Genomic DNA, 72,089 nt, shown 5'->3' on the forward strand with positions numbered 1-72,089 from the left:
CCATTTACTTTTTACAACATCAATGAACACTTTACTTTGTCTTTAAAGTGAGGTATTTTCTCTTTATAACCCTGCCTGTGGCCTCCAGCATATCGTTACTTAATTACTTAATCATATTTTTTCATATACAGTGTGGTGATAAACCAAGGAACAAAATTTATAATAACGTTATTTAATGTTTTCAGGCAAAACGCTCGGACAAGTCAATTTTATTTTTTAATTAGCCACCTTATAACATAAAAATTTTACTTATGACGTAATGTATTTTTGCACAACGACGTCATGATTATTTTTTTTTTATTTTTTATTAAATTTTTTAAATTACAACCTCCACTTTTTTTTTCTCTTTTTGATAGACCTTCCTACTACCTAAACGATGAATAAAAAAAATTGTTGCCTTACATAACATTTTTTTCGACAAAATGACAAATTTTACTCCAAAATATTTTTCATGCCGCCGGCCGTTATCGACGGTTTTGCATGATTCAAAATCCGCCGGGAACGTAAAATTCCCGGCCTAGTACTTACAAAAGCGACCGTGGCCAGGCAGCATTGAATACAGCCAACAGACTCTGTTTAGGCTCAGGGACGCGAGGGTCGCGGGTTCGATTCCGCTAGTGAAACAAATTTTTTATTTTTTAAAAATGATTTAAATTTGTCGGCATGAAAAATTTTGTGGATTACACGTCCAGAAAATGTTTTGCGAGTGCTCGTGTTGCTTCGCCTCGGCTACGCAATATCACTCACACTCGCAAAATATCATTTTCTGGACTTGTGATCCAAATAACTAATAATTTAGTTTTTAACGTAAAATTGTTTTTCAGTGGGGTCACTTAAAATCGACATTTACGGCAGAGAATTCGCGCTGAATTGTTTTTTTGTACATTGATTTTTATACATACATAACCTACAATTTTGTTGCTGTTGATTCCACGTCAAATTTCTGTCAAAAGACGTATCCGGTTGCAGTACCTATTGCAAACAGCCGAATAACAAAATTCTCTTAATTGTATTGCCAACTCAAACAGTCCTTTTTGATCACCCGGTATATTGAAAATAAATAAATTTTAACTATAATTTTTTTCTACAAGCGTCAAAAAATGATGACATTTAAGTTTCAATAATCAAAAAATTTATTTGAATCTCGTAATTTCATATTACGTTCGTGTCTGCTGTCGACCAGTTCGGGGCTAGTGCTTCAAGCGTTTTTGAACACGTGACCGATAAACAGAGAACGAATCTCTATTTACTCTGGAGTTCTGCACTCCACAAAATATTTGGTATTTATACATTTCCAGGTAGCCGGAAGGGTCCGGCACCGCTAACTCGAGGTTGAGGAAGGTATCTAAAGATTGAACAGTGCTTTTAAAATAAAAATGTTTTAATTTTGGAAGGATATTTTTCATAAATTGATCACCTACTCGTACCACTATCGTTTCAACAGTTTCAACGTTGATTCCTTTTGAAGTCCAAACTATAAAATCGCAGTATTTGCGCTGGGTCACAAATAATTGTCCCTGAATTTGAAAAAAAAAATGTTTTTTGTTGAGTTTTAGCTTTTGGTCATTTTCTTTCTGCGAACCAATCGTCGCATTAGTCTTTAGTTTTTTTTTTTGAATAATTTTCTGCTCATCAAAAGACACATTTAAAAAAAGTTTTATTTGTTTATCAATTAAAAAATTGACTTCGCTTTCCTGCATATCAGGTTTGGCACAGGATAAATCGTAATGCGAATCGTTGCCTTGATTTTTTTAGAAGTATTTCTCTCAAAAGACAAGTGTGATTTTTTACTTGGTTTTTCAGTCGTTAACCAGGTGTTTTTTGTTTACAGAGTTTTAAAAACCGCTCGGGTCCAAACTGATAGGCGCCTTGGGATTTTATGTTAGCCATTCCTTCTTTCATAGAAATTTGCTTTGGCCCCATTATGTCCTCGTCCTCAATGACAATGTTTAGAATTCAAAGGACCATAAAGCAATAAATAGTACCCAGTGGACGTATTTTGGGAAAAACCCAATCCATTTTACAGTTTCTTCAAATAAATAAACTGTTTGTCTATCTATCAGTTTGCAGATGGCACTGATGACATTGGAGGTAGTAGTTGAGCAGATATCCGTCCAGGCTATGGGGACGCTACTGTGCAGTGTTGCATTAGTAGTGTCGCATTTTGAAATTATAATCTGAAAATGCTTTTTTTGAGGAAAAAAACATAATTGCAGCCAATCATTTGACTTACATTTTCTTTTCATTGTATTTACAAACTGTACAATGGGTTTTTAGTTTTAATTAAGGTATTTTTGCTTGATTTCGAATCGGCGTTTTTTTATTTTTTTATGCAAAAACTGTACATTCAAAATCACTCAAAAAAATGGAACACCTACAGAAAAGCTATTGTAACCTGATGTTGGATTTTCATTAAAATTTATCATCCCATTTTTAATATAAAAAATAAAATGTGGTTAAAAACATGGTTTTTCTATTTTTTTTAAGAAACTGGACGGAAGATTTATTTTAAATTAATCTTATATTAAACTTGAATTATTTGTAAGCGCTGGTAATTTTTTCAGATTTTTTGAATGTAAGGTAATTTTTTTCTTGACCATAGTACAACCTTAATGGTGGAAAACGAAAACTGTAATTTCAAAAGCTCTAGAGATATCGAAAGGGTGTCGCGGCCGGCGTAAAGTAGAACCGAGCTGATTGGTCACTTTGGTTAAGTAGGGGTTGTGAAAGTGGGGTGCGCCAGAAATGATAAAACCGATTGCGGGACGGGAAACAAGGCTTTTTTGATTCACTCGGGGTTTGATCTCCAAAGTAGCCGGAGGTACGTTCAGTACTTCCAGCAGCCATTTTGTGACCACGTGCTTAACATTTACAAGGTAAATTATTTCTCTAATTCTGGTACATTATTTGTAGTCGTGATTTAATTAGTCAACCAGCATTTAGTTCTTTATCGTTCTAAAGTAAAGATTATATTATTTTCGTGAGTATCGGATGATCACGTGACTCTTTAGAATCTTGTATTAACTTCTTTATCGCGAAGTATGTGATCTTCTTGCATTTACCGATTGGGGAAACGTGCTCTCGTCAAAGGGAACTTGTATAAATTCATTATAAAACATTTTTATTTATTATGTAAGTTTTGGAGTCTCGAGATCGGGAAGCTACCGCCAGTGTCCGTCGCACTCAATTAGCTGTGGTCCGGCATAAGTGCACAAACCGCCATGTCACCCGTAAACGGGACAGTGACCAAACTAGGCCAGCTGACACGTGAAGAGAGGTACCCTTTGGCCCTGTTAGAACCTTTTTTCCCTTTTATTTTCGACCACCGGGGTAGACCGGGGTGATCTATGAGATTCCAGGGCATCGCGTCGGGTTCAATTTAATTGGGGTAATTGAAAGCTAAATCGGATCACATAGTTCGCATCTCAAACTTCCATAATGCTGTTCGCGCCAGAAACCTCTGTATTTGCCAAGTGTAGTCATTTATTCATGAGTCAGGTCTCAATTCGAGGGCCGCGAGTCAAATCTCATTAGGTCAAATTTCCACCAACTTCTGTTATCAAATTCATGTATTTATTTCTATAATTTGTTGGGACCAAACGCCACCACACTCGATTGTTTGTTAAATAAACTTTAAGTGAAGTGTGCTCAATCGTTTTAATTCTATTTTTTGGAAAACCTCCGAAGGTACGGCCTCTCGTTAGAACCTAATTAAACGAAAATAAAAATAAAACACAACGTAGGATCCATAAACATTTCTTTTCTCATTATTTTTGTTTCGTATTTTTCCGCAAAATTTCATCCGAGGGAATGCGGCAACCAACAATACACCAAATGAGGGAGAAAAAAAATCATCGAGGAAAAGTCAAGGAAGTCGAAGGGTTACAATACTCTGGTAATTTCGCAGCATTCGAGTGACAGGTGACTTGAGCCCAATGTCTGTGTGGCGCTGACCGATGTAGAAAACACTCTTTACTAGGGATGGCAACGATATATCGATATATTTAATATATCAATATTTTTTTAAATATATCGATATATAAATATCGATATATAAACTTCGATATATCGAATCATATATCGATAGTTTTAAATATATCGAAAAACTAAACCGCTGCTGCAGACCCAAACGAACACTGACCACTGGCCACAAACCACAATTAGGCGGCTTTTTGTTTCTGTTTCTGCTTTAAAACATATTAGTGACATCTATCGTCAAGGAGCTAACTTGGTTGCCGACATTTGTGACATCCGGTAGGTACCAGAATTGTCGGCTGAATCTGAGGGTATTCACTTGAATTGTTTGAACAAAATTAGGTTCTTCCCCGGAAACTTCTTTCGGGGAATAACCGTACTAAGTTTATAAATTCTGGTCACCGAATATTTTTCCCACAGTCTTCGCAGAGCTACAACCGTATTCACTGTGAAAATCGAAAGGTGTAATTAAAGTGAAAAATCTACCAAAATTGTGGTTGCGATAAGTTATTTTGTTAATTGTTAGTTAAAGTGACTATTGATGAAAGCATGGCTCCTCCGAGAAGTAACATTTGGAAACATTTTCAAAAAGTTACTCCGAATATTGCTAAATGCAACATGTGCTCAAAAATTTTAAAACAGCGGGTAACACAACAAATTTGAAAACGCATTTAAAGCAAAAACATTACTCTATTTTGCAACACTTAAGTGATGAGAAAAAAGAGACTGAAAAACCAGATGCGCCAAGGAAAAGGAAACTTCCATTGCAACCCAAAAGCCGAATGGATGTTGAAACTGTTGGAAGTAGTTCACTACATCAACATGAGGTGAGGCTTGATAATTGACCTAAGATTAATTTTAATAAATTTATGAATATGTAATCTCTTCAGGAAAAGTTGAGTGATTCACAAAAGATTGGTCATCATTCATCAACTTCAACTATAGCAGTTACGGAATTTGATTCAGAATCAGAACCAAGTACTAGTACAGGAAAAAGGACCATGAGCTCAGGATTTCAACAGGCTACAATTTCGTCTGCATTTAAAACCATTTCATCTTTCAAAGGTAAAAACTTACGTCTATATTGCCATTACCTGGATCTATTTGTTTCTATTTAGATGGTGGCTCTAAAAATGTCAAACTGACGGATTTACTAGTCAAATTTATTGTGCAGGATAATTTTCCATTTAATACTGTCGAAGGAAAGGGTTTTCTGGCTTTGATGAAACATGTGGCACGTCTTTACAAAGTACCAACTAGAAACACCATAAAAAATTATGTTGATAAGAAGTATGAGGTGATTTCAACTACATTTAAAAATATTTTGAAAAAATCTAAGTATTTCACTATTACTACCGATATATGGACTGCAGATATGCAATCCAAAAGTTTTATGGGCCTCACTGTTCACTTTGTGCATGACATGAAGTTAATGTCAGCAGTAATAGGCATTGTTGAATTATCAGAATCTCACACAGCAGACTATACAGGCTGTTTGATAAAAAACGCCTCAACCCATAACTTTTTTATTTATTATCCGATTTTAATGAACAAAAAAACCGAAGATATGGTTTTGCATGCGCTACGAAGCAGCCATAAAAAAAATTTTTTTGGCGTTATTTTCAGTAGCTTACGATAGTCAACTTTTTTTTTTTTTAAATGGACACATGTAGTTTTTTAGGCTCAGTCTGGTAAAGTTTTTTTTTCTGAATCTAACGATGGATTAAAAATTATCGTTTGGTTCATAGGTGACTGAAAAAAAAATAAAACAATTTTTAATTGTGGTTCACTCTATTATGAAATTTTCAAGTGTGCCGTAAAAAACAATTGGAATACACATAGCAACAAATGTCAAGTGTGAGTTTGAAAATTTTCAGGTGCAATCTTGAAGAGTTTTATTATTACTTTCTTATTATTTTTTCTATTATCTTTTTGTTTTTGACAAATTACGATTTTTATTACACTCGAACATAAAATAATAGTCAAATCACTGCTATCCTGCATGACTGACAATGTTATTTTATACTTAAATAAAAAAAGTTCAAAAAAGCAGATGAAAATTTCTAAGCTGACGTTTAGATGACATTTATCGTACTTTGTATTCCGATTATTTTCCACAGCACTCTTAAAAATTTTATAATAAGCTGAACAAAAAAAAAAAGTTTTATTTTTTTTCACTTAGCTATGAACCAAATGATAACTTTCAATACATCATTAGATTTAGAAAAAAAACTTACCAGACCAAGCCTAAAAAACTACATGTGTCCATTTAAAAAAAAAAGTTGACTATGGTTAGCTATTGAACATAACGCCAAAAAAATACATTTTATGGCTGTCTAGTAGCGCTTGAAAAACCATATCTTTGATTTTTTTGCTCATTGATATCGGGTAATAAATAAAAAAGTTATGGGTTGAGGCGTTTTTCATCAAACAGCCTGTATACATGATCTCCCCGAATTTGAAAAAACGGAACGATACAGCAATTTATGCGCACTCGTTTTATGCTCAGGCGGCACTGCTACAGAACCAACTGCACATCCACATACTCCAAAAAATACTTCCAAAAATGGAAGAAGCTAAAGTTGAATGAGAGCAAAACGGAAACAATAATATTCACCACAAAAAGAACGAACAACAAACTAATCACCAAGCTCAAAGTCAACAGTCAGGTAGAACCAACAACAACAGTCAGGTATCTGGGGGTACATTTGGACATCAGGCTGAACTTTAAGAACCACGTTAAAAAATCCATTGACAAAGCCAACGCAATTATCAAAAAGCTGTATCCGTTAGTCGTTAAAAACAATAAGATGGCAGTAGAAAATAAGATACTCTTGTACAAAACGATCAGGCCGGTGATAACGTACGCGGCACCTGTGTGGTGTCACCTAAGTAAAAGCGTCACGGAACCGCTGGAAGTCTTTCAAAATAAATGCCTTCGGCTTGCTAACAATTCTCCCCGATACACCAGCAGAGAATACCTAAGGAACATCTCCGGGGTGCCCAAAATCCGGGAACACATATCCGAGATAACGGAAAAATTCTTTGCCCAACGAGGCAAAAACGAATATATCGACTGCATAACCGACGTAACAACAAGTAACATCTCATTTCCAAGAAGAAAGCACGGGCTGATACATCAACATCTCTCGATCTTCCGATAGCAAAGAGATAAATTGTAAGGTGAAATATAATTAAAGCTAATCCAAGAAATAAAAGGGCCAAGCCCGCACCCTCCCCCTCCTACAAATTTTATCCCACCCAAATCCCACTCTGTACATAGTGTAAATAAACAACTTAGGTTAGGATGTACAGCAGAAAACATTCCTGATGGCGAGCGGTGAGGATGCGCAGTTGATAACAGTCAGCTGCTCTAACCTGACTGGTCGTAGCTGATCAGTGGTGTAGGTGTAGCATTCGTGTAGATATAAATTTTGTGGAATAAGTCGTTGTAAATAGTAAAAAATGCCATCAAATAACATCAAACCTGTTATTCATAGGCAAGCACGTCAAATTCGGCCGTCTTTATTTTGTATTTATCCCAGCTTTGATATTTTTAGTTTGAATAAAGGTTTAACTACACCACTGTCTGTGGGGTCAATTCATTTTAAGCAATCGTCTGTAAGTTGGGCGGAGCAAGCTCTGCGCAAAGTAACCCACACCGCTCGCCATCAGGAATCTGTTCCCCTGTAGTTTAAGATAAAAAGAAAAGTAAAAGGTTTATTTTTTCCTTTGTTGAAAATAAAACTTGCACGTGCTTGCATCAATGGATCAAACAGGCTACGACCTCCAGTAACAAGTAGGCCCGATAAGGGCACTAGTGAATGATAGTTATAACCTTAGGATGAGCCCACGGGCAGGAGCCTAAAATGTAATACTTAAGTAAACACAGAACTCTGAGAATCATGTATCAAAATTTTAGTAATCTTTGATCCAAATTTACCAATACATATTTACACGGACGCGAGTAAACAGGGCGTAGGAGTTGTTTTGAAACAACCACAACGAAATGGAGAAGAGAACCCGTGCGCATATTTTTCGAGAAAATTGAGCGACACTCAGAAAAGAAAAAACTATACAGGGTGCGTCCTAAAAAACGCCGCAAGCCATATCTCCGTTATTTATGGCTTGATTAGCACTATAATTACAACATAGACTAATTTTTTTTTCAAAAAGTAATTTAAGGTCAGATGATAATCAACTTGTTTTTTTTTAAAAGCTTGGTATATTTTGTATACCCATTTTGAAAGAGATAATTTTTCTGAATTATTGGGAAGTTTTTCTTCGAAAAAAATCTGGTATACCAGATGAATTGAAACGCGAAAAAACTTACATTGATTTCCTTCAAGATAGAAAACTCGCCTTGGAAAATACAAAAAACTCACACACATATAACAAGCTACGATTTGTCAAAAATAGAAGAAAGTGCGAGTTAAAAGTAGGAGATTCGGTGTATGTCGAAAACGGAAACCGATTAAACAGGAAAAAATTAAACAAATTAAAAATTGGGCCATATAAGATTCTAGAAAAGTTTTCAAACTCTATATACAGGATAGGCATGCAGGGATGGGCGGCGACGCGTCGACTTTATTTGTCGACATCGGCATGTCGATAATGGACAATACGTCATCAATGTCGACAATGTCAACAATGTCGATAAAACGTCGACATTGCGTCAACAATATCGGCAATGTCGGAAACTGTAATAATGTGAGGTTATGTATGAAATCATGTCATTTAAAAATTTTCTTAGATTGTCACAAATTAAACAAATTTGTGTTGTATTATTATAAAAAATGACATGTCATACAACATGATGATAGGTTATGATACCGTGCGATCAAATAAAAAAAAAATCAGAGTAGGCGAAAATGGTGGTTTGAACCAATCAAAGCATCAGAATAGCACAATCCAGGTAACTCGATTTTTTTTTAATTGATCGCACGTTATTTACGACCATTTTACAATGTAGTATTTTCCACTGCGTCAAAGGTGATACCGCGCTTCGCGAATTTAGCCCCGATTTTGTAAATATTGTACATAAATGTAAATAAAGAACACGTAGGTTAAGTTAGTTAAGTTAGTTAAGTTAGATAAGTTAGGTTAAGTTTGTAAATATAGTTAGGTTTCTTTTTTTCTGTTGTGAGCCGGCCGGGGCGAGGTGTTGTCGACGAGGAGACCTGTCCTATAGTACGCGCGCGCGGCTGTTCCGCAGGCTTTATAGGCACAGGTGTTCTCTCGGCTGCGCCACCAAAGTTTCCGGCCGGACCAATCAGGAGCCGTCCTTGGCGCCTCGGGCCTCAGCCGGGCGCACATAAATAGGGGCTCACATTTTGTCAACGTTACTCCCGTACCGGTCGTAAAAGACGGACGGAGTCATTAAAGACTTGCTCTTCACCGAGACTTTTTTTTTCACCACATCCTGAGGGGTCCCTGCTCTGGCACGATCGACCAGACACCCCTCACACCATCATCAACGCTCCACCGAGGGGTCCCTGCGCTGGCGACATCGACCAGCCACCCCTCGCATCATCCGCCGTCCACCGAGAGGTCCCTGCGCTGGCAGAATCGACCAGCCACCTCTCGGCCGATCGCACCACCGAAACCGTCACCGTAGTCGCCCACGGCACTCGGTGGCACCCCCCTTCATCAACGAGAACTCCGACGTCTGTGGTGCTTCGCCCCCCCCTTGGTGCTTCGCCCCCTTGGCGTCTTGCCCCCTTGGTGCTTCGCCCCGTGGTGCTTCGCCCCCCTTGGGCCTCCGCCCCGACGTTCGACTTCGTCCCGTAACAAAGGCAAAGCATGATTTTAACGACCAGTTTTTTTTTTGGTCACGACAGTTTGTAGGCAAGCATTCACGTTTGTTTCAAGTTCGGACTATCTATGAAAATCTGACATTTTTGTTGACAGTATGTATTGTGATTGGTCATAATAAATCTATTTTAGGTTATAACTGAATTCAACTAAATTAACAACGGAATTGACACCAAGATGAATAAAAACGCAAAATCATATGACAGGACCTGACGCCAATCTAACAAAAAATGCCTTGGGTTGCTGAGTGAACGTCCTTTATATATTGTCGATTCTCGATTAATGTGGACAAGGGGTGGCTGTGGTTTATTTTAATCATGTTGGATAAAGTGACTCAATTTTATATTTTTTCCTGTACGAAATATGACATGGCTGTTCCGACATTTAAATTTGAACAACGTTGTCTAATTTAATTCCATTAGAAAAATTCAATTTCAGAGGCATTCATACTCAAATTATGATTCAAGCTGGCAACGATGTTACCGTTTCCGTCACATAATTTAACCTTAATTGAAATCAACAACACGAAAACTATCAATTTCTATTAGGAAACTTTATTTGTTCTGTAGTTACTGCCAACAATGTTACCAGATGTCGTAGCCACGCCTTGTCCACATTCATCGTAAATAGACTCTGAATACGTAGACGTTGTGCGGGTGGCAGGAGAGAACAACAAACAACTTGATCGAAAGCCGGCAAAAAGTCTGCTAGTACTTCGATACTAAATCTAGTACTTTTCAGTGTCATTTTATACCCTAGTACTCCCCAAACGAATTTAGTACCCAACTAAAATAATTTTTCGTGCCATCAGCCAAAATTTGGTAGTTTGTAAATCCCGAAATCGTCCAGAAACAATTGTCTTGCCGGCCTAGTCCGCTAAAAAGTTTACGTTTTGAACGACTTCTTGAATATGGGCTATCCATTACGCCAAATGTTTCAGGAAAATGTAAAAAAAAACAAATTAATTAATTTTAATAAAAAATGTCAGGAAACAAGAGTGATGTTGATTTTAAAATTTAAATGTTTAAGTGTTGCCAACACAAAAAAGTCCCTAATACAATTACGGACAATAAAAAATCGTACACTTTTTTTTACATCGTATAATTTGGGCTTTTTTGACATAATCATTTATGTCAAACGTCTATAAATAGGTTAGGTAAAGGATTATCTATTATCACGATGTCCACAATACCACAATGCGTTTTTTCAAGACTGGACGTAGACTTACAGTGTCATTCTTTGAGGCAATGTAAAATGCCCCATTGTAAAAAGGTCATGCATCCCTTTGGGATGTGCGACAAATCCACAATGTGTGCGATTGGAGGAGCAAGACGCGAGTTGTACGTTTCGTTTACTACACTAGCGACGGCAAATTTTTAGGTTAGGTTTTACCCACATTTGTGTTAATTTTGTTTAATTTTGCTTGAAATTTCCACAGTCCGATGCCAACAGATTTATTTGCAGAATTGTAATCCCAAAAATAATATTGGAATTGCGCAGACACTTACAAGACTAAAAGATAGCGTGTAAGGGGATAAACTAATTCGTGGAATGGCCGAAACAAAATCTAGGAAGAAAGAAAGACAATCTAAACCTGTTTTTTTAGGGTTGTTTTCAACAATTTTTAATATATCCTACTTATTACTTGACAAATAGTTATCAAAAATGTTTATGTAATTATGACATAATATTCAATTATAAGGTCTTTGTTATCAAAAGAGTTCTGAAAAAACTGTTTTTTGAAAGATAAAATGAAAACGGAGGAACGAATTTGTAGAACAACCAAAAAAGCACGAAAGAACACAACAAAAATTTTCAAATACCGTGAGATCGAAAATATGCTGAAAATATGTTGTGGCCAAAAATTTCAGTTGGTAATTCGTTAATATTTCAATTATCAGTTGTCAGTCTTAAAAGTTAGGTTAGTTATTTTGAGAACGTTGCATTAATTAATAATGACAATTAGTATTGTAATGACATATGAATTAAATTTTTACGTGGTGCCAGCTGAAGCGTATTAATAATAATAATAATAATTGTTTATTCGTGTTAATATACAAAATAGTATTTACACATGTCCCAAAACGAAAGAAAAATTAATTACATAAAGAATAGTAATGAGAAGAAAAAAAAAATAAATAAAAAAGAACAAATAAAACAAATTTGACTATTTCAAATCATTAGATGAATTGTTTAAAAATTCATTAAAAGAGTAAATTATTTTATTTAATGAATAAGTTTTTATATGCTTTAAAAATTGGTTTGGAGGTAAATTTTTATGAGAGTCCGGAAGTGCGTTGAAAAATTTAATGCAATAATAGTGGATTCCATCTTGTGATTTAGCTAAACGTAGAGATATATGATCAATGTCTTGAGACCTAGTACTGTATTGATGATAAGATGATAGTTTGGGGTATAGTTTCGGATTTTTAATAACATATTCCAAACATCTATACACAGAGTGTCCCCAAAAAAAAGACGAGTCCATAGCTCCCTTATTTATCGGACGATTTTAATTATCTATACACCAAATTAAATGGTTGTTAATAGACTACAAAACGGCTTAATAAATTCACGTATAGCTCCAAGGGCTTCAAGACTAAACTGTCAAAATATTTTTTTTCAAATAGGATTACATACCTTTTATTAGTAATTCTGATAGAGATTTTAATTCTGAAAACAACAATGTATCACAAGTATAACTTCACATAAAAAAAAATAACACTAACTTTTGAAACAAATGACGAGCACCAAGCGAAAAGCTATCAAAATGCATTGCGTTACAATGTAATAACCAAATTAAGGTAGCTGTAAAAACAAATGACAAATAATAACATGTGGGATTGCGCAGATATGCCCCCAATGTTTAGCGCAAAATGGAACATAGACGATAGTAGCGTTTTTTTACTTTCTTTTTTGTGAATTTTTGGTATTTAAGTGTATACTTGTGATACATTGTTGTTTTCAGAAGACAAATCTCTATCAGAATTACTAAAAAAAAAATATGTAATCTCATTTGAAAAAAAATATTTTGACAGTTTACCCTTGAAGCCCATGGGGCTATACTTGAATTTATTAGGCCATTTTGTAGCCTATTAACAACCATTTAATTTGGTATACAGATAATTAAAATCTTCCGATAAATAACGGAGTTATGGACTCGTCTTCTTTTTTGGGGACACCCTGTATAAATATGGCGGGAAGAGTCAAGATTTTCAATTTATCAAAATGTTGCCGACAATCGTCTCTAAAACCAAGGTTGGAAATAACTCTAACAGCCCTTCTTTGCAACCGGAAAATTCTGTACAGAGTACCTGAGTGACCCCAGATTAAAATACCGTATTCAATATGGCAATGCACTAATGCAAAATATGCTAGTCTAAGACTTTGGAGAGGAAGATTGTTAGCTAGATTACGTAATAGATATATATTTCTAGATATTTTAGAAGCCATTTGTTCACCATGTGCATTCCAGGTTAACTGCATATCGACATATATTCCTAAATATTTTGTTTGTTCTGAGTATTCTACTCCTCCAACAAATTGTTTTAGAGTAAACATCATATGTACAGTTTTATCTTTGTTTAAATTTAGTCGATTTGCCAGGAACCATTCTTCGGTTAATGAAATACTATAATTTTTTTTAAGTATAGATTCTCCATGGATATTTCCGCATTGCTCACAGTAGTGTCATCGGCAAACAATGTAATATCAGCACACGAAACATAAGAAGATAGATCGTTAATATAAATTAAAAACAAAATCGGGCCAAGGATAGAACCTTGTGGCACCCCATAAACAATGCGTGAAAAATCAGATAATACTTCGTTTATTCTAACACACTGACTGCGGTCACTCAAATATGATAAAATTAATCGTGTACTCGACGGATGAAAATTATACGTATAGAGTTTCCTCAATAGGATGTCATGTGACACACAATCGAAAGCCTTGCTCAAGTCCAGGAAAGATGTTGAATAATATTCTTTACGTTCAAAACAGTCTATTATTTTCTCTACCAAATTAGTAACTGCTTTTACGGTGGAAGATCCTGTACGAAAACCAAATTGCTGAGGAGACAATAAATTGTTATCATGCAAAAAATTTAAAATTTGTTCAAATAATAATTTTTCAAAAATTTTTGATATAGCGGGCAAGAGAGAAATAGGTCTATAGTTATTCATATCAGCTGGATTTCCTTTTTTATGCAGTGGAATGACAACGGTCTTTTTTAAGCAATTAGGAAAAATATTTTCCTTAATGCAGTAATTACATAATTTAGTAAGAGGTGGAATTAGAATATTTTTAACACATTTTATAATCGGTACAGAAAGACCATAAATATCTTTTGAATGAGTATTACGTAACTTGGTGATTGCATCCCGTACTTGAACTTCCGATACCCCTTTAAAACAAAAAATATTATTTGTACTATTCTCATTAGTCATAATAGAAATCGGATCTCTGCTTCCACTGGGTAATGAATTAATGATATTTTCAGCAACTCTCGAAAAAAAATTATTAAAATCATTGGGATTTATCTCACAATTGTTGTGTTTGTTCTTTGATGTTCGATTATTGTTGATAAGGTTCCATAGGACTCTGGGATTGTTTTTATTATCAGAAATAAACTTGGTATTTGCTTCAATTTTAGCATCTCTAATAGCAAGATGGTAACGCTTCTTATAATCTGTTAGAAGTGATTTCAATTCCGGAGTCCTATGTAAATTGTAAGCGTCACATATAAGACGTAGTGTATTACGCATCTTATCTAGTACAGGTGTAAACCACTTCACAGAAGTGTTAGATCTGGAACCAGTTTTACAGAAAATTTGTTTTTGTGGGAAAGCTAAATTGTAATAGTACATAATAGTGTTCATAAACATTTGAAACCTAACATTGAGATCAAAAGATAAATCTACAAAATTCCAGTTTACATTTTCTAAGAATTTAAAGAACATAAATTTACCCTCATCAGACAAAGGTCTAACAATTTTTACTTTAGACTTTCTCGTGATAAAATGATTGGTACGTAAATTAACTGATATTCCTAAATGGTCTGATATGTGAAAATTTACTGGAGTAACGTCTATGTCTTCAGTAATTATATTAGAAAATACATTGTCAATTGCGGATAACCCTCTAGTAGGGAATTTAACATGCGAATATAGACCATAACTTTGAAGTAAATCAGAAAACGATTGTGCATATTTGTTGTTAGTATTAAAGTGCATGTTAAAATCCCCTCCAATTATTAGATTTTTATTTTTATAATCGATTTTACCCAAAAGCTTGTGCATAGTTTCAATAAACATGTTAAAGTCACCCAGAGGTGACCTATACACCGTAATGATGTACACATCTAATGAAGGAATAAATGTCCCTACTAATTCACAGTCTATTTCTATGGATAAAGTTTTAACAGTAGGAAGAGGTATACATTCAAAACTGGAGTTAACAAACTGTATTACTCCTCCATGGATATGATTTTTTCGAGCAAAGTATTCAGCTACTGAATAACTACCTACTGTAAAACAACTCGCCTCAGACTCGACCAGCCAGTGTTCTTCGAAACATAAAATATCAAATTTATTAGTTTCTAATACAACCTCAAGTTCCTGAATTTTGTTTCTTAAACACTGGATGTTCAAAAAGAGGATACCTGTTTTTACAACACTGCAGCACTTTGATTGCTACATGGAGTAGCGCGTTTTGCTTTTACTAACTGACACTTGTTTTTTATATACTTCACATGAGTAATTGAATCGCGAATGTTCAACTTTCAAATTTAAATTGTTGGATTTGTTTCAACAATTCAAACATTTAGAAACATCTTCTTTGCACTTTTCACTAGTGTGATTAAATCCTCCGCATTTAAAACACCGTAAAACATTTACGTGTTCATAAACTTTACAGATATTCCATCCGATACACACAGATTCCATTTTCATAAAGTCGGCGAAAGTAAGAGGATCAACTTCGATAATTGCTGAATATTTTTTTTTCATTTTCTTGCAGCTAATCAGTTTAAAAGTACAGCTGATGTTTTTAAGAGATAAATTCTGTTGAATTAAACAGTTTCTCAGGTTTTCCTCGTTGAGTTCCTCGCTAAAACCTACAATTTTGATTTTTGGGTTGTACAGGATTGTTTTCTTAACACTGTACGCATCTCCAAGTTTTTTTTTGCCTCAGTCTCCAATTTAATCCTTTCATCAGCATTGTTGCAAGCGACTGAAATTCCTCCATTTTTGAGATGCTTAATCTTTGTTATTCCTACTCCAACTTCAGCTAAATTAATTTGTTCGTTTAAATTTTTCATAGTAGAAAGAGAGTCTTGAAGAACCTTTGGTTGAAGAATTACTACATTATTATTATTATTATTATTATTATTATTATTATTATTGTTGACGGCTAACAGGTTTGACGCCCAATTAGAAGCCCTGCCAAAAAGAAAATGATACACAAAACACAATCACAACACAACAACCATTACACAGAGAGCATCCCAACACCCAGGCTACAACTACCGAGCACTCATCTGAGTAGGATCGCCCTGATCCACGAGGAGATGGAGAAGAATTTTTTGATTTGCGAAATGCTGCAACAAAAAATATCGATGTGGGCCTCGACACTCTGGTAATTTCGCAGCATTCGAGTGACGGGTGACTTGAGCCCGATGTCCGTGTGGCGCTGACCGATGTAGAAAACACTCCTTACCCTAGATCCCGACCGGCTAACCCTCAAGCTGATCCTCTCCAGAACGTGAGGACATTCCTGCAGCCTTCTGAACAATTTGAACAAAAAGATCACCGAATGCTCCATGCGTCTATCAAGCAGAGACTGCAGACCAACCTCACCGAGCAGAAGACCTTGTGGACACCCACGAGGCGGATATGCACCATTCAACATGAAGACTACATTCTTCAGGAATCTGCGTTGCACTCGCTCCAAAAGAGAAGAGTGAACATCATATATCGGTGACCACACAAGGGAAGCATACTCGAGCCGGGATCTCACATAGGTGATGTACAGAAGCTTCAGGGTCGCGACATCAGAGAATTCCCTGCCAGCACGCAAAACAAAACCCAGTGCCCTGAAGGCAGTCCCCGCAATGGTCCGAATGTGTTCGCCGAAGGATAGTTTGGAATCGAAGATGACACCCAGATCTCTAATTGACTCACGTCTTGTAAGAATGGAGCCGTTGATTTTATAGTCAAATAAGAGAGGCTTGGTCTTCCTTGTGAATGAGACTATGCTACACTTAAGATGGTTGAGAACAAGGTTATTTAACTTACACCTTCTAGAGATCTCCTCAATACAGCCCTGAAGTCGAAGAGCATCATCAATCGAGTCTACCGTAAGGTAAATCTTCATGTCATCGGCAAACAAGAGGTGCGGTACGTCGAGATCGTCCACCAGGTCGTTTATGAAGATATAAAAAACAGCGGACCCAAAACCGAACCCTGCGGAACGCCAGACTCCTGCTTAAAGGACTTAGACGCATACCCATTCACTCCCACGTACATAAATCGATCGCTTAAATAAGACCTTATTAGCTCCACAAGACTATCCGAAAAACCGAATGACTCCAATTTGATCAACAAAAGACCATGATCAATCCTGTCGAAGGCCTTCGAGAGATCCGTGTAAACTACATCCACTTGGGAGTGGTTATCTAACGCATCAGATAGATACTGACTGATCGACACCAAGTTCGTCTCGGTGGACCGACACTTTGTGAAGCCATGCTGATTCGGAGATAGCTTGTGAGAGACATAATGGAGTGAGGAATTATACAGGACATATTCAAAGACCTTCGCAAAGTTACTGATTAAGGCAATAGGCCTGTAGTTGGTAATCTCCGATCTGTCATCCTTTTTGTGAATGGGGCGCACCGCCGAAGTCTTCCATCTCATAGGATAACAACTAGTATTTAATATTAGGTTGAATAGGAAACACAAAGGATCGGCGAAGACCGCCGCACAATCCCTTATCACAAGGCTTGGTATCTCATCAGGTCCACTAGTCATGTTAGGTTTAAGGCATTTTAAGGCTTTAAGTACATCATCGTTTGAAACTCTCGTCAGAGTAAGATTATCATACGGAAGAGAAGCAAATGGGAGAGTGCTGGCGGCATCCCTCGTAAAAGATTTTGAGAAATGATCAGCAAAGCTATCAACTATGATTTGAGGATCCGTTATAGTAGCACTGTTATAAACCATGGAAGCAGGAATAGAGCTGGAGTTATTCTTGGAATTCAGGAATGACCAGAATTTCTTTGGATCTGTTTTGATGTCATTGTTAACTCGCCTGACATATTCACTGTACACCGCGGCAACATCCGTCTTAAAGCACCGCCTTAAGGATTTAAAAGTTTCAAAGTCGTAGACAGATCCGGTTGTCTTGTAACGTCTCCATGCCCTATTCTTCTTTTTTAACAGAGTAATCAAGTTCTTGTTGAACCATACCGGATAACTTCCAGAACACCTACCCCTCAACGGCACATGACAGCGAAACACCTCATTCAACACTGAATAAAAATCGGACACAGCACACTCAACAGTCGCACAAGCAGAGAGAAACGACCAAACCACACCGTTTAAAGCATCGTAGAGAGCAACAAAGTTACATTTCCTAAAATTGAACGAACTGCTTCGACCGATTGGAAATCTCTTGATCACATCACCTATGGTGACGCCCACCTCAAGAGATGGATGATGATCGTCGACTCCAACCAACGGATCACCTGAGTCGATCACGGAACAACTTAGACACCGATTGACAAACACCAGATCCAAGAGCCTATTGTTAGAGTTTCGAACATTATTGCATTGTTTCAAGTCGTAAAAACAAATCAAATTGTTAAGCAGTTGACAGGAGGTAGAAGCTTTGGAATGACCACATACTCCCCTGACGTAATCCGGAACATTAAAATCTCCCACAATTAATAGATTGCTGTCATATAAGAAATGCAAAGACATCAGAAGATCACAGAAGACCTTGTACGTAAGATCATGAGAGTTCGGGGGAATGTAAAGCACCAGGACGTACACAGCACGATAATTAAAATTAATTTTGACTAGCAAGAGATCGATTCTGGACAGAACATCACAGACCACTTTGCACCTCTCAGCAATAAATTCATTCCGGACTGCCAGCAACACTCCACCTCCCCGCCTAGGCCCCTCCGGAACAGTAATGCGATCATGTCTAAAGACTGTGAAGGTTGACAAATCAAACAATTCACTATCGCTGATGCCCTCATGGAGCCATGTTTCGGTAAGAGCTATGATGTTATAATGCGAAGCAGCAATCGTAGAGAGATAAAAATTGTGAGTTTTGGTTCCCAGCCCCCTAACATTTTGATAATAGCAAACTAGAGAACTGACTGCATGAGTTTCAGATGGGTTGTGGGAAAGTGAAACATCTCTCCCCCGATGATACGAATGCAGTGGTTGCTATTCGAGACTAAGGACCCTGCTTTTGAAAGTAGCAAGTTGTGATTTGTAAGTTGTACACTTGGAATTATCCCATGCCGCATGGGTACAGTCAATGTCCGGATGTTCATTTCGAAGCGCCGAGCAGTTAATACACTTTAAAGTTGTGGATGTACAGTCCTTAACACAATGATGACCGGCACACCTGGGACAAATCGGTTCAGTCTGACGACATTGTCGCGAAAGGTGATGAAAGCCCGAGCAATTAAAGCAACGCCGAAGATCAACCGCATCCCACACTCTACAGTAATCGTACCCAATGAGAAGTTTACCCGCAGCCAAAATGTTACGATAAGACGCAACATCCACCTCCAACAACGCCTGATTAAGGGTGGTATTGTTGCGCAGCGGAGAAAACTTTTTCAGAACACAGTTAAAGTTTTTACTGAAGAGGGATTTGTTCTGACTCAATATATACTCTAGCAATTTATTTTGGGATACAGAGGAATCAATGTGCGAAATTCTAACTCTCGGATGCAGCAGAGGCAGGTCCTTCACGTTATAACCTGACAATCTGTCAGATATCAAGCCCTTAATCCTGGTGGAATCTTCCAGACTATCACAAGTAATAATTACTCCACCACTTCGGTTCCCCTTAATGTTAGAAATCGCTATCTTGGAAGCTATGGGGTCAATATTAGTAAATAAATCTTTCTTGATATCGGAAACAGTCTGATTTTCATTTTTCGGTCTTAGAATGACAGATGACTTTTTAGTGACTTCCGAGTAAGAAAGAGGTAGATCATTGGTAACTGCTCCGAGCTCAACCGTGTTGGTTGTCTTTTATCAAAGTATTTTGAGCTGTAATAATTTGACTCTGTTCTTCAACAATTGACACACATTTATTTACGGATTCAGTCAACAGATCAAGCTTAGATGAGCCCTCAATTGCGAGACATTCATCACAAACAAATTGAAAATTGTTATATTTATTAAAGACCTTTACATCATTATCATCAAATTTCAAACATTTTATGTGAAATTTAGATTTGCACACGTAACATTCGATGCATTTATCGAAATGTTTCAAAATTGTGCTACATAATTTGCAAGCAGGCATTATGCAGATACAAGCAATAAGCAAGAGAGACGAGAAACAAAATTGGCAGTATATTCAGTAGAGTGTGATAGCACTGATAGCACAATACTATCAGTAGCGCAAAAAAGGTGGTTTTTGCCGCCACGAAATCACATCTCCACCATCAACAATAAGAAAAAAGTATAAAATGGAACAAACTCACCCAGCAACCAGAGTGAGAAGAAAAAAAACAAAAAATGGAGACGAGAGGACACAGGCCCTATGCAGCTATGCTGAATTCGCTCCCAAAAATCCCAGGGAACACTCGACAAAAAGCGAAAACAATGGAGCACACACGCACGACATGCACACGCGTCCGTGTCCCATCCTTGGGTTGTTTAGCAATTTCGCTGTAAGTTTTTGGCGAAGATATTGACGGCGATAACCCTGTTCCCAGCTCATTAAACTTCTGACTAACGTGTATGTTTATATCATTTTTTAGCGAAGAGAAGTACTCCGTTAAATCAGCCTTAAATTTATCTGTAATCGTTTTTATAACGGTGATATCAGTACTATTTTCCTTCAACTCGGAACTGTTATCGCAATTTTTTAACTTATTAATCTCCATTCCAAGGACTTCGATTTCGAAGCTTACACTACAATTTTCAGTTATTAACTTACTATTTTCGTTTTTCAGAGCCAAATTTTCCTGCTTGAGTTCTTTCACTACTCTTTGAAAGGTCTCCTCGACGCAACTTATCTGCCTGCAGTGTTCCTCGCACAACATCATGCTGTCGGTTATCACACAAAACTTTTTACCCTTGCCAACTAATATTTGAAAACACCTTTCGTGATATATCTCATTACATTTTGCACACTTAACTGATGCATGTAACACTTTTCGCCTGCATTTTCTGCACTTTTCATTACTTTGTTCGGAGCTCGAGTCGGAATCGTCATCCCGCCCAGGCGACATGGCGACAAAAATCACGGCCTACTCGGTTTTTCTTTTTATTTTCGAGCGTATGGTATTGGCAGCATGCACTGGGCACTGCTGTCAAATGTCAAAAGCAGATCATGCCGACTTTTTGATTAGGACTAACCTCATCGGACCATAATTAAAAGGTCATTGTTCATTGAAACACAACAAGAGAGAAAGACAAGGGCATTTGCACGATGTAGGACGACGTAAGGGTGTCTGGCCAGAAAAAATGCGAACATTCGACAAGTAACTAAAGTGAACAATTCCCAATTAAAAAATGGACTGTACTCGCATTTGCAAACCTCGGCTGTCGCCGTCGCCTCGGTCCGCAAATCTTACTCGCACTCGCAAATGTGCCGTTTCTGGTCTAGTGATACAAATAACTATCTATTAATTAAAATAATAATAATAAATTATTTGACTGGTTGGGTAGATATTTCCCAAATTTCAGTTTCAAACAGACCGATAACAGATTTTCTGCACGTGTCCACAGGGCCTCTGAACAGTCTAATCTTAACCTGAGAAGCACAATAAATTTACAAATATTTATTACAGAAGGTTTAATTTTTTTTTTACAAATTTTACCTTTAAATAGACCGATAACAGGTTTTCTGCACTTGTCCAGAGAGCCTCTGAACCAACACCAACGAAGTTATAATTGAGAGGAAGAAAGGCGCCCTATTCTCCAGCAACTTTTTATGACTGAAGGTCCTTGAACGGCCCATCGGGTTTTGGGTATCGCATTGGCGCATGGCGCCAGTAGCGTTTCTTTAACCCCAGCAACAAGGTGTTAATTGTAAAAAGACGATTCATGTTAAGGAACAATAATTATTTTTCATGTTCTCATAGTTTTTTTCTATATTATAAATTTACTTCTTTTAGTGTTGTTCAGTTTTTGTATTTGCTTTTTGTTACAATAAATCCACCAGTGCGCCCCATCTTTTACGGTGGACGATACTCCACTGGCAAAGTTCCCACCAACCACCTTTGTCTAGCAACATTTTATGGTTGCCCACGATTTGGCGCGTGGCTTCACTTTTCAAACTGGTCTTCCTTCCTCTCAATATAACTTCCTTGCTCGGAACAGTCTGATCTGAACGTGAGCTGAGAAATACAATGAATTTGAAAATATTTATTAAGGATGGTTTACAACCCAGCATCCGGGCACTCGTATCTCGGAAAACGAACACGAAAATATGGTTTACGCGTTATACTCTCCATCCGAAAACATGTGTTTTCCACGCCTGCTCACCGTCCAGATGTTTGCCGCCGGCAACTTTATATACCTGGGGCCTGTTTCATAAAAATTGCAATTCACAAAATGATAATTACAAATTACAATGGACAAATTTGTGGAATTTGTCAAAAGTTCCGTTTCATAAATCTGCAATTGACAAAAAATGACAAAATGTCATTCACTTCAATTAATCTTGGAAAAAACAAAAAACTAAACCGTTTTGTAGTGGTTTTTTAACCATTTTATTGCTTTTTTTTTTGTTTATTAAAGTCGGACAATTAATAACGGGGCTACGGTTTGCGGTGTTTTTCAGGAAGCTGCCTGTAGATATATGGTTTGCTTTTTTTTATCAAAGAACCACGACCTGTTGATTTAGGTTTGCAGTAATAAAAGTTTACTAAGGGCCAGTTTACAGAACCGAAATTAAGTTAATCATATGCGAGATTAACTAAACACGTAATCAGATTGAACCAATCGAAGTTTCGGATTCATGGGTTAATGGGGTTAATGGCGCATTAAAATTTAATTCTCTTTCTATAAACTGGCCCTAGATTTTGGAAATTTAATGATATCTATTGCTATACCAGCCAACGCCTATCACTTTTAATACTGAATAAATTGACTTTTTGTGTTGCAATTAGTTAAATTGCTGCAGCAGAGCATCTACCTTCGTAAGAAAGAACGTTTTAAAGAAAAATGTATTCTTTTATCCCCAACAAATTTATTTATAATAATTGAATTATAAGATTCCGCTGGATTATTATAAATATAATACAGCTGTGGCGCTGCAAACGCCACGAAACAAGCACCAAGTGGAACACACCCCGATACCACCCCCACCAAGGAGAACCATATATCTAATACTCCTATATGGAGCATTCGCTATTTTACTGCATGGACGGTTCATGGACAGAGCAACGGAGGCAGACATATTGATGTCTGCATAAGTTACATCTTACGGATTATTTGGTTCAAATGCGCAAGCGCAACTTTACGGTGCCAAAATTCACACAATCAAATAAGTAATTAATTTTGAAATACCAAAAGGAAAAGTTTGCAACAAAATTAATTTTTAAATGAAAAATTTTACCAGTTAAGCGTTTTTACATTTATTTAAGGGGAATTTTTAATTATACATATATGTATTACGTATTAGGTAAACATACCATTGCAATAGTTGTAATAATTCCTCAGTCTTGAAATTGGATATTTGAATAAAAAAACAACTCCGAACCGGTTCAGACAAAATCATCATCAAAAACTTTTTATGTTATTCTTGTCAATACGCAGATAAAATGAGTCTTGAAACTGAACATTTGCAGCAATCGATCTCCGATGTGTAAATTAGCACATTACGAGTACCTATAACCTGTTTCAAAATCAAAAATCCACCAACAGTGCATTCTACCTCGAAAATACATCCGACAACGTCGCCGACTTTTGTTTTTAGTGTAAGTGTCAGAAAAAAGTGGGGTTATGAGAGAAAACTGTTGGACAGTCGTTTTGTCCGTAGTTTGTTTTTTTATTCTCATTTTATTATTTCACTCAAAAAGTATGATACGGTAGCCAAAATCTACATAAATAATAATTATTTTATGTTTCGTAAAAAAACTCAACAGTTCAATGTCAAATTTTTGCGGGAGGTTGAGCCAACCCAAAAAAATTAAACTTTTTCTAGGGATTTCTTTTTTTCTGCCAACATAATTCAACAGGTGGTGGATTTTTGATTTTGAAACAGATTATATTATTGTTTTATTAGGATTAAAAGTGGCATTTTTTTGATGAGCAAAATTTGCCGAGCGAATGCAAAAGTCAAAAAAATGCCAGTGGTTGGCGGCACTTCGGTGCATGCGCATTTTCATGAAGTGGCACGAAAGGATAGAAACTATCTTCGTCTACTTTCCTCTGTCCACAAATTGAAAGCAAATGCTCCATATAGGAGTATTAGATATATGAGGAGAACCGACGGTATGAGGGTGGAAAATGACGGGATCTCGCTCTCTTACCCCGAAGACTCGACTGGGCCAACATCGCTGGACCCGCATCTTAACTTTAAGCTATTTTTACTTTTTGAAAGTTCAGAATTGTTATTGTTATTGAATAAAACGTTCATTGTTATTGGAAGTCACCAACTACCCAAACCGCTAAACAGAAAACTTGATAACAATTAATAAATGAGCAACTGTGTCAAATAAAGTATGTGACAAAAGTCAAAAGTGGAGATGGCGAAAACAACGTAATTTACTTGACGCTAAAATAAAAAATGTTTCGAAGAGGTAAAAAGGTTCGCACCGTTCTTTTCCTTTATTGTAATATCTTGAGTTGTAAAAACGACACAGAGAATGATAACCTCACAAATACAACCTGACACATTTTTCACCAAACAGCGTTGCCGGTTGTATGTTGTATTTCTAAATTAGAATGCAGTGTTGGTGGAAATTTAAAAGTGAGACAGACTTTAGTTTGTTTTCAAACTATATGCAGTTGTATCAGTTTATAATACGAACTACGTGTATGTACTGTCGCGAGCAAAAAAAACTGGTCGTCAAAATCATGCTTTGACCCAATGGAAAATGTTCCATTTTAAACCGGTCGTAAATATCATAACCTATCATCGTGTTGTATGACATTAATCGACATTAATTAATACATTTTTTTGACATTTTGTTGATGTGGGCATAATCAGTCAGGAAAATTTTTCTAAAGTTCATTTATTTTGTATTGAACTTTTCAAGGTCAAATAATTTAAATTTTGGCACTGTAATTATGTTTTGTAAATAGTGACATGCATATAACCAACATAATGTGATTTAGCAATGCTCAATTCAACGTTTACGGTGTTTACCTGCATGTCACTATTTACAAAACATAATTACAAAGCCAAAAAATACAATTATTTGACCTTGAAAAGTTCAATACAAAATGAATGGACTTTAATGTGTGACACTCTAACCAAATTTTGAAATGACATTGACGACCACAATTTTTTGCTCGCGACAGTACATAGCTATCTCCTTTCAACACATGTCAAACAAGTTCGTTGCCTCTGCTACGTTCGCTATTAAGATTGTCGCTCTAGCATCTCATTCTAAACCGTACGATTAGAGTAACATAGAACTATTGACGTGCGTCTGCCTCGGCCCGGCGTAAGATGTCCACCAAACGTCAAAATATGAATAAACGATGAAAATGTAATTGATTTATCCAAAGCTTTGGATGGTTCGTTGATTCCGGGTACTCGAAGGGTTGGAAAAACCCAGAGTTGTCCGATGGCAATTATTCAAAATAAATTCAAATTTTGCGTCTTTACAGGAGAACTACCAAAGAAAGAATTGTTTTTGTTTTAACAATTAAAAAACATTTCTCAGTGCTTCCCAATATAATTTATTAGTTCTGTTTTTTTTTTATTGACATAATACTGATAATAATAAAATAGAAATTATTCGATTATTATTGCAATCGGAACGAAATTCGAAATAAATACACAACTGCGATGCGCATCATTCATAATTGGAAAGTCGAATGGATATTTGGATTATTCAAAGCGATTATTTCGATTTATTCGATTACTTTTACGTTTGCCAAATGTGGTGAATGATTTTTAGACCCGTCCCCATTATTACAAATATTTGTAGCCTATATATCTTATGTCGAAAACATTAGGTACCTACTTAGGTAAATAAAAATCTCATACTGACAAAAAATTAAATGAAATACGTAGATAGAAATCTAGGGCGCAATTCTTTGATGCTGCCAGATGTTAGGCTTTTCCTTAGAATTTCTACCCACCTCGGTCCCATAGTGAAAATTTTTCTAATGAGACAATTTAAAAAAATAATGGAAACATCAACTTCGTTGTTGCTTTCATAAAATGTAGGAAATAGTAATTTATAAATTTGGCGCATATCGTTGAGGGTAGTCATCTGACATCATACTCAATAAATGTGATTTTTGCAAATCAAGCGAAGTGTTGCTTATTGTTGTTATCTGGTTGGTGGCATAGTGCCTGGGGCACAACTTCCGGAACCCTTGTAGACGAAAGAGCTCAATATGAATGTATGTTATTTACTTTCCTTTTTATTTAATTATTCAGTTATTTATCTGAGACTGACACTATGACCTTGTTATGCAGATCTCACACGCGTATGTTAATAATTCTTTATTGTAATTGCAGAAAATTATTACGCACTTACTGATACAGGTTTTATTTGCAGGAAAACCTACTGTGCGAAGAGCGTTATTGCGTGCTGTAGGAGTCACCCGACAATGAGATCTTTGCACCACAAGCCAAATACTTTTACAAGAAAGTGAAATATTTAGAACAGGTAGTATCTAGGTTAAGGAAAAAACATTTGTCTGTAAAGCAAAAGTTACAGTATTTAGATAGGAAAGGGATGATATTAAAATATCTAAAAAATGTCAGTGACGTTACCGCAGATTTTTTCTTGTCTCAAGTGCGCAATCAACAGTTAAAGCCAAAAGGTCGTAGATACAATACTAATGACAAGATCTTTGCTTTGTCAGTCTATGAGCAAAGTGGAAATCATACAAATTTTTATCAAAAATCTTTAGCTTACCATCGAGAAAAGTGTTTCGAGACATGTTAAATAGAATTCCTTTCAATGCCGGCATTAATCAACCAATTTTTTCACACCTTAAAGACAGGGTATCAAAATTAAAATCTATTGATAAAAACTGTGTGCTCATGTTTGATGAAATTGCTTTGTGTCCAGGTCTACAGTACAATATAAAAACAGATTCTGTAGATGGTTTTGTTGATTTCGGTGGAGCAAACCGTCGTCTTGCATTTGCTGATCACGCTCTTGTCTTCATCGTTAAGGGAATACATAGAAAATGGAAGCAGACTGTTTGTTTCACTTTTTGTGAAGGAACAACAGCGACAGCGGAACTTGTCAATATTTTAAAGCAAGTGATACGTCAGATTCGCGACTGTGGTTTGCGCATTTTATGCACTATATCGGACCAAGGAGCTACAAATCAGGCAGCAATTAATAAGTTGTTGTCGGAAACAAATGCTTATTTTTTAAGCCAAAACGTTGAAAATGTATTACATGGGTATAACGTAGATGGTGAAGAAATAGTACACCTTTACGATTTTCCCCATTTAATCAAATGTGTCCGCAATTTGTTATTATACAAGGTGTCCCCAGAAAAAAAGACGAGTCCATAGCTCCCTTATTTATCGGAGGATTTTAATTATCTATACACTAAATTAAATGGTTACTAATAGCCTACAAAACGGCTTAATAAATTCACGCATAGCTCCAAGGGCTTCAAGACTAAACTGTCAAAATATTTTTTTTCAAATGGGATTACATACTTTTTTCTAGTAATTCTGATAGAGATTTTAATTCTGAAAACAACAATGTATCACAAGTATAACTTCACATAAAAAAAAATAACACTAACTTTTGAAACAAATGACGAGCACCAAGCGAAAACTATCAAAATGCATTGCGTTACAATGTAATAACCAAATTAAGGTAGCTGGTAAAACAAATGACAAATAATAACATGTGGGATTGCGCAGATATGCCGCCAATGTTTAGTGCAAAATGGAACATAGACGATAGTAGCGTTTTTTTACATATTTTTTTGTAAATTTTTGGTATTTAAGTGTATACTTGTGATACATTGTTGTTTTCAGAGTAAAAATCTCTATCAGAATTACTAAAAAAAATATGTAATCCTATTTGAAAATTTTTTTTTTGACAGTTTACCCTTGAAGCCCATGGGGCTATACTTGAATTTATTTGGCTATTTTGTAGCCTATTAACTACCATTTAATTTGGTGTACAAATAATTAAAATCTCCCGATAAATAACGGAGTTATGGACTCGTCTTCTTTTTTGGGGACACCTGTATAAAGATTTGCATTATATTCAAGATGGTGTAGAAAAAGTATCTTCTTGGTCCAATATAGTACGTATCAATGAAATGGACAAAAGTAAAGGCAGCCAGTTTATTAAGTTAACTGATGAACATGTTGTTCCTTCCAAAATAAAAAAATGAAAGTAAAAAAACTGCTGCCAAGTTTTTAGTCATTCTTTAGCCTCAGCAATGTATTCTGCGGCTAAACTAAGCGCACAGTTAGTTGAAACATCCGAATTTTATTTAAATCCAAAGGCGACAGAAACGGCAGATTTACTTTTATTTTTTGATCGGGTATTTGATAGTGTTAATGATACATTGCGATATCCTCTACCAGGAAAAGATCTACGGTGTGTTGTGACACACCTCATTTGGGTTTCTGGAAATCTTGTTTGGCTATCATTTCCTCAATGACATTTAAACATCCCATTAGTGAAAAAACTGTTCGACCTCCTTGTCTTAAAAATTGGCTATTTCCTCTACAGGGTTTAATTTATTTGACTCCCAAACTGTTGCAAGCCAATTTTATTCATTTTGCTCCAAGATGTTTTAATCAGGATCCTGTCGAAAACTTTTTTTCTTCAATCAGAAGCCACGGTGTACGAAATATAAATCCTACATGCGCTTCATTCATTTCTTCCTGCAAATCGCTCTTGATTAATAATTTTGTGTCACATCACTCCGTAGGTGCTAACTGTGAAGAGGATGATTCTGAGGGGTCTCTTGATAATCTAAGATCATTCATAGAGCAGCGTACCATTACACATGTTCAACCTTACATGCAACCATTACAATTGTCAGTTATAGAAGAATCTCCCATCTCATCAAACTTTATTGCAAGGTATACAACAGCATATGTGGCTATGTTGGGAGCAAATTGCTAAAAAAAAATGCTTGTGGCTTATGCAAAAAAATTTGCGGTAATGTAATATTAGATGAAAACATATTAATTAGGGAAAGACAATACAAGAAATGCAATCTAACGCACCCCTCCAGTAATTTTTCAATACTTTTTCGCAGAATTACAGCAAGTTTGTTAAAATTAATTCCAAAATATATTCTGCATTATGGGATTAAACGTCACCTATGTTCTACAATCACACATTATCATTATGCAGATGTTTGTTCAATGTTGTGTTTGCAACATAAAGGTGAACATTCATATTTCATTGAATTATGTGTTAACCAAATATTGTACGCATATTTAAAAAATATAAATAAGAAGCTGCTGGGAAAAGACTTGAGAAACACGGAGGGAGATCCTGTTGTAAATTTAGCGTTCAACAAATATTTGAAAAGACGTAAGAAATGATTACAAATGTCAAATAACTTTTTTCGAGAACTGTCATCCAAAATTTCGTTAAATTTTCGGTTGACAAAGTGATTCTTTTTTGTCATCTAGCTGAGAAATACTTTTATGTTCCAGAACGTCAAAGTCGTTTTAGTTCTATGTCAAAATAATTAATTTTACATTTTTTATCTTCTATATCATTGATCGTTATCTTTAGTAGCTCATCTCTTCTCAAAGCTCCACAAACACCAATTATTAAAATGACCTAAAAATTGTCCAAAGTTACTTGAATCGATCGATTTATATTAATTTGAATTACCTTTTTTAGCAGAAATGTATTATCAGGTGGTTCTTGTCAAAATCTTTCAATTTCTTTCGTTAGAATTTTGGACTTTTTTGGACGGTATTCAACTGATTTGCTTTTCAAATATGGTATTAGCTTCGGAAAATTTCTGATATTTACATTTTATTTGACATTAAGTGTACTTTTTTACATGGAACATACTGCCCATAAAGGTCTAATTTTATTAATTATATGTTCGAAATATGCCAGTAATGTTCCTTCGGACACTTTTTTATTTTACTTCGAACCTTTTGAATTAGTTGTTGGAAATCACGTACTGTCTCGACGATTGTGAAATAGTACTTTGTGCCACTTCAAATATGTACTTCCTTTGGTAAATGCTCATCTTCACTTTCTGAGCCCATTTTGAATTAAACACTCTTAGAATATGAATTACAATATATACGGGGTCATTATAAATGTTCCTTACATCTAGTTAGTGTAGCGGCGCAGCCAAAGCATAGCGCATAGCCACCCAGATGAAAAATCATTTATAATGACCCTGTAGTTCTGAAACTAGTTTTTTCAAACAACTGATTTTTATTGTTTATTAGGTTGCTACCGTTACGATAGTCACCGCGGCTAAATCGTATGGATTCGAACACTGTTCAACCGAATTCAAATATAAATTTGTGCATAATAAAATAGTCTTGTTTTATACAGTTTTCGAAAAAATATTGTTTGTATCTCGAACACAAGTATCATTTCGCGTTCTAGATACAAAAATAACTATTGTTAATTGACATTAATAGTTTTTCTAATTATTATAATACATGTTCACATTGTAAAGAGCTGTGGTGGTGCAAATTGCACACATTTGGCATTAACTGTTATATGAGTTGTCATACTAACAGGTCAGTCACACCACAGCTGCTTTTTTCCAACGTTTTTATTGTTAATTTCAGTTGTGTAGGTGAAATGTGAAACACAATAATGTGAAAATATATGTTTTATTTTATTTTTAGTGTTTTTTTTCATCAAATATAAAATTATTAATTCATGGGCGAGGGGGGCGCGGGGTACGGGGAATCAATTGTACTATAATTACAGATACCTATTTCCACTCCTCCATTTTGTGTCTTAGTTCTAAGAGACAATTACAGATGGCACCAGAAAACGTTGCACAAATTTATCATAGATGTATTAAATTAGATGTAGCAATACCTGGTAAACGTATATCCGTTATTAAAAAACATATCAAAGAAAATTGTACATCTCTCCACTTCTTTCTATATTTAATTAAATGCATTTTTCATCTTTTTTTATCACATTAGCCATAATGTCGTATACGAATCGGTGCTGATTAAACAGACACGCATGCGCACGATTTTAGTCGACGCTGTCAATTTAAATTGTCAAATATTTAAATTTAAAACGAATAGCTATAAAAACGAGTATTTAATATTAAAGAATTGTTTTTTAAACAATAAATTAGGTCCTACTATACTACAATGAGATCCTGTATTGTTTGTTCCACTCCTTACAATCCTTTCACGAGCGAAGAAATATCCTTTCATCGGTATGTACCTACCTGTGTGTATGCTTAAATTAGATTTACCTGCTTATAAAACCCTTTCCAGTTTTCCAAAAGATGAATCATTAAGGAGTACGTGGATAAAAGTTTGTAAAATCGAGGAAAAATTTAAAAAAGTAAAAGATGCAGTAATTTGTTCCCAACATTTTCAAATAACTGATTACGATCAAACCCGATTACCTCAGAAAATCCTTTTGAAAGAATCTGTGCCGTCACAAAAGTTAATTTTAATAAAATGCCAGATAATCTCCCAAACTTCCATATCCCTGGTAATGATAACGACGTTGCAAATTTATGCAATTTTATTACCTACCTTTTTTCATTTGTAGAAAACGATCCTCCTAGTATTTTACCCCAATTAAGTGTGCAAGCAGATGCTAGGTACATTGGTGATTTACAACCACACCATTTTAATAGTCCTCGTAAAGCAAAGCGTCACATAAATATGATAACGACATATGTTGATGAACAAAAACAACAAATAAAAAAATTAAAAACTGAAAACACCAAATTAATCACAAAAATAAATAATTTAGATAATTTGTTGGATCAACTGGTTGAAAAAAAATTATTAGCTGAAGAAAGACAAGAAACTGTAATGGTACAAATTGATTATTAACATTTTTTAACGGTATTTTTTAAATTGATATGTTTACTTTAGGACTCGGTACCTGACGCCATGAAAAACATTTTGAAGAGACAATTGGCTTCAAAAAATGCTAAATTTACACCAGAACTCAGGGCATTTGCTCTAACTCTCAATTTTTATTCTCCTAGAGCTTATAACTATGTGAGATCCACCTTTAATAACCTTTTACCTCATCCTGTTACCATAAATAAATGGTATTCATCAGTAAATGGTGACCCAGGGTTTACTGAAGAAGCTTTTGAGGCTATTAAACTGAGAGTTGCTAACTGCAATCATTCAAAAACAATTGTGGTTAATTTGGTGCTTGATGAGATGGCAATTAGACAAAAAGTGGAATACAGTGGCGACAAATTTCATGGGAGATAATGAAAGTGTTCCTAGCTGCACAGACCATGAGCACAAGTGTTGCGAGTAGCCTATGCTTTTGTAAAAGAGTAGCAAAAGGATTTGAAGACTGCGAAGCAACTGCAAACTTTTGTTTAATATTTAATAATTTGTTTGATATTTTAAACTGCAAAAACAAATATTCCAAGGGCGAATTTTCTCAAGCCATTAATGATTCAAATTATGAATTTCTACATGAAAAAATCCAGACGTATGTGAACTATGTCAAAAATTTAAAGACTAATACTGGTACGTTATTAATTGAAAGTAATAGAAAGACAGGGTTTTTAGGATTCATAATTAATTGCAATAACTTGCTGAATTTATATAAGGATTTAAAATCGCACTATAAATTTGAATATATTTTCAGCTTCAAGTTAAGTCAAGACCACCTGGAAACATTTTTCAGTGCTGTAAGAAGTCGCTCTGGATTCAACAACAACCCATCCTGCATTCAATTTAAAGCCGCCTATAAAAGGCTAATTGTAAAACACGAAATTAGTGGTTCAAAATATGGTAATTGCAGTATATTAGATGCTGCCAGCATATTACACGTTTCTAGCGGTACAAAATCGAAAACAACTGATACAATTCTCGAGGATGACCTTTCAGAATTAGAATTGAAATTAAATTTAGAAAATGACGACATCTTTTTTTCTCAATTGGCTCTCTCAGTTTATTGAAGATGTAGTAGTTTACATATCAGGTTTCGTCATTAAAAAAGTAAAACCGAAAATTCTTTGTCAAATTTGCTGCTCTAAGTTAACAACCAGTGAATGTAATTCCCAATTAATTAAATTCAAAAATCGAGGCAAGCTAATATTACCTAGTAAGGATGTTATTTTGCTTTGTTTACAATTAGAACGTGCCATCAGAATTACAGATAACGCTAAATTAATAACAAAAAAGCATCTGAAGGAATTATTAACACTACAAGCTATGCGAAACTTACCAGATTTATTTAGTGATGAAATGATGATAAACCATATCAAGAATCAATCTTTAATGGATAATCATCGTATACAATTGATTAAATTAATATCAACAATTTATTTAAATATACGTATACATTATGAATGCAGAAAAAAAACAGAGCTCAAAAATACTGATAGAATTAGGCAAAAATGCGTTAAATTAATCTTATTTAGAAATGAATAATTGTTCAATAAATATTTTCAAATAAATGTCTTGTTGTTAGTGTTGGCGTTTTTTAATTTCATCAAAGAACTCTTTTCCAACTTCAAAATTTCACCAAATTTTAGTTTTTTCTCATGCAATGTTAATGAGTTTCATTTGTTTCATCTTTTATCAGCTTGCAAATCCATTGCTGCACGATAATAATCAATGGAAGATTGTAGGTTGTGACAAAGTAACACACTTGCTTCCTATAAATTTATAAAATTAGAATAGTGGCAATATAAATAAGTCACACAAAGCTAAAAGCAAATAAAAGTTGAGGTTAGCATCCTGTAAATGAAAATTACCTACAAATTAATAAGTATCTTTCTTGATAACTTCAACTTCAACTTTTCAGTGATTGACCCATGAGAATTAAGATGTTAAATTTTTCTGTTTAAATTATTTGTGATTTTCTTGCAAAATTTGACAGTAAGACAATAACCCAAGAACCGTCAAACTAGATTTCTAGCGTGCTTTGATTGGTGCTTGCCAACGGTACCTCTCTAAAGGATGGCGCTTATGAAATCCTTATGCGGTTGAGAGTGAGAGACATAGGTTTCACGTCTTGACGAACTACCACAACGCATGGCTGTATCTAATTTAATACACCTATGAAATTTATTGAAAGAGACAGCCATCTACAGGCTGGCCCAACACTTACCATTTTTGCGATTACTCATTTAATAATTGTCCAAAAATTCTGAAACTCGGTAGGCACAATCTACAATTAATATTCTATGACTGAACATGATCAATTTTTGCAATTAAATTTTTGTGATGGAGCTAACTTTATAGCGATTTAATATCAAATGGGTCCAAATACTGAAAGTTTTTTTTTTCTCTACTAGTTATAAAACGCCTCGCCTTTTTGATTAATCCACTTCCGACTTTGAGTTATAATTAGGTAATAGTGAAAATTGCGATCAAATATTAAGTTAAAGAAAGCTGGAATCCAAGACCGTTTATGGTAGAGCTGAATAGGACAGCTCGTAATGTGATGGCCCCCCGATAAATCTTTTTTTTATTATTATTATTATTATTATAAAAAAAAAAAAACTATCCCACCTCCACCCGGCAGCACGGCAATTTTGCCGGAGTACATACACTATTACGGATATTACTATCAAGTAATAGTGCAGTGCTTATCAACATAATTACCGGCGTCTTGCCTCCACATTTTGACTTTGTTGTGTATTATGTTCTGTGTCAATGTTAAGGAACTTCCTCACGATGTGACATGAGTATAATAATATACCTTTTTGAATTTCAACTACCAATGTGTTATCTAAATCCAGAATTTTTAAATTTTTAAAAAGAGATTGCGGTACTATTCCCGTTGCTGAAATTACAAGTGGTAAAATCGAAATTTTTTCTAAACACCAAAGATTTCTCATAGCAACGGACAGCTCTAAATATTTATTAATTTTTGTGTTATATGTCTGTGTTATATTATGTGAATTTGGAACAGCTATATCTAAAAGATATGCTTGCTTTTGTTGTTTATTTAAAATTATAATGTCTGGTCTGTTATGCTTAATATGAATGTCAGTTAAAATTGTTCTATCAAAATATAACTTGTAACTGTCATTTTCCAAATAACTTTCTGGTGTATAACTATAATGTGGTTGTGTATTCTTTAATAAATTGAATTTAACAGCTAAATTCATGTGTATAATTTTAGCGAATATATCGTGTCGTTTTTTATATTCGCTTTGAACCAAAACGGTACAAGAAGAAATAATGTGTTCAATTGTTTCCCCTTCAGTTCCGCAAATCCTACATTTATCAATTATCGATTGTAAACCGCATATGTGTTTTTTATAATTTCTTGTATTTATAACACGATCTTGTATTGCAAATATAAAACCCTCCGTCTCAGGGTGAATATTTGATTTCTTAAGCCATGCATGAGATGCCTGAATATTAACTTCTGGTTGTTCCAGTTCTTTAAAGTATCTCCCATGTAAAGACTTCTGTTTTATATTTGCTATTGTGTCAGGTATATTTGGCTTAACAATGTCTGAAATTATATTATCACTTAAATTTAAAGGTGTGTAGCCTTTATCGGCTGAAACCAAAGCATTGAAAAAGGTGTTATCACGAGCTCTATTGAGGAAATAATTTTTTAGTGAAGCAATTTGATTTTTTAGCAGTATTTCTAGATTTGAAAAACCCCTACCACCGTTTTCGCGTGGTAAATTAAATCTTTCAATAGCAGATTTAGGATGATGTTTACTAAATTTTGTAAAAAGAACTCTAGTTTTAATGTTTATGTTCTGTAAATTAGTTTTGGACCATTTTATAACACCGAAAGAATAGGTCAGTAATGGAACAGCATATGTATTAACTGCTTTAATTAAATTATTACCGTTTAATTTTGATTTTAAAATAGATTTAATTCTTAAATAAAATTGTTTTTCTAAATTTTCTTTTATAATTGAGTGTTGAATATGATTTGATTGATTAATACCTAAATATTTATAAAATTCTCCTTTATTTAAATTTTTAATGATTTCTCCTTCTTGAGTTATATATTCTAAATGTTCGTAATGACCGCGACATATTGATTGCATTTTACACTTATCAATACCAAAACTCATCCCAATATCATTTGAGAAATTTTCAGTTATTGTTAGTAAAGATAAAATGTGATTCTTTTTTGATGCATAAAGTTTTATGTCATCCATATAGAGAAGGTGATTTAATTTGGATAGTGTGGTATTATTAAGTCTAATATTGAAACCATATCCAGTGCTATTTAATAGATTTGTCAAAGGATTAATGACTAGACAAAACCATAAAGGACTTAAAGAATCTCCTTGATAAATCCCCCGTTTAATTTGAATAGGCTCGGATTTTAATTTAGTATTGTTTATTGATAAATTTAAAGTAGTTCTCCAAAATGTCATAACATGAGATAAAAAGTTAATCAAATCCAAATTAATTTTATAAATTTTAAGAATTTTAATTAACCATGAATGTGGTACTGAATCATAGGCTTTTTTGTAGTCTATGAATGCGGTATAAATATTTCTATTATTTTTTCTAGCTTGTTCCATTATTACCGTATCTATTATGAGTTGTTCTTTACAACCAAAACACTCCTTAACACAACCTTTTTGTTCTTCATTAAGTATATTTAATTTTTGACAATGGTCGTAAATTATTACTTTAATGCAAGATGTCATAATTTTATAAATTGTAGGCAGACATGTGATTGGCCTATATTTTGATGGATTTTTAGTATCGGAATCTTTTGGTTTCAGATATGTTATACCATGGGCCAAAAACTCTGGAAATGTGTTAGGTTCCCTAATAAATCCGTTAAAGTGATCAAGTAAGCATTTATGAATACAAGTAAATTTTTTTAACCAAAAGTTATGAATTTGGTCACCTCCAGGGGATTTCCAATTATGTGAACTATTAATATTTTTAACTAAAATTTCAAGGCTAATTTGAATATGATGTCGATTATTACTATCTGGTATATCATTTTCTAAATGAGGAATCCATTCTGCCTGATTATTAAATTGAACTTCATTTGACCATATGTTTGACCAGAATTCTTTAATTTCGTTTATATTTGGTGTACCATTATTAGTTTGAGTTTTATTATCTGTTAAATTTTTGTAAAACAACTTCTCATTATTTCTAAATAGTTTGTTTTCAAATTTCCGTTGTTTATTATTTTTATATCTTTTGAGTCGTTTAGAATAAATATTTAACTTCTGTAATAAAGTGTCTTTGATTTCTATTAATGTTTTATTATATTCATTATATTTTAAACAATGTATTCGGTTGTTATTTAAAATGGATTGAATACAATTATTTTCAGCCTTCTAACATTTTTGCGTCCGTACATTTCGTTTTTGGGAACATTATTGCGTCCAATACCTTATCGCGTCCGTGTAACGGACGCGATAAAGTCAAGACGTGTTTTCCTCTCCCCCCTGCCCCCACTTTAAAAATATCATTACGTCCGGATTCTGTTCAAATTGGACAATAACTCCCGCGAAAATCATACAGCCATCTATAGGGATTATAAAGATACAACAAGATCTAACAAATTTCAGTGGACGCAACAGTGTCGGAACTTGTAGGAAACTGTGTAATTTAGTTGAACCAAACCGGCGATAGGGGCGCTGAGTGAATATACTCTGCCGTATATTACAAGACTTTTTCCGGATATTATTGCGTCCCTATAGCGGCAACACTGCAGCGAATCTATTTTTAGATTCTAGTTTTCGCGCTCGAATTTCATGCAGATTCAATCATATTATTATTAATTTATTAATTACCAACGTCGCCGGAGCAGGTGAAATATGTCACGGGGTACTAAATTAGTGGCATTGTGTAAACAGACGGCAGCAACAGGTACGTAAAATATATCTTAAGCTGTAGAAGTTACCATTTAAAGCATTGTTTATTTATGAAATAACCTCAATGTGACAATTAGTTAAAATCATTATTTAAATTTAATTAAATGATAATTGCTTAATATTAGATAATATTTATTTAAATGGAATAATATTATCCTGAAAATTTCATATAAGAACGAATCTTTATTTTATTTTATTTATTATTATTTATTTATCTTTATTATTTATTTTATTTATCTTAGGCAGAATATAGCCTAAGGGAGTCCGTTTCGGCTCAGGGACGCGAGGGTCGCGGGTTCGATTCCGACCCAGGGCGAAAAAAAAAAAGGCTATATTCTATCTCGTGATTCGGAAGTCACATTAAGCCTTTGGTCCCGGTCTATTGAGTTGGTGTCATCACGCCCCTCATAGATTTGTAAACCAGTCCTAGACTGTGTAACAACATTCTATTTTTTATATTGCAAAAGAAAAAAATAATTTGATTTAATTAAAATAGACTCAGTTTGCATAAATTCTCTTGCCATTTACGACACCGTTTTTTCATTATTTTTAAAGGAATTACAGGTACAGTCGCGAGCATTAAATCTTGGTCGTCAAGGTCATATTAAAATTTATCCCTACTGTGACAAATTAAATTTTTCCAGTTTAATTAGGCTCAATATCAATAAAACGTCAATCTAGAAAAAATATATTCAAAATTATGGTCCCAATATCCTACTTTATCAGAGTAAAAATTATTTCACTGATAGAGACTAATGTGTCAGAAACTAGGGTGGCGACCCAGTGGGAACTTCCACAAAGTTAACAAGTTCTTGACAAGACAAGACAAATAGAATTTATTAGAGGTTATGTCCGTTACACAATGGGGCACTTTCCATTGTATCAAAGAATGACCTTGACGACCAAAATTTATTGCTCGTGACCTATGCATATAGTTGACTCAAGTTGCAAAAAACCACTTGACATTTGCAACAGCAATTTTTAAATTTTTTGAAACAAATAAAGGCACAAAGGGACCAGAAATTCTTAGTTTGGATTGAATATTTTCCATATAAGTGCAGTTTTAAAGTAATTTCAAATGACTAATGCCATAAAAGTGGTGTTGCAAGTGCAAAGTGTTTTTTTGCAGATTGAGTCAAGTTTACTTATTAGTTAAAGTTAGTGTTTAAATTTAATTAATTAACAATGATTTTAATTCATAGTTATAGAGTGAGTGGCAAAAGTATGGATTAAATTTATTAAAAATTAAACAAAATTGTTTTCAAAAAATCTTTGGACAAGTCAATTTTAGTTTATAAAAGTACATATTTTAATATGAAATAAAATTTCAAGCAGTCATTTGTTTTCGAGTTATGACGTCATCGATAGTTTTTTTTGAATGGAAACGCCCTATTTTTTTTTTATTCTGATAGGTCTTCTAATTGTCTAAATGGCAGTATAAAAATCTTGTTACCTTACATAAGGAAATTTTTGAGAAAAAAAAAATTAATTTGGAAAAAATAAATGTTTTAATTATATTATTCAGCATAACAGACCAGACATTATTATTTTAAACAAACAACAAAAGCAAGCATATCTTTTAGATATAGCTGTTCCAAATTCACACAATATAACACAGACATATAACACAAAAATTAATAAATATTTAGTACTCTCCGTTGCTATGAGAAATCTTTGGTGTTTAGAAAAAAATTTCGATTTTACCACTTATAATTTCAACAACGGGAATAGTACCGCAATCAATTTTTAAAAATTTAAAAATTTTGGACTTAGAGAACACATTGGTGGTTGAAATTCAAAAAGGTATATTATTATACTCATGTCACATCGTGAGGAAATTCCTTAACATTGACACATAACATAAAACACAAAAAAGTCAAAATGTGCAGGCGAGACGCCGGTAATTATGTTGATAAGCACTGCACTATTACTTGATAGTATTATCCGTAATAGTGTATGTACTCCGGCAAAATTGCCGTGCCGCCGGGTGAAGGTGGGATACGATAGATTATTATAAAATAATATGTTACTTTTCATTCAGTGCCAACTACCATTATCAACAGTCCGACAGTCACTTCCACGACAAGTATGAATAACTTTTGGAACACTCCTAAGAAAATCAACTGGTTTTGCAACAGACCGATGTCACCAGTGCCGACTCCCACGCAACTGGAAGATTCGTGTACTCTCCTTAATTCTGAAACTGGAATATTCCCAAATAATGTTCGTCATATTTAAAATTCTTCGCAAAAAAGTACCTAATTAATTCATATTTCTGTCTTCGTAGGCATCACTTACTACAGGCCAGAAACTTAATGAGCCCGAAAGTGAAACTATCTCAAAAAACTGCGGTCAAAAAATTGTGATCCATGACGTTAGAGTAATAATACCCTCACGAATCGCAGTGTCCTCTACAGGATCCACAAAGGTGCTGTGAGTCCATACATTAAAATTTGAATTAATATTCCAACTAATTTTCTAGGAACCGGAAAATCATATTTCTCCAGATGAAAGTTATGACTCATTACCAGATCCGTTTCATAATTCAAGTGAAGGTGACTCGTTATATTCGCCTAGTGAAGTAAGTAAATGAAAGTGTGAAAGTGAAGTAAAATTTTAGTATTTTGAAAGCTGTGTTGTATGAAACAAAAATTACTGCACATTCCTAATTGCATTTGCAAGTAAAGAATTGTTTTTCTGTATTTGCAGAGTGACGAAAACGTTAGCCTCCGCAATTCCCCCTTAGTAACAAGAACGAGAGTTAGGAATCAAAACGCTACAATTAGCAAAGGAGATTCTCTACGGCAAATCAAATTTCAACTTTCGCCAAAATTAAATGAGGAAGGAACAAGTCAGATTAAGGAGACACAAACATTAGTAAAATGTAACGAAACAGATAACGCAAAAGAATTGTTTGAACCAAAAGGGGAGCAGGGGAGTAAGGGCCAGAAGCTTTCAAAGTGGAAACCTTACAAGAGGAAATTAGACTTTTGCTATTTTTGTGAAGCGGAAGTTCAGAATTTTGCGCGACATATTAAAAGGAATCACTGTATGGAATTAGATGCCGCAAGAATATTTTCTAAACCTGTTAAAAGCAAGGAAAGAAGAAATTTATTAAACAATCTCAGGAGAAAAGGGAATTTTCTGGCAAGCGGTAAAAAATGCTTCAAGCCTGTACGCCAGCCAGATTTACCAAATGAATCTCTTTTGCCATGTGATAACTGCCTTGGTTTCTTTTCAGCCAAGCTCTTGTATCGGCATAGAAAAAAATGCCTTGGTCGAATATCTAAAGGTGGCGCACAGGCTGCAGGTCAATCCATACTTTCTAACAATTCAAAAGTGGATAGAAGATTGAAAGAAACGGTATTTCCACATATGCGCGCGGATAAAGTCAGCCTGGAGGCCCAAAAGGATGGCTTAATATGTGCGTTTGGAACAAGGTACCTGAATACACACAGGGAAAAGCACTTTGTTAGTGTAACGTCACGGAAAATGAGGGAACTTTCTAAAATGTTAATGGAAGCCCGAAAAATTGAGCCAACTATAACAACGATGCTATCAGCACTACAGCCGCATAATTTTGATGTTTTTGTGGAAGCCGCAAAGCAGCTGGGGAGATACGATGCTGAAAAAGACGTATATTTATCACCAACTGTTGCCATGAACATTTCTACGTCGCTGAAGCAATGTTGTGACATTGCGATCTCGTATGCATATAAGAAAACCGGCGTATTTTCAACTGTTTCTTCTGTCAAAGTTGTGGCAGACCTAAAAACACTGATTCACTTGTTTGAAACAAATTGGAAATTTGACATCTCCTCACAGGCAGCAAGTAATTTAAATTTGAAGAAGTGGAACAAAATTACAGTTATTCCTTTGGCAAGCGATTTAAAATTATTGAGGAAACACTTAATAGAGGTAGCGGAAACTGCTTCAAAACAATTGACAGGTGCAAGCAGTTCAAGCAATGTTAGCGCCTATAATAAACTAGTGGAATCTGTGTACTGCAGGGTTATCCTGTTGAATAGGAAACGTTCGGGTGAGCTGCAAAGGATGCTGTTACATACTTACCAAAGCGCATCGGAGAGGCCCGAAAATGAAGAGTACAACACAGCCGTATCGTCAAGTGAACAAATTCTGCTAAAGAACCTGAAAAGAGTTGTCATCAGAGGTAAAAGAGGTCGCGGCGTTCCTGTACTCTTTAACAAAGACGTGCAGAATCACATAAAAGTACTACTTGATGTGAGGCACAACTTTGTTCCAAACGAGAATCCTTATCTTTTTGGAAAAGCAGATTCATTGTCACACATAATAGGTTACAAATCCTTAACTAAATACGCAAAAAGCAGCGGAGTAAAAAATCCATCTTCAATATCTTCTACACACCTTAGGAAGCACTTAGCTACTTTATCACAACTATTCAATCTATCTGAAATGGAAGTTGAACAACTAGCAACATTTATGGGGCATACAACAAATGTTCATAAGAATTCATATAGACTTCCAGATGAAATTTATCAAACGACAAAAATTTCGAAATTGCTCTTATTGATGGAGAGAGGTGGCACAAAAACGTTTAAGGGAAAATCATTAGACGAGATTGACGTTAATCTGGAAGAAAACTTATTAAATCATGTGGAGGAAAATGACAAAAGTGATGCTGAAGCTACAATTGACGAGGATACTGTACCCGACAGTAGCAAAGCGGCTTCATCTAGTAGTGCAGAACTTGTCGCGTCGGATCCTGTCGTCCCTAAAAAAGGCAAAAATCGTACCGTGGTTCCTTGGACCACTGAACAAAAGAAAGTAGCGAAGCACTTTTTCAAGCACCATATTCGTGCTGGCAAAGCCCCTAAAAAGGAAGAATGCGAACGGCTGAAAGCACAACATACGGAATTATTGAAGAATAAGGAGTGGACAAAAATTAAAGTTTTCGTGCGAAATGAGTACACTAAGCAGAAAAAGTTATATTTTGCTGTTTAATACCAAATAAATGTATTTTATGTTGTATTTGATACCTTTACTTTTTTGTGCTATATATTACTAGAAAAATGTTTGCTTTATGATTTTCGTGCGTTGCAAATTGCACACCTTAATTTTGCCTTTCCTTTTTATAATTTCAAGTCTAAAATGCTGTTGGATTCTTTCTTAACAGGCTCTCCACCTGCAAAAATAAAGTTGTACATACTTCAAAGTATTTTTTTTACTTACCTGTTGTAGATTTCGAATTTTAACAATTCAGTGCGGCGACATCTCAAGAATAAGGTGTATGTAACAAAACCGAACAATATTGAGGACCTTAAGCAACGTACTAGATATTTAGTTGGGCAAATTACACCGAAAATATTACAAAATATAAGGGATTCATGTTACTATCGATTTGCAAATTTGCCAAGAAAGAAACGGTCCCCATTTTAAACATTAGTAGCGTTAAATACGAGGGGAGTGTTTTATGTTATCTACAACTTCCCCATTATAGCTTGAGCTGTGAGAACCGGATGCGCAGTGGTCTTACAGCCCCTCCACTAATTTTGTCGCATTTCTTTGCTGCTTCCAGGACCGCGTTATTCAACTTTGCGCATCCCTCACAGCTCAAGCTACAATGGGCAAGCTGTACCTAGCCATGAAAACAAGGAGTTAGAGGACAAACAAAAGTTATTTTTCAACATAAGAACCATTAACACTGACACATTCATTCCAAAGTTTTTCTAGTAAGACTATGCCTTCGGAAAACATTTTTTTTTTTTTAATTCAGAAAAATATGACTCCACAGCGTTTTCCAAGCCGTCATTCGATAAAAAGCGACGCCCTCTTAAGTGTTTTTTCAGTTTTGGAAAGAAATAATAGTCACAGGGGACGTGGTCGGGACTGCAAAGTGGATGTTGTATTTCGCATTCACCATTAAGTGCTTCAACAATTTATGCTTTATGCACCCTGCAGTTGTCGTACAAAACTAAAGTTTTTCGACCATAATTGTATGGTCTTTTTTCGTATTTATCCGCTTTCAAGTTCTTAATTGTATCTTTGTAGACATTCGCAGTTATTGTAATCCGTTTAGGCATATAGTCAATTAAGATTTTTGTCTGTGTTCTTCGCTGTCATAATTGTAGTGGCTTCCATCATGGATCAAAAAGTTGAAAGAATAAGGCCTGTTGCCCCCTGTGTTGGGTTAAACATATGATTAGAGATTGTAAGATTGATGAATTCCTTCATAAGTGGTCCAACTGCATTTCGTTGAAGACCAAGCCTGAGGGCCTCGATGTGCGTTATGCAGCCCTTAATGTCAACAAGTGCTTGGCTTATAATCAGGCCCAAAAAAAGCTGAGGAACGATTTATTCGCCTGCGATGGGGGCCAGTAGCAATCACAGTTGTCTCAGGGTATTAGTGGGTCAGATATGATATAACATTCAATAGTGAGCATGGTATTTTCACAGTTCAGCGCAAGATGGTTAATGTTTACTACCAAAACACTAGACGTCTCAACTCTAAAGTCGCTGATATTTATGTGGGTACGACTTTTTCCACTTTAACGTGTTTCGCTCTGATCGCTGTTTGGCTGGAGAGTCTTCTGTGAGGTGTTCTGCTGCTCGTTTGGAATAAGTTTCGTGCGAAACAGATCGACTTGTCCTCTGTTTGTGGTAATATGAGGTGCCTAGCGTGGATTGATCTGCTGGTCGTAGAAAGTTCCGTAACCGTAAATTCTTGTGTTCACTTTATAGTAGTATATTTATTCCTCCTAAATGTAGTTTTGGCGATTTCGCTTTTTTTGGTAGATACTCTGATGTCACTGTATTGTGGACGACTCCAAGAAAGTTATCATTGGGGGATTTTAATGTACCAGACTTCTGTGAAAAGGTCAGGAACTCCTATATCAGGGCCAGGCTTCTGAAAAATCTGAGTGATTTCTTTGATCTGAAACAGTAAAATCTGGTTAAAAACAAGGGCGCTCGGATGCTTGATCTGGTTTTCGGTAATTTGAAAATTGAGGTTAGTCCTTGCGCTGACGGCTGAAGATCACTATCATCCATCTCTGGATATTACTGTTTTCATCGATAATCTGAAGCAGAAACCCCACAAATTTTCAAATAAGGATATGGTCTTTAACTTCAAAGAGGCAAATTTTGTTGGCCTCTGCAGAGAGCTGACGGAAGCTAATTTCGCTTTTCTGAATGATGTTGATGACGTAAATGTTGCTGTTTCGCTGTTTGATAACATGTTGCGCGATATTGTCACAACCGACGAAAGGATTTTCGTCGGGGTTTTCAAATAGGTTATGACAAGGGGGATTGTGAGCTTGAGCAGGGGCAGGCGAACAACAGTAGTAGTGATAAATAAATATATTGAATATTAGACTTACAATGCAAATGCCATTAGAACAGCTTGCTTGGCAGGTAGTACACTCGTGGGCAGTCTGGACATTCGTGGGACACGACACTCGTCAACTGATTACTGAATCTTGACTTGTCTATGAGTGAGCCCTTGTGGGTTTATATAGTAGTTTTGGTCTAGGCCTAACCGCTTTCTCTGACGCTTGTCGGAGACGGAAATTAGGTCATGACATATGAGAATAGTCTAAACGTGGGAACCGTCACAGGGGTGACAATATATTCATGAGATATGTGCCTTTAAAGCGAAAATCATTAGGGAACTATCCTTTGTGGTACGACAGACAGATTATAACAACTATTAGGAGGAAACACAAATTGTGGGTGAGATACAAGAAAACAAAATGCAAGTACGACCATGATCAGTTCTCTGCGTTACGAAAGCTCATTAAGATTCAGACAAGGAATGCATACAATGCTTATCTCGGGAAAATTTCATCAGATGTGAGGGAACGACCCTAAAAATTTTGGAGTTTTTAATTTAAAAAATAATATCACGTCCTTCTCACCTGTAGTGGTTAGGGATGATACCATCCTGAACGATCCTCAAGCTATTGTCGACGCTTTTGCTGACTTCTTAGTGCAGGCTTTCGTTTCGTCGAATCTCAACAGCGGTAGAAATAGTGATCCCATTTGTGTCAGGACGAATGTCAACTGCTTAAATGCCCTTGGGGTGGATGAGAACATCGTGCTCTCCGCAATTCGCTGGTTGAAGTCTACGATGATCTACGTGATCAAGGATTGTGGTGCCGTGTTGGCTAAGCCCTTGACATACATTTTTAACCTGATTTTAAAGTCGTCCATTTACCCGGTTGCTTGGAAAATGTCCCATGTTACTCCTGAATTCAAGAGCGGTAATCGTTCGGATGTTACTAGTTATCGACCAATATCTCTTATCAGCAATTTCTCGATTTTTGAGCACGTTTTGCATTCTTTCATCTACCCTCACGTGTCTCACATGATCAGCGATAACCAGCAACGTTTTATGAAAGGTCGTTCGGCTGTGAGTAATCTTGCTGTCATTAGTCAGTGCCTGTGTGAGATTGTGGACAAGGAGGGTCAGGTTGATTGTATTTATACTGATTTTTCTCAAGTATTTGTCATACGTCGTGAACGGGGTGCCTTCATGATGAGCTGCAGCAAAGCCTTGACTTGCAAAATCTCTCACGCAGAAGAACGTTCAATTCGACCTTATTTTTGTATCACCGTGGCGACTGTCCCTATATGCTCGGTAAGTTGTCGCTGCGTATTCCGAGGCCTCGCCTGAGGAGTGTCGGTATATTCGTGGTTCCAAGACCAACAACCAATCTGTTGAGAAAGTCGCCTTTGTTCCATGCCATTTAGAACTACTCGCAGATAGAGCATAAAGTTGACAATTTTGCGTATCGAGCTTCTGACATCAAGAAGGCCCACGGTGCATTTGAGGTCTTTGAATGTTAGTTTCGTTTGTCCCGCTATAATTTATATTCGTTTTTTTTTCTTTACATTTTTTCTCATTATGTCGGGTTTCGTATATTTTTTACGTTAATTTTAATTTTTTATCTGACAGTTTTCAATAATAATAATAAAATTAATAAAGAATCGCCTCCACGTCCCAGAAAACTGTGGCCATCACGTTTCCCGCAGAAACTTGCGTCCTCGCCTTCTTAGGTAATGGAGAGATCTTATGAATCAATTGCATAGAATCTTGTTCTGTGGGAAGGTCCCAGTGTTGTCATCTCCAATTCAATGGAAGAAATCTTAATCTTGAGGTAAAGCAGTCAAACTCTCCTCGCAGATTTGTCGTCTACACAGTTTTTATTCGGGACTGATCAGCTTGGGAATCCATCATGCCGACCGACACTTTGCTCATTTCCAAATCTTCAAGTGGAATTTTAAATGCACTTGTTTCTGATATTTCTATTTCTCTGGCAATAACTGAAATTTTTACTCAACTTTGTTGATGATCTACTGAGTTTGTGCTTCCAAAGGTCTTTCACGCTGTGGGTCAACATGAATGGAATCCCTGCCCCATTTAAACTGCTCGAACTATTTTTGACTTGGAAATAGGACGGGCAATTTTCTCCATACACTGCCACCATTCTCTCATGTATATTCTTCGAGATACAGTCTTCTTTCAATAGAAATTTTATAACGCTTTTGAGTTGAAGTTTTAAACTACTCATTTTTGTTTCTTTAAACAGAAATAAAAATGACAAAATGAACAGGATTGAAACAAATCTTGGAGATAACACTGTAAAAAGTCATAAAAGCTTGATATAAGAAAATTGTCGCAGTATCATATTGTTTTCAAGATAAGGTAGATAACATAAAAAACTCCCCTCGTAGTATTCAAGTTATAAAATTGGTTTCCATTTTTAAGCAGGTAGAAATTGAAAAAAATTAGGAAACAAATAGTGCATTGTATTCCTGGCGGAGTGGCCTTTCAAACAAGGTGTCACTTAATATACCTTTAAATTTGAAAAGAGTTAGGGGTGGTTGCACACCTCCGAGACCAGATTGTGGACACATAATAACAAAAATTTACTTGCTTCGGGATTTTTAGCAAAAGTCCAAATTATGAATTTTATTCCAGTTAAAGTTTTCACAATGTAATCGTAATATAAAATAAGTAAATATAATAAAAATTCACACAATATAACACAGACATATAATACAAAAATTAATAAATATTTAGAACTCTCCGTTGCTATGAGAAATCTTTGGTGTTTAGAAAAAAATCGATTTTACCATTTATAATTTCAGCAACAGGAACAGTACCGCAATCTCTTTTTAAAAATTTGAAAATTTTGGACCTACAAAACAGATTGGTGGTTGAAATTCAAAAAGATATATTATTATACTCTTGTCACATCGTGAGGAAATTCCTTAACATTGACACAGAACATAAAACACAAAAAAGTCAAAATGTGGAGACGAGACGCCGGTAATTATGTTTATAAGCACTGCACTATTACTTGATAGTAATATCCGTAATAGTGTATGTACTCCGGCAAAATTGCCGTGCCGCCGGGTGGAGGTGGGATACGAAATTATAATAATTTTTTTTTGAGATTCACATTCAGCATAACAGACCAGAAATTATTATTTTAAATAAACAACAAAAGCAAGCATATATTTTAGATATAACTGCTCCAAATTCCCATTATATAACACAGACATATAACACAAAAATTAATAAATATTTAGAGCTTTCCGTTGCTATGAGAAATCTTTGGAGTTTAGAAAAAATTTCTATTTTACTACTTATAATTTCAGCAACGGGAATAGTACCGCAATCTCTTTTTAAAAATTTAAAAATTCTGGATTTAGAGAACAAATTGGTGGTTGAAATTCAAAATAGTATATTATTGTACTCATGTCATATCGTGAGGAAATTTCTTAACATTGACACAGAACATAATACACAACAAAGTCAAAATGCGAAGGCGAGACGTCGGTAATTATGTTGATAAGCACTGCACAATTACTTGATAGTAATATCCGTAATAATGTATGTACTCCGGCAAAATTGCCGTGCCGCAGGGTGGCGGAGGGATAGTTGTAAGTAAATAAATAGTAGCTATGGATTTCTATCGTCATTATATCGAATATGTCTAATTTGAAATTAAGCACAGCAGACTAGTTCTCCTATGAGTGGAAAATTTGGCAACACCGCCCGGATGCAACAAACATTCAACATAACCATACATGGAAACAATAATGTACGGTTTTCGAAAGGACACAATAATGTTAGTGCATTGTAAATTATTCGTATATAGCACAGCGCCATCAATTGGCAACTCAGACACATAGTTATGCAGGGATTTATTTTACCGATCATTATCCACGTAGTTCATGCACACACCACTAATCCTTCCAGTGGACGCAGTAAGACTGCAATTTGAAATGACGCAATAATGTTAAGAGAATTTATAATAGTATTTAGATGATTAGAATTTATACCCTTTAAATATTGAGTTATTCTACCTAAATCTCGTCTGATATTATTAATACGTTTATTTAGTCTTTGTTCCCATTTTGGTAATTCTTTCGCTTTTATATTATTATTATTATTATTATTAATTTCATGCTCAACAGGAAAATCCCAATTAAAGAGCACGTATAATTCGACCTATACAAATTAAATATCCGACAAATCCAACGATTTTAACACTTCAATGCTACAAGAGAACAGATCAACGAGATCACCGACAGAGTTGGAAATATTGAGCATGTTGTTCAAAGGAGAAAATTTAAGAAAATCCGTTCTTGGAGTTGATAAATAGAATAAGTTTTTACTACGAGTAATAATAGAATGCTTACCAACACAAAAATTAATCTGACTCAGCAGAGAACAGCAGTCAATCAAGTTATGAAGGATTTTGTACAAGACGCAGGGCTGTCGGCTCCCCCAAACCATTTTTCAGGTCAGTACCGGTGAAATTCCAGTGTATTATAGAAACGATTCCCAGCAACTTTTCATCCGTAAAGGATTTTTCTTTAAATGAAAAATAGATATTTTAGAGAACTGAATATTGAATAATTTCAACTTCATTACGTAATTAATTTGAAAATTTCTTCAGAATGTTTGCCGAAATTGCTAGGCGTAAAATAGTCGAGTTCGGTCCTGACAGGGTAAGTACCTGCAGTTTGGCGATGGAGTGTTGTAAATCTTACTTCTGGTTTGGTTTGTGATTAGGCAGTTATACTTGGGCCAACCAACAGATATAGTAATAAAAAAAAGGGGATGTGGCCTAGTTGCGTAGAACGATATACGCCGAAGCCATTTGCCATTTGTCATTCTTGTAAGTCTTGAAAAAAAAAAATTTGTAATACAGATCGAAAAATGCCAAGGAAAACAAACAAACATAAACACGTGGTCAAACTCCCGAAGCGAGGTTAAAACGAATGAGATGCCGGATGCCGTCAAGTAATTTTTGTGGATATACATCAGGCTTTCGAAAATCTGTGCACGTTTTGAATAAGCCAATTGGAAACTGCTATTTAAAATACGCGGGCACTAGGGGGCGGTTTTATTACTATATCTGTTGGTTGGCCCAAGTATAGTGTAACTACGTCATAAATTCCTGTCAGTTGTGCGGCACTTTCATTAATTGCAAATAATCGGCAATGTGATGCGTTTTAATTTTTTTTTATTTTCAGATTTCCGTTTTCTGTATTAGTTTGAACCTATTTAGATTAAAAAAAAAAAAAACGAATTTTGATTAATTTCACTTTATCGCCTCCTGACGCGAAATCCAATTAATAATAAATAAAATAATGGGATAGGCTTATAGCTCCATATGTGTGTCTCTTCCTAGCCAAGCGTAAATTTTTTCTAATTATAGAAACCGCGTAATCGCAAAAATTGGACCACCTGTATACCCTTCTTAATCTATGCAGAAAATCATATTTTCATGGTTGCTTAGATGCACATTTATGTGAAATTGATTATATGCGTTGATAATAATCAGACATATTTATCACAAAAAAGTATTCTAGACAATGCACAAGTAAACATCGTTCACGTTGTTTTGGGATAATGGTAGGCCTTGATTTAATTTAAACATGCAGACCTATCAAAATAAACATAACATGTTGCTGAATTTCCTGCGATATCTGAGTATCTGAGTATTGCAAACTAGTAAAACGGACAACAATGCACTAGACATCGACGCTATTAATTTATAACCTCAAACTTAGAAAAACATAACCTAATTCAACAGGCAGCTTTACCAAAAAATTAAATGCAAAATTTCCATGGCCTCTCATTATGCCAAAATAACGTGAATGCATTTTAGTTCATGCTCGTTGACAACATAACATAACCTAACTTAATTTTTCAGAATTGGATTTATTTTGAAATGCGTATGTACTGTCGCGATCAAAAAAATTCTGGTCATCATTGTCATTTCAAAATCTGGTTAGATTGTCAAATTAAAAACCGTTGTCTGCGCTGATCTCATTATAGTCTGTGCAATAAGTTATTTGGTGAGACTAGAAGCGCTATGGGTCTGGGAGTTACAGAAAACTGTAAATTCAGGTTTGACGTTTTCACTACAGGTTTTCACATTCGCTGTTAACTAACATAAATGGTTAACATTAAGCGTCAAAAAATGTCAGAAATCAAAGTTCATGGCCGAACATCTCAGTAAAAACATTTTTTTTTTTGTTCGACATTGTCAGAACTTGAGAATTTTCTTCTGTGTGAACGGATTTTGTTAAATGTCACAACTTGTCAAAACGAAACGTCAAGCTAATTTTAAAGATTTTAAGCGATTTGGAGCCTTGAAGGGGCTCGTCGAACAAAAAAACGTTGTATTCAACTCGTTCGTGTGTAAATTGGACCTTTTTTGGTACTCGTTTCACTCGCGTTTTAAAATGGCCCACTCGTGCCAAAAAAGGCCCCATTTACGCACGAACTCATTAAATAAACTACTATTATGAATAGTGTGATGAACCAAGTGGGTAATTCAAAATTCCCACCAATCGGCCATCTCATTTTTTTTTTTTGCCAACATACGCAATGAAAATAACACCCGCGAAATTCAAAAATGGCCAAGAGCGCGTGATCGTACCTCGTTAATTTCCCTACGTTGTGTTTTTTTTTTTTTTATACAAATTAAACATTACCAGATTCGTTCCAACAGGGTTTGTGAACCACACAGAAGAGTGCAAATAAAAACAACACAATAATTAAAACCAGCTATTTATTCAAAGTTATGATTTTGGTTAACGCCGGGATTCATGAATAATAAAACGTCTCGGGAGAGGGCACCCAAGTCTCCTCAAATGTGAGAAGACTACTCATTTAGAACTCTAGGAAAATGGTGAGCTCTGGCCATTCTCCCAGACCCCCGAATGAGGCTCCGCTAAAACCTCTCCTGAAAATACGAACAAGTCCGAAGTGACAACGTGGACGGGACAGTTAGTGAGAATTGAGCAAAACTGATTTCATAAACAACACAATTCAAATTCAGAAAAAAACAGGAGGGTCATGTACATTACAAACAAAACAGTTACTTCGGACCGTTCGAGCGAGAGCGGGCACTAGGCGAGAACTTCAGCATGTTCTTTTTTTCTTTTCCAAGTTAATTTACAAAATACGGCAGATACGCTATAGAAGGAGTGAGTGGCTTTGGGTGGTCCGGGGGTCTGTGGTACCTATCCTTACGACTTTATCATTTCCCGCCTACCCGTGATTTAGTGCTAAGGGGAAAAATCCTAACTGCTTTACGTTAAGTCAACAAATTGAGGTACTCTAAGTTCATCGGTTGAATTGAATATGACTATTTCAGAGCAAAAACAAACGACGCTTGTCAAGTACCACAAACTTCGAGAACAGATTCCCATTCCGGAAGTTCTGTGCCAAGGAACTCGGATTCAACTTACACCATGAGCGACGTTGCGGACCAGCATTCAGCAAGCCCCGCCAAGCGTTATGGTTTTCGGGTCTCTCTTGGGGCACAACATGTTAAACGAGGGGCCGCGGGGTCGTGTTCAACGATTGGGTGTTAGGAGCAACTAAACCCCTCAAACAGAGAGAGACCCTCGCGATAAGGAAGAATTGACATTTACAGCAACTGGAAAATGTAAACGAAACCGCGACAAAACTTTGTTGACGGAGTAATCTAAGAACACTTTCAGTTTGGGATGGAAAAGTGGTAACAACCAATAACACATACATAACAATAAAACAAAAAACACAGTCCAGTCGACCCTAGCCTATTAGAGCCGGATCATCGACAAGGGGGGCCCCCCGTGGATAATATGGAGGGCGCCCCGGGACTAAACGATGAAAATACCTAAATGTAGAAGATTCCTGGATAAGGAAAAAAACCCACGCAGATACCTGAAATATAAACCCAATTGGTTGCTACCGGGATGGAAAGTGGAAACTTTCAAATTTTGATCAAAAATGTTAAGCAATAAATAAATACTTGTTACAGCAAAAGCGTCACTCGGAATAATTAGAAGGGGATCAAAGTGAGGGAGTGCGCTGATAAAAAGTGAAAGCCACAGACCCACGCTAAAACTTGGTGTCATTTTCTTTTAGGAAAATTAGTGAATTGTAAAAACCTGCTTTGACAACAAAGGGAAAACGTGATCCGTCAATTTTATAAATTTAGCAAAACTAGAACCAGGCTGCCTTACGCTCCTTCGCAAGCTTATAATGTTAAAAAACATAATACATGGGGATGGTCGAGATAAATGTGGATTTTGTAAAACATGGTGGAAACCCACGTGCGACCCATTTGTGTCTTATTATTGTTAAACTACATTTCGCGCGAAGCAGAACTAATTTTAGTACCCCAAACACATACCTAGTTCAAAACAGAAGTTGGACAGCAGCATTTAGCACAGTTCAATAAAAAAAAACAACTAAAATCGCCCAATTAGCACACAGAAAAATACACGGTACTTCTGTACTACTCCGCGGTCAAGAAGAAAAGTGCCCTCCAGAAAAAACATGGCCGTTCATCCCCTGTCGACTTTCACCCACGCCCCCAAGCGGTCGCCGACGGTACCGAACGCCGGTAATTCTATAGCTTTCATTGGCGGTTAGTTTTGCATTCAAAAGCGGTTATCTCAATAGTCTTGACCGAAAAAAAATACATCAGCTTACAGAACAATTGTCGGTATTCTTTTCAAAGCAAAAGTGCCAAATTTATCAAAACTATAATTTTCCAGAGACCTATAATTACTCAGCTTACAGCGCCATCTCATAGCGTTTTTAGAGGTGAAGGCGTACGACTTTAGCAAGCTCCATTGCACAGACTAGAAGTAGGAAATCAACGCAGACAACGTTAAAAACATTTCCTTGCCTGATTATGCCCATATCATTGAAGTGTCAAAAAATTAATCACTGTCAATTAACGTCATACTGTCATACAACATGATAATAGGTTATGATATTTACAATGGAGTATTTTCTATTGCGTCAAAGCATAATTTTGACGACCAGTTTTTTTTACTCGCGACAGTACATACACAATAGACTTTTCTTAAATTTTTATTGCGAGAGTAGAGATGTTTTCTGAAATCAATTAAAATTTAAATGGTCGAAATCACGACATTGTTGACATTGTCGACATTGTTGAGAGCTCTCAGTTTGTCAACATTTACTTAATTGTCGACGCGTCGACAATGACATTGCCGACACAAATTGTCGACACCGCCCATCCCTGGGCATGGGCCATAGAAAGTCGGAATCATATCTTTTCCACGTCACAAAACTTGTTCCGGTTCTGGATTACGTGAATGAAACTTAAGTTTATGAATGTATGTATATATGTTTTTCCTTGCAGGGGGGAAGATGTAAAAAGTTCGTCGTACTTCTTTTTAGTTCGTACTTCGGTACATTTGAATTTGGCGCGCGCGACATGTGATGACAAAGATGGCGGCGTGTCGTTGTTAGCCTGTAACAAGAGAGGGTTGTCCAGCCTTCGAGATTGTTCCAAACCAAATAAAGCCGATAATAGTTTAATGCCGTTTCTCTTGTTACAGGTAAGATTGTGTTGGTTATGGTAGATCAGGAAATAACGTGTGTGGCTCCAAGAAAAGAATAACTGCACAACGTATAATGTATAACGAGAAAAAGGTTTATTAATTGATACGGTTGTGAAACCTCATCGCTCATTTTTGAGTATGTCTGTGGACGTTCGAGCCATCCGTTTCCATAAGACCAATGGGATGACGTTGTGACGAGTACTTGCGTGGTCGGTACCGGAAGGCGTCACCGGGCATTCCTTGTTGGGTGATCGGTGGAAGTACAAGCCGAGACAACCCGTGTGCTGCTCCTCCGAGTCTACCCCACGTTCTTTGGAAACCCGACCTTTTTGGAGCCGTGTTGGAGTGTTCCCGGACCAAGTGTCGTCTTTTCCCTCGTCGAACGGATCGGGACGTGGAGCTCTGGACTCGTCAGTACCGACCACGCTCAAGCGGATCAGCCACGTGGTTGTCGGGAGAAAAAGCCGAAAGCCTTTTTGTCGTATCGTTCGCCGTATGGTACATTTTTTTGTGGTCGGAGGTTATCCTCTTGTTTCACGTTTGCCGCCTGCAGCGGAGTCATTTTCATCGCCGGGACTCCTCGAGGACAGTGCGCACTGGACCATCGCGGAGCTCTGCCGGAATTCATCGACCCCCTGTGAGGTAGGTCCCTGTCTGAAAGGGTAACTTCTGGTGTGGCGAACGACACCCCCCATTGGTTCGGGAGTGTGCCTCATTTCTCTTTGTTTTTCGTGTTTTTTTTTGTTCAAGGACTCTCACGCCTCCACAGGCCACCAACCAGGACGCAAATTAATTTCATTTTCAATTTTATTTTCATTGGTTAAGAATATTTTTTTGTTGTAAATAAACGCTGAACCTTCTCCAGGGACACATAAATTTAATTGATCCCACCGCGGTCGAAAGTGGCGTAACATAATAATGTGATCGATACAGCGTGTTGTGCTGCATCAAGATGGCTGTGTATCGCGCGAGCCCGTTATCACGGTGTATGCGCGCCGGGGTGCGCAGAACGCAGAATCGTTACTTGGATATTCTAACACCCCTCCTCAACGATTATGCTCCTTTAATCGATGCTCCGTTTTAAATCCATAAGTTGGCATGCTTCTCGATGTTTTTTCAGTTTCACAGCCCCTAGTGGCTTCGTCATCATATCGGCGATCATCTCAGCTGTTGGACACTATCGTATTTCGATAATTTTCTTCTTTTCCAGGTCCGTTACAAAATGATATTTCACGTCGATATGTTTCGTCTTGTTTCTCGACTCTCCGGTTTTTATCAACTTGATGGTGCTCTGATTGTCCTCGTAGATCCGGATCGGCTTGGTTTGTTCTACGTGAAAGTCCTCGAGTAGTCTACGTACCATAACAGCTCCCTGCTCGCTTCTGCTATGGCGATATATTCGGCTTCACAACTCGACCAAGCTGTGCAAGTTTGCTTTCTGCAAGCCTACGCGATTGCGCTCCCATTGTATAGAAATACGAATCCACTGTGTGATTTACTGTCTGTTTTATCTTCTGCCCAATCTGCATCCGTATAGACTTCGAGGCCTTCCGTGTTGCTCGTCAGTTTCAATTTGAATTCTTTTGTACCTTTTAGGTATCTGACAATTCTCTTAGCCTCGTTCCAATCAGTTTCAGTCGGTTGTTTTATTTTTTGATTCAAGATCGACACACTTGCTGCTATGTCAGGTCGCGTGTGAGTCGCTACATACAGCACAGCTCCGATGAGTTTCTGGAATCTTTCTCCGTTGTGCATAGGCTTTCCGTCACGAGCTATTTTCCAGTATCCAGTGTCCAAGGGTGTTGCGGAAATTTTTGCGCCTTTCAATCCAAATCTGTCAATGGTTTTCTGGATGTATTGCGCTTGATCCATGTAGAAGACTCCATTTGAATCCCTCTGGATATTGATGCCGAGATGACTCTTTAGTTCGCCAAGCCTGGTGAAGTCGAATTCTTTCTCGAGTCCGTAAGCGGTTTTATCTATTTCATAATCGTTCTCATCAGCTATTAGGAGGTCATCGACATATACTGCTACGTACTGGAGAGCCTTTGATTTGATTTTGGAGTACAGGCAAGAGTCCGATGTGCTCTGTTTGAAACCCAACTTAGTGAGAGCTCCATGCAGTTTTTCATTCCATACTTTCGCAGCTTGTTTTAGTCCATATATGCTCTTGTTGAGCTTGCAAACTAATTCTTCCTTTGCGTCAACGAATCCCTCCGGTTGTTTCATATAAATCGTCTCCTTTAATTCTCCGTTGAGGAATGCAGTCTTCGCATCGAAATGGTGAATCTTGAGTTTTCGTTGTGTTGCTACTGCGAGCAACAGACGTAATGTTGTTGCTCTTACGACCGGTGCAAATACCTCGTCGTAATCTGTTCCGTATTTCTGGCTAAAGCCTTGCGCTACAAGTCGCGCTTTATATTTTATCAAGCCAGTGTTGGCATTTTTCTTCCTTTTAAATACCCATTTACAACCTGTTGTTTTTCTTCCCTCTGGTAACGTGGTGAGCACCCAAGTGGAGTTTTCTGTCAACGCCTCCATTTCGTCATTCATGGCTCGGATCCAGTCGTGTTTGTCCACTCCGCTGAGTGCTTCCATTCGGTTTTTCGGCTCTTCGTGATCCCTTACGATGTTCGCTTAAGGTTTGAATCTGTCAGGAGGTTGTCCTTTCGTTTGTCTTTCTGAAACTCTGACTTTTTGATTATCAAGATCATCGAGATTACCTCGAAAGACTTATTCCTCATCCCCAGCCGGCAGTGATTGCTCCAGCACCGAATCCTGAGCTAGACTTTGTGTTTCTTCGAATTCGTTTAACGACTCTGATGATTCGTTTAACCCTTGATCCTGTTCGTTTTCGAGTTCGTTTTCAGAGATTATTTCTATATCTTCCGAGCAATTTACTTCCCGTTCACTTTCTGGAGTATTCTCATCTCTGTTTTCGACAATTTTTCTCCTTTCTGTACTTTTATTCTACTGACTGCTCCCTTTTTCGTTTTCCTCTTCTCTTTTCAAATCTCGTTCGATAATTTTTACATCACGACTGATGGTATGATGATGATATTCTAACAGATTGTTTTATATTGTAAATAAATTTGGTGATGGGTAGATTAAGCAAAATTGTTAAGTGTCAATAAAAATGATCTTGTTACAGAGAAACACAATATCGTTATTATTTGCACTCCACGAGGATCCAGAAAACATTTTAAACATTAAAAAATTGTACAAAAATTCCACATGACATTGACATTTTATCCTGCCAACCTAAAATCTTTCATTAAAAATTCCTGTTTCGATGTTCTTGCCTAGGCAGGGAAATGCTAGTTTCCAGAGGATTTAGACGAATGAAAAATCAGTGTTTCTAGACGGAGGCCGAAAAGCCTAATTACCATTTTCACCACGATTTCCATTACTGTAGTATGATTTAATAATAAAAATTTTATGTTCTCTTTGAAATATTTTGAATTATAACCTGCTAACTTGAAAGTTGTCAAGTAAATGTCAAAAATAATTGAAATAAATAATTTATCGTGCTATATTTATTATTCACGATTGATCTATGAAAATCTGACATTTTAGTTGGCAGTATTGTGATTTGTCATAATAAATCTATTTTAGGTTATCATTGAACCGAACATTGCTGCCAGTTTGCTACATTTTTTAAATAAGTAGAATGGATTTTGGTACATAGGCACTTTACGTGTAATAGTAAAAATCCTGGGATATTGGCCCCCTAATTATTTTCCAACAAAACAAAAAATACAAAAGTTCTAGAGTAAAAAAAATGTGTCTAAATCCTTTACCAATTATTTTCTAACAGCTTCTGGTTCTCTTAGACAAGAAAAATTAAATATTAAAAATCTATCGATAAAATAGTAGTTGCCATGACTCCCGACAGCAATAATAGTTATTTGGATTACTAGTCCAGAAAATGATATTTTGGGAGTGTGAGTGATATTGCGTAGCCGAGGCGAAGCAACACGAGCACTCGCAAAACATTTTCTGGACGTGTAATCCACAAAATTTTTCATGCCGACAAATTTAATAAATCATTTTTAAAAAGTAAAAAATTTGTTTCACAAGCGGAATCGAACCCGCGACCCTCGCGTCCCTGAGTTGAAACGGAGTCCGTTGGCTATATTCAATGCTGCCTGCCCATTCTCTAGCGAATTTTTAGTCAAGGTCACTTTTGTAAGTACTAGGCCGGGAATTTTACGTTCCCGGCGGATTTTGAATCATGCAAAACCGTCGATAACGGCCGGCGGCATGAAAAATTAATTTTTTGACAAAACGCAACGAGTTCGGTTGTCACCTCGGTTACAGTTCACTGCATTATTGTATACTTCCGGAAGGTGTTAAAAAACAAAAAAAGTAAGAATTAGAAACCATTTTTAAAACGCTAGAACTTTTGTATTTAAGGCTTTGTTCTAAAATGATTAGGGGAGCCAATATCCGAGGATTTTTACTTTTACACGTAAAGTGCCTATGTACTAAAATCCATTCTACACCCGGTATACTATATGACAAAGAAAGGTAAACACCGCTTCATTGATCTTGATTTTCTGTTGTCATCCTACGACGTCCGGTGCCCCTAGCCCTGTGTTCACGGCTTTCTTCAGTCCATGCCTGATGAATTATAATATCTTAAAATGGTGCGTACAAATCTGCTAGTTCTTCTGGCAATTTCTCTAACTGACAAACCTGCTTTTCCTAAGCCTGCAATCCGCCCTCTTTCAAAGTTACTAAGCTGAGGAATGTGACCAAAGTCTACGCACTCGCGGCATTTCTCGCCTTACAAAAACATTTTTCAACAAGTTTTCTAAAATTCAAAAGTACATTATTTCAATGTAGACAAAATTTCCTTACGCTTGCAATAACCGAACCAGCAGCACAAAAGGCAGAATACTGCATAGATAGGGCTGCAAATTTAATCAGTCCTTATCTGACATTTGCCCGTAAAAATTTATTGAAATAAAACTATAAAGTACTGGGTGTTTACGTTCCTTTGTCACCTAGTATATTTGTGCGCAGTTCTCGTTTAAGAACATTCCTAATGTATTAAAATGTGTAAATTATTACTACTAACTAAATTAATGACGGAATTGACAACAAGGCGAATATTTAAAAACGAAACGTTATATGACAGGACCTGACGCCAATCCAACAAAAAAATATCTTGGCTTGCTGCGTGTTTAAAACAACCGTGAAGGGCTAATATACACTTTTGAATGTAGAAAATTAAACAACAATTTTATTATACGTGCTATACAAGTTATTCACGAGTAATAATGGGCCTTACAAACATTGAAACGCAACCAGTTATACATTTTCATCGTCTTCGCGGATCATTTATATTTATTTAAAAAAAATAAACAAAACATAGTTGGTTTTAGTTTTTTTTTTATTTGACATGAAGTTGACATCTAAATTAATGAATACCCCTGTATTTATTTACTTTATTAGAAACATATTCGTCCAATCAATACCTTGCAAAAGGTACATAAAAGTTTATACCTGGATGGTATCTTCTCTCAGGCATATTGCCGCTTGCTCCGCCATATTGGAAAATAGGAGCGGAAAATCACTTTTTGTGATTATTTCATATTCCGTGCGAAATACGTCTATCTAAGCCATTATAAAAAATGTAGACCATGTAATTCTCTACATTTTTTCAATTATTTGAGTCGATGGGAAAACGAACGCCTAACCTCGAAAATTTGTACAAAGCTCTTGTATTTTTGAAAGCATATTTCATTTTAAAAAATAGCAGTTTATATAGGCATTTTATGTTTATTTACTTAAAACGGAAGACAATAAATCTTATTGATTATGATTAATGTACGTTTTATTTTTCATTTAATAAGAATTTATTGTAGGTTTTTTAAAATTTTAGAAATTTCTCGAACACTCGAGAATTCCCGGTGGAGAATTCACGAGACTCGAGAAAAAAAATAAGTTGAGAAATCTAAATCAGAAACCCTATTCTTTAATAAAAAAAGAATTTCAATTATTTGAGTCGATGGGAAAATGAACGCCTAACCTCGAAAATTTGTACAAAGCTCTTGTATTTTTGAAAGCATATTTCATTTTAAAAAATTAGCATTTATATAGGCATTTTATGTTTATTTACTTAAAACGGAAGACAATAAATCTTATTGATTACTATTAATGTACGTTTTATTTTTCATTTAATAAGAATTTATTGTAGGTTTTTTAAAATTTTAGAAATTTCTCGAAAACTCGAGAATTCCCGGTCGAGAATTCACGAGACTCGAGAAAAAAAAAAGTTGACAAATCTAAATCAGAATATTTAGAACTCTCCGTTGCGATGAGAAATCTTTGGTGTTTAGAAAAAATTTCGATTTTACCATTTATAATTTCAGCAACAGGAATAGTACCGCAATTTCTTTTTAAAAATTTAAAAATTTTGGACTTAGAGAACACATTGGTGGTTGAAATTAAAAATAGTTATTTGTATCACAAGTCCAGAAACTGCACGTTTGCGAGCATGAGTACGGTTTGCAGTACGAGTCGATAGACGAGTAAGTACGAATGCTCGCAAAACAGTTTCTGGACGTGTGATACACAAAATTTTTCATGCCAACTTCTGCGGATTTTTGTTAAATGGAAGTTAAAGCACTTGTTTTAATAATTGGTATTAGGGACTTTTTTTGTGTTGGCAACACTTACATTTAAACATTTAAATTTTAAAATCAATATCGCTCTTGTTTCCTGACATTTTTTAAATTTAATTAATTTGTTTTGTTTTTGACATTTTCCTGAAACATTTGTTGTAATAAATACACCAGCCCATATTCAAGAAGTGGCTCGAAACGTAATTTTAATTAATTAATTTTAGTTAAATATTGCTTCTTTGTAGTTTGTACGTTGTTATAAATAGAAAAACCTTTTTAACGAGTCATCCACAGAACAAACATTGACGTTTGATAGAATTCTGATAACAAATGCCAACCGAAACCGATGACAACTCAAAATCCCTACTTTTAGCCGGACTAGGCCGGCAATGCATGTGTTTCTGGACGATTTCGAGATCTGTAATTTACCAAATTCCGGCCGGAGGCACGAAAAGGTATATTATTATACTCATGTCATATCGTGAGGAAATTCCTTAACATTGACACAGAACATAAAACACAAAAAAGTCAAAATGTGGAGGCGAGACGCCGGTAATTATGTTGATAAGCACTGCACTATTACTTGAGAGTATTATCCGTAATAGTGTATGTACTCCGGCAAAATTGCCGTGCCGCCGGGTGGAGGTGGGATACGGAAAAGTTGATTATCCAACAGTAGGTATACACTACTAATTACAGGATAACATTATTTAACTAGCTCAGTCGCATACAATAACAACAAATCTACAAAAAAAAAGAAAAAAGAGAAAAAAAAAACAAAAATCTAATATTAAAGAAAGGAAACACTCACTCACGCCCAAAACTGACCAAATTTTCTAATACCTTATTTTTTATTTGTTTTAATGTGGAACAAAAAATGTCAACATTACGGCAGTAAGTATTCACTTAGCGGCACATTTCAACTAGGGGTCCATTAGCACAGTGACGAGTATTGACATATGGCAAATAAAATGTTAGCGTACTCCTGCTATTTAGTCTAGAAACATTAAAGTTCAAAGATGAAAGTAAGTTTTCATCAGATATAGTATTGTTTATAATTTTACAAACAAAAATAACACAGGTCTACACTGATTTCGATGTTTGCATAAAATTGACAGTTTTTGAACAATTTCGACCCCCTGATTACGAAAATGATTTTGGTTTTGGGCTATCACGTCTAGTTTTTTCACAATTCGTTTTTTCATAAAATTGGAATATTCACCTAGAATGAATGAGTTAATTCAAAATTTCGATATTGTAATATCGGACAACAATATGGATATTCGAAATTTCCTTGTTTTATTTGCGAGTGGGACAGCCGGGCACGAGACAAGCACTGGACTCAAAAGAAGTGGCCTTTAAGAACTAGACTTGTACTGGGAAGCAATAATAAAAAATAATATAGTTGTATCCTAAAAAAGCCGTATTAGGTACCATATCAAACTCTGTTTGATGAAGCAATTTGTAAAGGCTCTTGATAAAAATGGACAATGTTTCAAGTATTTATGTACAAAGTTTCCAGATCTCTCCAATGCCAAATTGAAAGAGGTTATATCCACGGGACCCCAAATAAGATCTTTGTGGAAAGTGTAAGGATTTTCAAATTTCTATGAATGTTGTTGAAAGGAATGCCTGGACGGCATTTAAGAACGTCAACATTGCTTGGAAATCACCAAAGATGAAGACTACGAAAATATTGTAAGAATTATGTTTAAATATTTTCACATCTTGGGATGCAATATGAGTTTGAAAGTGCATTTCCTATTTTCGCACTTAAATCTTTTTCCTAAAAATCTTGGTGCTGTCAGCGAGGAACAAGGGAACGTTTTGACCAAGATATCAAGGAAGATGGAGCGTATCAATGATGGCAGACTTTTGCTGGATGTTACAGCGCGATGTACCCAAAAAAAAAAACATACAGCAGACAATTAAAAGAAGTTTCCTCACAAAGCGCCAAAGATGCCATTCTCATAAGGAATAAAAAATTTAATTAGATTTTTAACCAAGAATTATAAACATCTTATTTTCCTAAATAAATTGCTTAATTTTGAATAAACCTGACGTGATACAAAAAAAATGAAGGGTATTTTTGTAATCAGGGCTCCAATATTATACAAAATCAGTTATCAAAATCAAAACATCGATTAAAAAGTTTTGTTTTGCAGGCCTGTGTAGTTTGACCTAGTGTACGGCGATCATTTATCGATATATAATCAAACTCATTTAATAAATTATAACAATATCCATGAGCCAAATACTCATGATGACGACGATAATACAATGTTCTAAGAAATTTTCTCTGAACAGCTTCAAGCATATAAATGTATTTTTGGTAGGTTGGACTCCATACAATAAAACAATACTCTAACTTGCTACGAATAAAAGCATTGTAAAAAGTTTTTAAAACATTGGAATCAAAAGAACCAGAGTTCCGTATAAGAAATCCTAAAAGGTTGTAACAATGATTTGTGATATATTCAATGCGGGCATTAAATGTCAACTTACAGTCAAAATACACACCAAGATCTTTGATTTTTTCACAACGTTCTAACAACTGACCATCTATGCTATAATTGTACAAGACAGGGTTAGCTTTACGAGAGAATGTCATGACTTTACATTTGTTAATATTCAAAGCTAACTTGTTATTCTTGCACCAATTTTCAATACTTTCAATATTAAGTTGTAAAGTGTCACAATCTGTGTAGGCATTAATAATATTAAAAATTTTCAAGTCATCCGCGTACAGAAGAGATCTTAAAGTAGTACAGCTCATAAGATTATTTATAAATATAAGAAATAGCAGCGGTCCAAGAACTGAACCCTGCGGTACCCCACTCGTTGAAATAAACTCAACTGATCTGAAACCCTTATATTCAACATAATTACGTCTATCAGTGAGATATGATTTAATTAACAATACCAAATCATATGAGATTCCAAAGTTTTACAGTTTACGCAAGATAATTGAATGATGAACCATATCAAAAGAGTTTGAAAAGTCGCAGTAAATAACATCAACCTGAAAACGATTGTCAAGAGCTTTAGATACATAATCAGTGAATATACATAAATTCGTTGCCGTAGAGCGACCCCTCAAAAACCCATGCTGTGAAATAAATATACTCCCAGCAACATGATTGTACATGAATTTATGTAACATAAATTCAAAAATCTCTGCAAAACTACAGATTAAGGAAATGGGTCGATAATTGAGTATTTCATTCTTGTTACCGTTTTTAAATACTGGAGTTATTCTCGAAATTTTCCAGTATTTTGGAAATTCATTACGCTTTAGTATAAAATTATAAATGTAAAATATATATAAAGGTTCAACAAGCACTAATTTACAGTCCTTAGCCATAAATGACGGAAACATCCGGACCCATAGTAAACGAATCTTTTAATAAATCTATGGCTCCAAATACATCAGATTCACAAAAGTTTTTCAAAATTAAATTATTAAAGTCGAGTAATCAAGATCCGAGATACCATGATCAGAAGCAGGATTTGAAAAGACTGATCTAAAATGCATAGCAAAGGCATTTACAATACTAGGGGGTGAATCTAATACCGAATCATTCTGTAACATAATACCAGGAATCCTGCTATGTCCTTTTATTTTATTAATATATGACCACAATTTTTCAGGCTGAGATATCAGATTCTTATTTAATATTCATGAAAATCATTTTTAATACTCTGTTTAACTTTCTTTCTGAATTCTTTGAATTTATTACTATAAAACTGAATCTTTGTTGATCTTAACATCTTAAGATAGTGCTTTTTGATCTTAATCAATGCTTTAGTACCGGCACTAAACCATTCAGGAAACGATTCCCGCTTTCCAAAACTTGACGGAACTGTCTTATCGAAATATTAATTTATAATTTCGTACAAATTATCACAAGCGATATTCACATCATTACATTCGGTAACAATTCTTCAGTCAGTATCTAAGAAAAGATTATACAGTTCGACAAAATTAGTGCGTTTGAAATTATACATCAAGGATTTAGAAAACTCAAAATCCTAAACCTTTTCAACACTGAAATTTAGATTAAAGACCAGAGCGGGAGGGTGACTATCTTCTGGAACAAGAGGAAAATCAGACTGCTTTAAAGTAAAAGAACTACTACTTGGACAAAAAATTAAATCTAAGCATCTCCTATTTACATTCAAGACATCGTTAATTTGTATTGCCTCCACAAAGCTCATGAAGTTGTTAATACAATTTGAAAGTGGGCCTATTTGATTATCCAATAGTGGTACGTTAAAATCTCCAGCAAGAATAAAGTTTGCGTCAAATATATGACAGAGTTCAAGCTTCTCAAAAAAATGCGAATACCCAAAGACTCGAGTAGCAGGGGGGATATACACAACTAAAATATTTATAGAAACATTAGGAATTTGAACCTTAACACCAACACAATCAACCTTATGTCTAATTAATATATCATCTAGAACGCCCAATATTTCAGTGCATACAAAGTTCAATCGCAATGCCAATAAGACACCACCTGTGTGTCCGAGTTGGGCCCGCGCGTTAATGCCCTGTAATCCGATGTCCGAGTTGGGCCCGGCTACCTGTAATAATCCTCCGCCGCGCCGCGCCGCGCCGTCTTGACGGCATCGGAGTTCAGTAGAGCTTGTGCCAACTACTGTCATGATCGATGACCTTGACAAAAGCTACGCGACGGCAGAGCCCAATTTTAATAAGTGAAACGTAAAAACATCGGTCGTTTGGTTAGAATTTTCAGGGTGGCGCTAAATTTGCATTTTACACTGTCCAACGGTTTAGGTTAGAATCTAGGGACCTGTCGCTAAATAAATATCAACATAAATTAGCCCACAAATCTGTAAAGTGTGATAAAATGGTACGGATGTTTTTAGTTCGAATAGTAAGGCCGCTTCGGTACGCATTTTGGTTTCTGCGTCATCGATCATGAGAGTTGGCACGAGCTCTACCTACCTACTTGAGGTAATCCTTTGACAATTCTATCCATTTACGGTTATACCATAGCAAAAGAATGTTTCAAAATTAACATTTTTATTTCAGAAATATGTATTTACATTATTTTACATAAGAATGTACAAAAAACATTAGATAGATACTCGTAGATACAAACAAATAAGTCAATTATTATTTTTTAATTACTGTTAGAGCGTATTATAACAAACAGCATAACGAAATCTAACCAGGATATAGAATTATTCGCTTCAAGTTGAGTTTTTGGGAGAGGAAGTTGGACAGATCTTCTGGCTTGCCACAGATTCTTCAGCGCACGATCCACGTCATAAGTGAAAATCTGATCCAAAAAACCATTTTGTCGCAATTCTTGACGCAATAGTTTTGCAGGTTTGTGTGTTAAATTGTCTAAAGCTTTTCTTTTGACGCCATTACTCAGTGCTTGCCTCTCTATATTTTCTTCTTCCCGGTGATTATGAATAAGATCACTGCTGATCACATTCGTTGGTTCGGAACCGAAGGTTTACACTTTTGCAAGGCAGTTTGATTTTTTGTTGACACAACCCCACCGAATTTCATCGTCGTTTAACTTCCTTGCCACACAAAACTTAAAATTATTTACTACAAGCAACTGTTTCTGTTATTTACAGATTCACTAGCAAATATTCAAATGGAACTAAAATTAAGATTCATTTTTATAATTAGTTGTTGGCCGGATGGCCCGACTCCTTATCGGATTAGGCGGTGCCCGGATTGGGGATACTTGGGGGCCGATAGATTTGAGCGAGGATTATCTCAGATACCGGGCCCAACTCGGATACGCCCGACACCACCCCCACGGCCAACATCCCTATCCTTTCTGAAGATTTGATAATTTGGAGGAAATAATTCTCCATTTAATAATGATGGATTAGCCCAAGTTTCCGTTAACAAGAACAATTCTAACTCACAAGAGGAAAGAACATTATTAAGAAATTCAAAGGTTTTAGTATTTAATCCCCTGGTATTTTGGTAATAGCAATTTAGAACTAACTGTTGGATTACTGACGGTTTTTTTGATTGATTGTTGGCATACCATTCACAAATTTAAGAAAAACATTTTCTCCTCTCGATTGCTTTCACGAAAATCCTCTAGAATCTTGTTCTTAGCAGTTAATTGTCGCGCTGTAAGGTCTTTTGCAACAAATAATTTGAAGCGATAATTCTTTAATTTTTTAGAATTTTTTGAAATGGTTCCACCGAATTCAGTGTTACTTTTACAGGCCTCGACTTGTTATCTAATTTGTTACGCCCGAGTCTATAAGCTTTGAAATTAGTACCAACATCAACATCCATAAAATCAAAAATTTCTTTCACACTGCGAACATCATCTGCTTCCGAATCATTTTCTCTTAAATTAAAAATAACAATATTTTTTTCTTTCAATCTCCGTTGATCAACTTCATGAAGAACACTTCATCCATCGAAAAAGAGTCGTTTTTGGTCGAAGACTGCTGAGTCTGATAAAGATTCTTAAGCTCAACAATTTGTTGTTGCAGTGATTCCACAATTTTCGTACGGTTTTGGATTTGACTACCAATATCAATATTACAACACAACGAACATGTCCACTTAATTTTTTTTTTTTATCTTAATACCCTTGCAGTTTCTTTATCATTTATATTAACACAAGCGGTGCTGAAGGAGTTTTTACAGTTATAACAAGAGACCATTTCCGCCAGAGGAAAGCTCTTATCACGACATTTGCATACAAAGGTCTATCTAGTTAGCACTCACTGGCAACCAAAACTTTTCAAGTTCTTTACACATCTCTCTTTGAAATGAATTATAATTTATCTTAAAAACAAGTGAACGAAACTTTGGAAAAAAAATAATTAATTTAATTTTAATTAAAAAATACTTGCGGCCATATTTTGATAGGCAACCTGGCAGAAACGTATTTCTCTACTCATAATTATCTATAAAAATTGTATTTTGATTAAAAAACAGATGAACGTAGAAATCATGCAGTGGGATCTCGTACTATAATGAATAAGATCCAGAAATAAACTTTACCAAACATTCTGTGCGTTTAGAGCTCCAGATTGATGCCAAAATGAACTTTTAACACACAATATAAACACAAAAAAAGGCGATTAATAATCGAAACTGTTTAAAGCACGTTTAGTCAGAACGATACCCTAAAAGAATGAATATGAATGAATGAATAAAGTCAAGCAAACGTAGCAGCCAATAATGTTCAGCGTTGCTCAGACCACAGACACAGGTTACAATTAAGACAACTGGATCAAACACACCGCACAACAATTATCGCATCACTTTGTTTCTTAAGTATATAGCAAACGGTCTGCAAACATTTGGTAAACTTCGTCCAGCGAGAGATTGGGAGATTTTAAATTGTAGACTTGTAACCCAACACTACAAAAAGTACTAGAATACATTAATTAGGGCATAATTTCAGGGCAAAAATGTTGCTGCTTGAAAGGTATATTTCAAATTTTACGTGCGCTGGGTACTACTTTTTCTACGTAGAATTTACTGATTTTTATGTCAACCAATCTCTCGCTGGACAAACTATATAAAGACTAAATTTAATCTTTAAGAAGATTTCAACCCTATATTGGAATGATAATTGATTTTTGCACTGCTTGTGTTAATTTTTGTTGACTGTATGCCAGACATTGCAAAATCATCTCGTTTACCACAATACTTTAGAGCGAATTAATCAATGACTGTAACTCCTTATGTTGATATAATGATATGATACAATTCCATTCTCGGAAGGATAACACAGGAAAACTATTAAGTTAAAGTTCAAATTTTACATGTATGTGATTGGGACCCAGAAGACGAAGTGCCATTGTCTGCTGTGCGAACAGAAATGAGAAAACATCTCACCACTTGGACAAATGATACAACACATGGCACTGCATGTGATGCATTCGTACAAGAAGTAGGGCCTGTTATCCCGGAGGACGTGGAAACACCTTCAAATATATTTATTCATCTCTTTACAGAGGATTTGATTGACACTATCGTGTTTCATACAAATTTATATTTCGTTCAAAATATCCTAACGGCTTCAGAAATTTAAATTTTTCTTGCAATAAATCTTCTAATGGGAATAAAGAAAATGCCCAGAAATATAGACTATTGGGCGTCAAGGGTAGAACTAAGGGACAGCTATATCAGATCGGCAATGTCGCGGGATCGTTTTAGTTGGCTACTTCGTAATCTTCACCTGAACCCAACCTCAACGAGGAGATCAAAATTTTGATAGTTTATAAAATTAGACCGCTTCTAAATAAACTCTCTGAAAGTTTCAAAACTTCTTTTCAATCAATCAGTGGACGAATCAATGATACGGTTCAATGGAAGGTCCAGTTTACGTCAGTAAAGTTGTCAGTTTCCTCTAAGGTTATATTGGAGCCGTAAAATTATTCCATTGTGTAAAAATTGAGTTGTATACAATAGGAAACATTTTGTGGTTGTAAACAGCAGGCAAAGGCAAACCCGGCTGGTTGTTTCGTTCAGTTTTTTGATTTATTGCAGGGACGCGTAGCTTCTGAAACCCACACAAAAGGGCAGCTTATTAGGAGGTAACTACTTTTACGGCCCCAATATAACCTTAGAGAAAACGGACAACTATACATGCCGATGAAACCAATAAAAATGGGATATAAGGTGTGGGTTAGATGTGACCAAACGGGATATACAACGTGTCTCAGAAATAAGTACATTAATTTTAACTGGTAATAGAACTCGTTAATAGCAACAATATAGTTAAATATATTTCTTTCCTAAACCTTATAGTTATCCAATTAAAATTATTGAAAGATTTGGCACAAATTTCGTTACCCGCCTATGGGGATTACTTGCCGATAAGCGAAGAACAAAAAACAAATGCAAGAGAACTTTCACTTGGGGAGTCACCGAGTTCGACCACGATCCCAAATTTGTGTTAATCTGATGGTCGAGTTCGGCCACCGACCGCTACCAAAGGGATTAAGATTTTCCAGGTGCTGACGGGGGGCCAAAGAGATCAAATTCACTCTATTAGCTTAGAGGTTGAAAAAATAAGTGGTGGGACATTGGCATATTTAAATGTAGAAGCAATTACTGATTTTATTTAGTTTTGTATTAGATATGCCAATCATTTCATTCGAAATTTAATGAATGCTTTTATAACACTCATCCAAATATATTTCAATTTGTATCTTGTAAATTTCAACCACATTAACTTTTCTTGTGAAATTGTTGTATCTTGTCCAGAACCAACAGGTAAAATCCGATCCCCTGGGTAATTAGATAAGTCAGGTAGCGTGGTCCAACCCGTATATGCACTTAATCCCATATCCTTCAGAATACTTAGAAAACACAGGTAACGTGGTCGAACTCACATACGCCCTTCACTTGTTCCTTGCGAACTTAAGTACAACGACTAATTGCTGTGCCCGTTGCTGTAACCTATAATGATAAGGGTGAAAGAGAAAAAAAAAGAGAATCATATGGTAGATATTGAATGAAAACAATTTTAATAATAAATATTTTAAACTGACCCTAATGAATCGCCCATACCCAAATAATGACAAAATGTCTCCTGTAATTAGTGTATTAATCCGTAAAAATTCTCATGAAAGTTGTTTTCAAGGATTCCACCTGCATTTCCAACCGAGATGTAGAGAGCGGATAGTTAGGCAAATGCCTTTTGCCTGCCTTTTTTGCCTTTTTCATGCATTTTTTCTAAATTTGCCTTTTTAAAGAAAAAGATGCCTTTTCTGCCTTTTTTGGTGTTTTTCGGTCAGATTTATTGAATTTAGAAGAAAATTTAAAATACAAACTTCAATTATCAAGAAATTTGCTTTGGAAGAACCACCTAATTGCTTTTTAATTTTCCCTAAAATTAAATATTTCTCAGTACCTTTCAGCGTCACATTGTCCCTTTCATAGTTGTCGGACCAATAATCCTCTTTTACCTGGAACTAAACAATGAGTTCATTGAGGTAAGTATTTATCGCCGCCTAATGGGTTTTCGGCTTTTAAAATGTTTAAAATCCAAGATTAAAGTGTATACAAAAGGAGCCGAATTTACCAGTTCTCTTTCATTCTAATTTCTGTGTTGTCTGTGCCGTGTGTAGTGCCGTGCTAGGTAGTAATAGTGTGCTGTTTCAAAATGCCACCGGTGAAAACGTGCCAAGTTGAAAAATGGACCAAATTGGACAAAAATTTAAGTGTTGACGGAAGCAATGTATTTTGTCAAGCTTGTTCCAAACCGGTAAGCTAAATTACAGATTTTAAATTTGCGGTGCTTTAATGTCCTATTTCTACTTTTTAGATAGGTACATGCTACAAAGAAGTATCATGTAACACAACATTTAAGTAGTGGTAGACATTTAAAAAATTTAAAAAATAACGAAGTACAGCCACTATTAAAAA

General features: G+C 35.6%; 1 protein-coding gene and 4 long non-coding RNA genes across 7 annotated transcripts in view; 3 read left to right on the forward strand and 2 right to left on the reverse strand.

Moving 5' to 3' along the window:
• Window positions 1-16,323: 16,323 nt before the first annotated feature.
• On the reverse strand, window positions 16,324-17,299 carry LOC138140606 (uncharacterized). The gene is made up of 2 exons (XM_069061668.1): window positions 17,296-17,299; window positions 16,324-17,252 (listed from the first exon to the last, which is right to left on the reverse strand). Exons 1-2 carry the CDS (start codon window positions 17,297-17,299, stop codon window positions 16,324-16,326), a joined length of 933 nt encoding a protein of 310 aa, XP_068917769.1.
• Window positions 17,300-33,183: 15,884 nt separating this feature from the next.
• LOC138140643 (uncharacterized) lies at window positions 33,184-33,814 on the forward strand. Its single transcript, XR_011162675.1, has 2 exons — window positions 33,184-33,445; window positions 33,492-33,814. It is a non-coding gene; the product is annotated as an uncharacterized lncRNA (long non-coding RNA).
• LOC138140642 (uncharacterized) lies at window positions 33,605-34,396 on the reverse strand. 2 transcript variants are annotated; one of them, XR_011162674.1, is made up of 2 exons: window positions 34,105-34,396; window positions 33,605-34,001 (listed from the first exon to the last, which is right to left on the reverse strand). It is a non-coding gene; the product is annotated as an uncharacterized lncRNA (long non-coding RNA). The 2 variants fall into 2 exon arrangements; XR_011162673.1 differs by having other exon boundaries at window positions 34,101-34,396.
• A 3,636-nt stretch (window positions 34,397-38,032) lies between these two features.
• On the forward strand, window positions 38,033-43,184 carry LOC138140538 (uncharacterized). Of its 2 annotated transcripts, none has more exons than XR_011162583.1 (5): window positions 38,033-38,169; window positions 40,216-40,397; window positions 40,462-40,602; window positions 40,657-40,755; window positions 40,884-43,184. It is a non-coding gene; the product is annotated as an uncharacterized lncRNA (long non-coding RNA). The 2 variants fall into 2 exon arrangements; XR_011162584.1 differs by having other exon boundaries at window positions 40,657-40,729.
• A 28,479-nt stretch (window positions 43,185-71,663) lies between these two features.
• LOC138140641 (uncharacterized) overlaps window positions 71,664-72,089 on the forward strand; it is a 1,346-nt gene continuing 920 nt past the window's right edge. The window contains exon 1 of the long non-coding RNA XR_011162672.1: window positions 71,664-72,089. This exon is cut by the window's right edge and continues 461 nt beyond it. This is a non-coding gene — a long non-coding RNA (uncharacterized lncRNA).

Source organism: Tenebrio molitor, chromosome Y (assembly GCF_963966145.1).
Source record: "Tenebrio molitor chromosome Y, icTenMoli1.1, whole genome shotgun sequence".
NCBI lineage: Eukaryota > Metazoa > Arthropoda > Insecta > Coleoptera > Tenebrionidae > Tenebrio > Tenebrio molitor.